This window comes from Triticum aestivum, chromosome 2B (genome assembly GCF_018294505.1).
Source record: "Triticum aestivum cultivar Chinese Spring chromosome 2B, IWGSC CS RefSeq v2.1, whole genome shotgun sequence".
Taxonomy (NCBI): Eukaryota; Viridiplantae; Streptophyta; class Magnoliopsida; order Poales; family Poaceae; genus Triticum; species Triticum aestivum.
Genome location: NC_057798.1, coordinates 555817994 through 555890082, shown reverse-complemented (window position 1 = coordinate 555890082; position 72089 = coordinate 555817994). Strand labels below are relative to the sequence as shown.

Genomic DNA, 72089 nt, shown 5'->3' with positions numbered 1-72089 from the left:
ATATTGTAGTTCATCACAAAGCTCTTGTAGCTTGGTGGGAGCGACTGAAGGATTCTGTCAATGACCGCCTCGTCCGGGAGGTTAATGTCCAGCTGGGACAGGCGGTTGTGCAACCCAGATATTTTGAGTATGTGCTCACTAACAGAACTATTTTCCTCCATCTTACAACTATAGAATTTGTCAGAGACTTCATATCTCTCGACCCGGGCATGAGCTTGGAAAACCATTTTCAGCTCCTCGAACATCTCATATGCTCCGTGTTGCTCAAAACGCTTTTGGAGCCCCGATTCTAAGCTATAAAGCATGCCGCACTAAACGAGGGAGTAATCATCAGCACGTGACTGCCAAGCGTTCATAACGTCTTGGTTCTCTAGGATGGGTGCATCACCTAGTGGTCCTTCTAGGACATATGCTTTCTTGGCAGCTATGAGGATGATCCTCAGGTTCTGGACCCAGCTAATCCGTATAGTTGCTGCCATCATCTTTCAGCTTGGTTTTCTCTAGGAACGCGTTGAAGTTCATGTTGACATGAGCGTTGGCCATTTGATCTACAAGACATTTTGCAAAGATTTTAGACTAAGTTCATGATAATTAAGTTCATCTAATCAAATTATTTAATGAACTCCCACTCAGATTTGACATCCCTCTAGTCATCTAAGTGTTACATGATCTGAGTCGACTAGGCCATGTCCGATCATCATGTGAGACAGACTAGTCATCATCGGTGAACATCTCCATGTTGATCGTATCTTCCATACGACTCATGTTCGACCTTTCGGTCTTTGTGTTCCGAGGCCATGTCTGTACATGCTAGGCTCGTCAAGTTAACCTAAGTGTTTTGCATGTGTAAATCTGTCTTACACCCGTTGTATGTGAACGTAGGAATCTATCACACCCGATCATCACGTGGTGCTTCGAAACGACGAACTTTAGCAACGGTGCACAGTTAGGGGGGACACTTTCTTGAAATTATTATGAGGGATCATCTTATTTACTACAGTCGTTCTAAGTAAACAAGATGCATAAACATAATAAACATCACATGCAATTAAATAGTAGTGACATGATATGGCCAATATCATATAGCTCATTTGATCTCCATCTTTGGGGCTCCATGATGATCTTCGTCACCGACATGACACCATGATCTCCATCATCATGATCTCCATCATGTGTCTCCATGAAGTTGCTCGCCAACTATTACTTCTACTACTATGGCTAACGGTTCAGCAATAAAGTAAAGTAATTACATGGCGTAAAATCATTGACACGCAGGTCATACAATAATTAAGACAACTCCTATGGCTCCTGCCGGTTGTCACACTCATCGACATGCAAGTCGTGATTCCTATTACAAGAACATGATCTCATACATCACAATATATCATTCATCATTCATCACAACTTTTGGCCATATCACATCACAAAGCAATTGCTGCAAAAACAAGTTAGACATCCTCTAATTGTTGTTGCATCTTTTACGTGGCTGCAATAGGGTTCTAGCAAGAACGTTTTCTTACCTATGAATAACCATAGCATGATTTGTCAACTTCTATTTACCCTTCATAAGGACCCTTTTCATCGAATCTGCTCCAACTAAAGTGGGAGAGACAGACATCCGCTAGCCACCTTATGCAACTAGTGCATGTCCGTCGGTGGAACCTGTCTCATGTAAGCGTACGTGTAAGGTCTGTCCGGGCCGCTTCATCCCACAATACCGCTGAAGCAAAATAAGACTAGTAGCGGCAAGAAAGTTGACAACATCTACGCCCACAACAGATTTGTGTTCTACTCGTGCAATAGAGAACTACGCATAGACCTAGCTCATGATGCCACTGTTGGGGAACGTTGCATAAAATAAAATTTTTCCTACGTTCACCAAGATCCATCTATGAGTTCATCTAGCAACGAGAGAGGGGAGTGCATCTACATACCATTTGTATATCGCGAGCGGAAGCGTTCAAGAGAACGGGGTTGAGGGAGTCGTACTCGTCGTGATCCAAATCACTTGAGATCCTAGCACCGAACGGACGGCACTTCCGCGTTCAACACACGTACGGTCAGCGTGACGTCTCCTCCTTCTTGATCCAGCAAGGGGGAAGGAGAGGTTGATGAAGATCCAGCAGCACGACGGCGTGGTGGTGGATGCAACAGTGTTCCGGCAGGGCTTCGCCGAGCTTCTGCGAGAGGGAGAGGTGTAGCAGGGGAGAGGGAGGCGCCAAGACTTTAGGGTGCGGCTGCCCTCCCTCCCCCCTTTATATAGGCCCCCTGGGGGGGCGGCCCTAGGAGATGGCATCTCCAAGGGGGGGCGGCGGCCAAGGGGAAGGCTTGCCCCCCAAGGCAAGTGGAGGCGCCCCTCCCACCCTAGGGTTTCCAACCCTAGGCGCAGGGGAGGGCCCAAGGGGGGCGCACCAGCCCACCAGGGGCTGGTCCCCTCCCCACTTCAGCCCACAGGGCCCTCCGGGATAGGTGGCCCCATCTGGTGGACCCCCGGGACCCTTCCGGTGGTCCCGGTACAATACCGGTGACCCCCGAAACTCTCCCGATGGCCGAAACTGCAGTTCCTATATATAATTCTTTACCCCTGGACCATTCCGGAACTCCTCATGACGTCCGGGATCTCATCCGGGACTCCGAACAACTTTCGGTTTGCTGCATACTCATATCTCTTCAACCCTAGCGTCACCGAACCTTAAGTGTGTAGACCCTACGGGTTCGGGAGACACGTAGACATGACCGAGACGGCTCTTCGGTCAATAACCAACAGCGGGATCTGGATACCCATGTTGGCTCCCACATGCTCCTCGATGATCTCATCGGATGAACCACGATGTCGAGGATTCAAGCAACCCTGTACACAATTCCCTTTGTCAATCGGTATGTTACTTGCCCGAGATTCGATCGTCGGTATCCCAATACCTCGTTCAATCTCGTTACCGGCAAGTTACTTTACTCGTACCGTAATGCATGATCCCGTGACCAGACACTTGGTCACTTTGAGCTCATTATGATGATGCATTACTGAGTGGGCCCAGAGATACCTCTCCGTCATACGGAGTGACAAATCCCAGTCTTGATCCGTGTCAACCCAACAGACACTTTCGGAGATGCCCGCAGTATACCTTTATAGTCACCCAGTTACGTTGTGACGTTTGATACACCCAAAGCACTCCTACGGTATCCGGGAGTTACACAATCTCATGGTCTAAGGAAAAGATACTTGACATTGGAAAAGCTCTAGCAAACGAACTACACGATCTTGTGCTATGCTTAGGATTGGGTCTTCTCCATCACATCATTCTCCTAATGATGTGATCCCGTTATCAATGACATCTAATGTCCATAGTCAGGAAACCATGACTATCTGTTGATCAACGAGCTAGTCAACTAGAGGCTCACTAGGGACATATTGTGGTCTATGTATTCACACGTGTATTACGATTTCCGGATAATACAATTATAGCATGAATAAAAGACAATTATCATGAACAAGAAAATATAATAATAATCCTTTTATTTTTGCCTCTAGGGCATATTTCCAACAGTGCGTTCATATGACACCCCTCTCTCTGTCGCTCCCTCGGTGGCCGACTTGGAGGCCATGGAGGAGGATGTGGTGAGTGTGGGGATGGAGGTGCGCCCTTCTTCGTTGCCCCGCTCACCTTGGGTGGTCTGCTACTCGTGTTCGCGGGGGTCCCCACCTTCCCGTGCCTTGGGGCCCCCGGGCGTGGAGCCTTCCCCGCTCTTGGACCTAGCCGTGGTGACCCCTACCGCGGCTGGCTCCAAGCATCGGGGTGGGACTTCCCCGTTGGTGGCCGTGCCGCAGAGCGCGAGGCTCAGCCAGTCCGAGGTCCTGCTAGACGGTCGTGTTCTGACGATCTAGGAGAAGGCCACCATGCGGGCGGCTGCCCGTGACTTGTCCTCAGGTACTCCCCCCGCTCCCCCTGATCCGTCTTGTTTTGGTTCTCGTTTTTTCGTGCTTGGTTCCGCTCCATTGGGCCACCTAGCCGAGGTGGCTTCATATAGTGGCATTGTGTTACGCGGTGACAAGGGGGCCATTCTTGAGCAGATCTCTTCTATCTGCGCCAAGGAGAGGCTTGACGGGGCGTTGGCTGAAGCCCGCGCTTTTGCTTCGCGGCCCGAGTCCAACACCCCGGTGCACACTGACCCTGGTCATAGAGAGACCAGGGATGGTGCGGCGCCCCAGTTGGAGACCATGTTGGCGACGCCCCTGGCAGCTCCCACCTCGGTGAGGACGCTGCATGGACATCCCCCCCACGCGTCTCAATCCCACTGAACACCGACTAGAGGTGTGTGGGTCTAGTTCCAGGTCCGCCTCCCTCGGTCCGGAGGCCTCCGCCCCCCCCCCCTATGCGGGGACGGTGGGGCCGGCCGGTGAAGGCCTCCTTCTGTCCCGCGATTGACAGGCGGGCTAGCTTGGCCCCGTTCGAGGGGCCTAGGAATTCATCTGAGGTTTTTAAATGAAGCTCCTATGTTGGAACATTAGGGGCTTCAGCCTCGCTGGCCGGCGATGGCAGCTCATCGAGTATTTGCGGCAAGAGGAGATTGGCATCGTCGGTCTTTAGGAGACGATTCGCCAGGACTTCAGTATGCTTGAGCTCCAGGGGCTCTCTCGCCGCCAGTTTGCCTGGCAGTGGCTGCCTGCCATGGGCCAATCTAGGGGCATTTTGCTCGGGGTCAGGGAGGATGTCTTCTCGGTTGAGGATATGGACCGAGGGGAATTCTTCCTGAGCATGTCGGTCACCAACCGTCGAGTCCACCTCAGTTGGGAGGTGATTTTTGTCTATGGCCCTGCAGACCATGGATGCTCTGTCGCCTTCCTTGCTGAGCTAAAGCATAAGGTGGAGAGGTGCACCACTCCGGTGGTGGTGGCTGGAGACTTTAATCTCATTAGTTGGGCTTCTGATAAAAGCTCGCCTAATGTTGATCGGGTCTGCATGCGTCTATTTAGTGATTACATTGCAGACCTGGCGCTCCGTGAGATAGCCCGCGTAGGGGCTAGGTTCACGTGGACGAATAAACAGGCGGACCCCATCCGGAGTGTCTTGGATCGGGTCTTTGTGCTCTCTCAAAGCGGTCACTCGGATTGGCCCCGACCATACCCCCCTGATTTTCTCGTCGGGGGATGAGCCCCCCCCCCTAGATCCCATCGCTACCGCTTTGAGTCGTTCTGGCTGGAGCAACCGGGTTTCATTGATATGGTTCACGACCGCTGGCTAGAGGCGGTCGCGCCGCCGCCTCGGGTGTTCTGTGCTGTGGACGTTTGGCACCACTATGCTAAATTGTCCCGCCATGCCATGAAGGGCTAGGGGAGAACCTTGGTGCTGACCTCCGGGCCCGTAAGGGGGCCCTATTGGATTAGATTAAGGTGCTGGATGGCCTTGCTGATGGACCGGGCCCGTCTCCTGACGACTGGCTCAGGAGATATGCCCTAGAGGCTTCGCTCATGGACATTTACAGGAGTGAGGAGCTGTTTTGGCAACGTCGAGGGGGGCAGAACTGGCTCCTTAAGGGGGATGCTAATACGGCTTACTTTCAGGCGATTGCTAACGGCCGCAGGCGGAAATGTGCCATCCCGTTCCTCTGGGATGGGGGTGTTCTTTTGGAGAACCCAGAGGACATCTCCACCCATATCTACTCATTTTATAAGGAGCTTTTCTCGGTTGAACCACGCGGAGGCGTCTCCCTCCGCGCTGGCTTCTGGCCGCTTGCTGACCAGGTCTCTGATGCAGAGAATGTGGACCTTACTCTCCCATTCTCCCCTGAGGAGGTGGGTCGGGTGATTGCGTCGATGAAAGCTTGCTAGGCCCCGGGTCCGGATGGCCTCCCGGTAGTCTTTTCCCAGAAATTCTGGGAGGTCCTTCGCCCGGTCATTATGCTCATGTTCCATGAGTTTTATATTGGAACCTTGGACATGGCTAGGATTAATTACGTCATCATTTCCCTGATCCCCAAATTAGTTGGGGCGACGGATATCCGGCAGTTCCGCCCCATCACGGTGATCAACGTGTTGGAGCGAATCTTTGCGAAGGTTTGTGCAACCCGTTTATCACCGGTGGCGGAGCGTATTTCTCACCCCCTCCAGTCCGGTTCTTGAAGGGCAGGCGAATCCATGACGGAATCCTTGCCCTTCACGAGATTGTCCACGAGGTGGCGTCGAAAGGGCTAAAGGGGGCCTTTCTCAAATTGGATTTCCAGAAGGCGTATGACCGTCTGGACTGGTCTTTTTTGAGGATGGTGATGGAGCTGCGAGGATTTGATGAGAGGTGGTGCTCCTGGATCATGCAATTGGTTAGATCGGGGCGCACGACGATCAACATAAATGGTGAGGTGGGCCCCTTTTTTCAGGCCTCCAGGGGGGTAAAGCAAGGGGATCCTGTCTCCCCCTTGCTTTTCAACATCGCTGTTGATGCCCTTGCGGGCATCTTAGATATGGCCAAGTTGGCCGGTCACCTTAAGGGTGTTGTGAGCCACCTCATCCCGGATGGAGGGGTTACTCACTTGTAGTATGCAGATGACACCGTGATTATGGTGGAAGGCTCGGACTCAGACATTGTTAATCTGAAGTTCCTTTTGCTCTGCTTTGAGGAAATGTCTGGACTTAAGATTAACTTTGATAAGAGCGAGGTGATGGTCCTTGGCTATTTGGAGGCGGAGCAACAAAGAATCGCGGATAACCTCAACTGTAGGTTGGCTTCATTCCTCATATCTTACTTGGGGATGCCCCTGGCGTCTAGGATCCTGGTGAGCAACTATGATCCGCTTGTGGGACGAGTAGTGTCCCGCGCGGAACCCTGGTGCGGTCGGTTCACCTCTAAAGGTAGCAAAACTGTCCTCGTTGGCTCTAACCATGCCAGTCTCCCCATGTATATGATGGGGACGTACATCTTACCTGAAGGTGTGCATAGCTCTTTGACAAGGAGCTGGCTAGGTTCTTTTGGCAGGCAGCGGATGGTCGGCCCAAGTACCATATGTTGAAGTGGGCTGACATCTGCCTGCCGAAGGACCGCGGCGGCCTGGGCATCTCTGCGTCTCACCGGATGAACGCTGCACTAATGTTGCGGTGGGTTTGGCGGATCTTGAGGGGGGATGGGGGTCTCTGGCTTCAGCTTTTGGAGGCCAAGTACTTGCAGGGTCAACCCCTCTTGGCTTGCTCTCTCTCGGTTGGGTCCCAGTTCTGGATTCAGGCCATTAAAGAGGAGATCAGGCTAGGTTTGCGTTTCTCAGTTGGCAATGGGTCTGGGACCCAGTTTTGGTTGGACCCTTGGTTTGAGGATGAGCCTCTTCGCCTGCGATTCCCGAGGCTCTTTGCGATTTGTGCCGACCCAACCATCCTTGTTTCCTCGGCTGCCTTGGATGAGGGGTGGAACATTGCGTTCCGCCGATCATTTGGATCCGATGAGGTTCGGGAATGGACAGAGATGAGGGAAGTAGTCCCTCTTTCTCTGTACCAAGCCCGGGACTCTGTTTCCTGGAGTCTCTCTCCTTCGGGTGATTTCTCCGTTAGCTCGGCCTATCAGGCCCTACGCCGTGTGCCGGTTCTACAATGGCTATCCCCATTGTGAAAGGCGCCGATGCCCTTGAAGATTAAGATTTTTGTTTGGCAGCTTCTCCGAGATCGTCTTCCTTCGGAACCGAGGTGCTGAAGCGCCAGGGTCCGGGCGATGGAATGTGCCCTTTGTGCCATGTTTCGGAAACGGGAACGCACATTGTGTTCTCATGCGTCGCAGCTCAGGCTCTCTGGTGCTTTGTCCGTGAGGCTTTAGGACCGGAGTGGGAGGCCCTTGACCTTGCACGGTTTCTGTAGGTTAGGGCCACTCAGGTTGGCCGTAAGCGCCGACTGTTCTGGCTCATCTTCGCGGCTATGATGTGGACCCTTTGGACTACTCGCAATAAGATGGTGATTGAACGGGTGTTCCTTCTGACTCGTTCTTCAAATTTCTTGCCTTCCTGCAGCACTGATATCCGCTCGCTAGGCCGAGGGATCGTGACCGTCTTCAGTGCCTTCTTGACGCCCTGGTGTCTTCCGTGCATCGACTCGCTGATCGCTCGACAGACTCGTAGCTTGTCCCTGGTGGCTTTTTCTGTTTCCTCTTAGTTATTTTGGGCATCATTGTGTTGTGGCCCCAGCATTTTTCTTTTTGACCTTGCTTGAGACGTGGTTGGGTGGACTTATGCTTTACCTATAAAGTGGGGCGAAAGCCTGTTTTGAGTATATGCGTGTATACATGAGCCCTTGTGTACTGTGTTAAAAAAACCTTAATTCGCTGTCGGCTTGTGACCTCAAAACCAGAAGGAGAGGTGATCACGGACTCACGGTGCCTCTTCCGAGTTGTGTGTCACACAAACTCCCGTCAGGAGTACGCGCCGCCCGAGTCCGTGCCGCGCTAGGACTCCCACCTTGGTTACCATTACAAATAGTAGCAATCATCACCCAGCCGAGCGGAAGCTTAATCACGCCGCGATGAATCGGTGGGTAGGTAACGTGGAGGCGTTCGGCCTGCTCGCCGGCGACGTGTGGGCGCCGGAGCACCCGACCTACCTGTACAACACCTTGTTCGACAAGGCGGCGCCGTACCCATACATGGACCAAGACGCCGTCGAACTTGAAGCGGAGAACGACGTCGGCGGCGATGGCCAGAGCCACATCATCGACCTGATCGAGAACTTCCTGGATGAAGTGGACCGCGACGACGAAGCCATCGTCGCGAAGGAGGATTCCGCGGGCCAAGGCAATGGCCCAACCATCGACCATGGCGTACTTCCGGAGCTGCCGGAGCGAGATGTCGCGGCGGCTGATGGCGCTTCCACTGTAGGAGAGACGCTAGCGGCTCCGGTGGTGGCCTCGCAGTCAGAACCTGGCGCCCCCGTGGAGAGTGGCGGAACGCAGGGTCGGTCCGGCTTGCCATGGCAACGCCGGGGAAGGCGCGGGAGGAGGCATCCGAAGAAGGCACCTTCCGTCTCTTTGGCCGGCGCCGGGGCCGGGCCCGGGGAGTCCTGTTCGACACCCGTGCTCATACGGCGAGCCCAGATGGGTGCAGAGGTTTTTCCGGCGACCATTGCAGAAGTAGCAGCGGCCGCGCCACCCGGGTCGACTGCCAGGAGGGCCAAGGAGCGAAAGGCCGAAACAGAAACCTTGGGGTGATTCCGGCAAGTCGCGTCGTCAGCAACTCGGGCGGCTCACTTGAGTTTGTTTTCGTTTTACAATTTTCCGAAACAGTTCTGATTTTGTATGACTGTAAGCGGCATGTAATGTTTGGTAATCAATTACTCAGGAGCCGGGAGTATTAGCCTATTAGGTACTCCTAGTTGTTTGTACGAAAGTTAAACTGCCCCCTTCAGAGTTGCCTTGTGAAAGAACCCGCAAAAGTCCGAGTTCCTTTTTTTGACAAAATCATCTCTTCCTTTATTCATTCATAATGATCGTATCATCATTTACAATGAAGGGTATCACCGCCTCAGAGGCGTCCACGCAAACCTTTTGAGAAGAAAAGGGAGTCCCAACCTCATTACTCTCTCTATTACAATGTACAATGTTTATATAAGGAGTACATGAGTAAAATCACGAGCCATGAAAAAGCAATCATAAAAAATGACAAAAGTCCAAACCTAATTAACTGAGCACATGCATTGTATCCTAAATTCCATATAAGGAGTCTGCTCATGAGCCTACGGTGCTTAGACTAAACTAGTAAAGTTGCACGTGCAATGCACGTCTCGGCTAATTTAAGAATAATACAATGACCAAACCAACTGGTGAGGCCACAATTTTATTCTCTGAGAAGCACCACTCTTAATCACGCACACATAAGTAAATCATGACAAACGTGCATTCAAGATCAGTAATATATAATATTGTTTGAAGATTAATAAAGCCACCAATCACCATACACGGCCATTATCCATGGAAAGCTATTAAAAACAAACAATTTCTCACAGAACAGATTATGAGTAGGAATATGTGACATAAATGAATAAACAAGTTATAAAAGCAATACGGACACAAATTAAGGGTGCATAATTGTGGGAAAACATGAAACATAATGTATAAGACAGCGATATCCAACCATATTATGAAATATATAGAAGTTCAAACTTAAGTGGGAGGTATCTATCATCTATTCCATGCTGATAATACATAAAAAAATACATTAAAAAGAGAATAAAAAATCAAGCAAGATATTTTATCTGTTTCCACAACCCAATAAATCCACTTGTGCAATACTCTCCCATCTCCATTGAGATGCCTTCACCAAGATTATGTTCTCTGCTTCGTCTTTATCCTAAGTCATTACTGAAGAGGTATTTAAGTTATTCAGTGATCATCACACTATCAGAGATAAATAGTACTTTTGTGGAGAAACAGTTAAAAGAAAAGTCACTTCGCTAGCAGTCTCGGAGTACTGTATACATTGTCCGTACCGCGAGGGTAAGAAAATTAGAACATAACAAAAAATCTAATGTTACATCATGAGTACCTGGACACCTCATGAACACACATACACCAAGTACTACATACAAAATTTGAAGTATCTTCTTTTTTCATTGGTACACAGCCTTTAGTATATCTCAACCAGAACAAGAAAAAAAGATCCATGAGAATGTCCTACCAACAGGATGAGCATAGTTAGGTCTATGTCCATTACTTCTTCCCGAAACCTGCTTCAACATGTATGAACATCATATCATCAATCTATATCCATTTCAGTATTCTCATAACTGAGAATAGTTGCGATATTGTAACTTATCTCATTTGCTCATCTACCCGTAACCATCAGTATATGTTTCTAGCACCCCCCTAAGAAAGGAACAAAAGTGAAGTGATACAGGCATGCCAATACCAGTAAAGAGCATGTGATATATGAATCACCATTTTACAATAGCCATGAAGGAAACCAACAATGGTCGGCATCGAGTAGTCACCCAGGAGCTTGCTGGAAAGCATCATCGATGGTAGCTACACTGAGTTCTATCTTCAGAACTACCTTGTTTGAGGCATTACTCTTTTCTAATGGCCTTGGCACCAAACAACAACCAACAAAGAGGTGACATGTAAACAATAAGAAGAAAATGAACACAATAATAAGAAGTTTTGGCAAGATAGAAGTCTCGATTTATGTTATTTGGACAGATAGACATATGTAATAGTTTTCGATTTTCTCTTTTGGGTCTCTTAAAGAGCTTGTGCATTCATTTACCGCTAAGCCTAATAGAATTAATATGCGAAGCGAGCACAAAACGATCCTATTTTAACATTGTTTTAACCATCAAATCGAAACATGAGCGATTGTTTTAACCATCCCTATTTTATATTCTTCTACTTTTCAAATGCAGACCATCTTGCTTCATCGAGAAAAAAATGAACAAGCAACAAAGTTTTGCTTCATGATTTACCTATGAACCAGAAGGCATCTGACGCTTAAGGAAGGATCTACTTCAGGTACCCAAGGCTCCATGTTCTCCATCTCTCCCCAAATTGCAGCACAATCATTTAACAATCAACAGAAGGCATGAGAAGAACAATCTTTGATTTTTTTTAACTAAATCCTTGAAAAGTTGAAATCGGAAGTAAAGAACATAAGAATAGAGAAAAACAGAAAGAAGAGAACATCCAAGAGTCAGTAGTAAAATAAAATAGGTCATTGAGATTTGAGAACACCTCAACTTTACACCATTGAGAATAGTACAGAGATCTTCTTGTCCAGGAAGCCCGTCCTCCTACACCATCACATGCTCGTCAGATAAAACAAATTAATCCAGCAAGTTTTTCTTGAACGGAAAAATGTATTCACCTTAAACTTGTGCAGAGGTAAATCGATGTCCACCAAAATTGAAACAAATTAATTAAGGGGCCTGAAATGCCCAGACGCTAAGGAGTACATCAGTCAACACCAAACTTCTGGCTTCACGGTAAAGGACTGCCAGTTCAGCAACATCATAATCCCTTCCCTTAAGTGCATGGATCATAGTCTGACATTCTGACTCAAAAATCATACTATACAACAAAGCAACAGCAGGAGGCCATCAGCGACAAGCTGGCAAGCACTCAGCATCAAGCACCCACACATCACACACACACACACAGCAAGCAGGGCGTGATGACCGGGGAGGGCAGTTACCTCGCCGCTCCGCACGACTCCGCTCCCGGAGCGGCCCGAGCTTCAGTTGAAAATACGGAGTGGAGAAAGAGATGTTCCATAGATTCTTGTGTATTTCTCGGAGCGGTGAATTGACGGACATGCCTATAGTTAGGCTTGGTACAATGCAATGGACTCATTGCTTATAGTAAAATATAAACTGAGTTTTTTTAAGTATCATGTACTTTGCTTCATAGAAGTGGTGTCTAATTAAGCATCTATCCTATACAATAAACTATTATATTTAAGGAAAACGGGTTTATTTGTCTAATCAACTCCTTAAGCACCTTACATTGTACAAGGCGTATACTCTGCACGCTTTTGACCGATGAGTTGCTTGTAAAGTATATACAAGTTTTGTCATTTCATCATCGATGAGTATTCCTCTGAAGATGAAGCTGCAAAACAAGTAACATCAGTGGTACAGAAACTCAAGGTAGTGAGAAAACCTGGTCCAACCAGTAGATCCCACCATGAGGTTGAGAAAAAGGAGAAACCAGATTGGTTCCCTGAAGCATATGAAAAATGTTTCCCTGGTGATTATAGCATCAGTGATGAAGAAGATGAGCTCCATTGATTTAGCACAAGTTTCAACAAAGCAATTAACTGCAGCACAACTACCATCATTTCTCATCACTCACTACTACTTCCCCACTGTCACACTCCACCGCACTTTCACTACTCCGACATTGAAGTAGGCCAACAACTCACTCTATCTCTCTCTCCAAAACCCCAGTCACAAGTATCCTCCTACCTACATGCATGGTTGGTTCGTCCTCTACACCAGACCCATGGCTGAACCCCTTCCCCACCGGCAAGGGCTGGGTTGCCATGCTTCTTGGGTCTACTCGCGGTGACCAAGACCTATTCCTAGACTACATGAAGATTGCCATGAGATACAACAGCACAGAAGGGCTCGTGGATGCATTAGAGGAGGTGAGGAAGAAGGCGACAGCTGAGGAGAAGTAGCGCATGGACCAGCGCTATGGAACCCCAGGTAAGGGGATCCTGTACATCGACATGCTGTTTTGGGCAATGAAGGAGGCGGACTCTGGCAATGCTGGGCGGAGCCAACGGTGGGCAACCCATCGCTATATCCCTCCGCCACAAGCTACGGCTCCAGCTGCTATGGGCAACGACAACGAGGACCTGCAGATCATCGCCCCACCAGCACTGCTGGCTCACCGACGTCCTCCTCCCATCAGCGTCATCGATGAAGACGAAGAGGAGGTGCCAGATGGCCACCTCCCACTCAAGTCAAGCAAGAGGTGCCACGGTCAGGATGCTTAGCAGGGTAGGAGCCTAAAAATCTAAAACTGTAAGTTTCAGATTCAGTTACATTAGTTATCGCCAGTGTTTGCAGGCTCAGTGAGATTCAGTTCTGTCAGTGTTGTTCAGTATTAACAAGTTTAGTGTTTAAGTGTCTTTGAAACATTTTCAGTGTCTATGTGCTATCTCTATAAGACTAAATGCTATCTATGAGAGACTAAGTGTCTTTCAAAACTTTTGTCTGAACTTCTCTGAATTTGTCTCAACCTTTCTGAACTTGTTTAGATACTGTTTAACTTTCTTGCAGGCTGTGATGAAGCAATTTCTGAAGTAAACAGATCTCAACAACAATTTATGATACAACACACAGAAATAAACTGCATCAGACTTAGATAATTTAGTTCTTAACTTAACTTAGTGCCAGATCTCAGCATTAGGATAATATTTGTGCAGTACAGATCAGGGGCAATCAGCACCCCCCACACCAACTAAAATGATCTGAACCCATTACAGTTCTTAGTCAGTTCAAAGGCAGTTCATAGCTAATATTAATATTAAGATGCATATTTGCATCAGACTAATCATTCCTAGGTCAGTTATATATATATATATATATATATATATATGCCTCATATATACTTACAAACCAGAGTTGTCACTTCACTCCTCCATCACAACTTCCTTGATCTTGTCCAGCTTTTCTTTGCCAGCTTCTTCTTCTCTTCTTTAAGGAGGTGTCTGTCCACCTCTATCTCCTTCATGGCATTCCTTGTGTTTTGGATTATATCAGCTTGACTCTGAAGGATGCACCTTTATTCTTTTTTGAGCTTAAGCTTCTCCATTTGAAGCTCAATCTTTGCCTGCTCCTCAAGTTGCTTTTTCTTCTCCTTCAGTTTATTGATTGTCTGGCTTGTGCAATCCATGTCATGAGATTTCATTCCATCCTGATAATCAAACAACTTGGACACATCATCCATACTAGTTGGCCGTACTGATTGCCCAGAGAATCAAGCTCCTTCTTCAGTTTTGCAACCTCTATCCCATGAGCCTCATTATTTTGGACTCTACCAAGGTTCTGCTCATGATACATATCCTAGAGCTTGCTTAAGCACCTTTGCCGAATTACAGGTCAAGAGGCATCTACCCACTCCAGAACACCATAGTTCACACCATCCTGAAAAATAAATTAAATTTACAGTAAGCTATATTGTTCAGTAACAAAAAAATTCAGAATAACGTATCATAAACACTAATCATATACATAGCTGCACTATCTAGCTCTATACTAAAAGCACAAAACATTGCTACGTTACATTGCTATGTTTCCAATGCTCTTTGCTACAAGTACAATATTCAGAGATAGCAATGTATTTACACTTCAGAAATATTCAGAAAAATAGCAACTAAACGCTACTCTGTTTCCACTACATAGCACAAAATGAAGCTAATCAAATCCATGACAACTTGGTCCATTACCTCAGTAGCACATCCTATGAATCTCCTACCAGTGCCATTGCCTTCAAATACCACAAACTTGCCTGGCCTCTGCCTGTGCAAGATGTGCCTTCACTCAGATTCAGTCACAAGCCCACTAAAACTTGGGTCTATCACAGTTTCAGGAGTTTGTTGTAGCAACAAAAACATATATATCAACTACAGCTCACATACATGAAAAAAAATGGAAGAAATCAAAATTATCTTCAAACCCTAACCCTAACCCTAACCCTAAAAGAGGAGAGGAGAGGAGAGAGTGAGCTGACTTACAAAGTACTCCATCTGCATGCTGCTGAACTCGCTCATGTACTCGTCATCGTCGGAGTTCTCATTACTGTTGAGCCACGCCGGCATGGTCGCAGCGTCGCCATAGTGCGAGAAGAAGAAACAGAAGCAGAGAGTGGAGTGAGCTCGGGGGAGAGTGAGATCGGGTGGGGACAAGCGGGCCGGTCGGCCAGGTTAGTCCTTGTCCGCCTAGGTGCGACCGACAGGTGGCTCTAACAGCGGCAAGCGAGCGCCGTTAGCCGTTACGGCTGCCGCCCACCTGACAGGTGGGCCTCTCCTGTCAGAAACGGGCTTAAAAGCACTAAAACGGTCATCATGTCAACTTTGTAATTTTTAGTCACGAGATTCCAATTTTCGGTAGTTTTCGGTCAGTTTTTAAGAACTGGTAGTTTTGTGGGATGGGAACCCCTAAAGTGGTAGTTTTTTGTCAAACACTCCAGAGTTTAGAGATGATTGCATTTCGTGAGGAAGACTACCCCAAAAAATTGTGATGACAAGCAATAGTTTTGGTATGATGTTCGAGGAATAATTGGCTACAAAGAGAACATGAAGTGGGCGTGAAGACAGTAGTTTGTTTTCTAGTTTCATTTCCTCTATATTTGAGTCATATGGCAAACCGTAGTATTAAGGGGGTACAAGTGACAATTGAGATTTAGGTTGCTGTTGTTGCTCAATCATAAACCTATTTTTTTAGTGAAGACAAGAGAAATCTCTTCGTGGAGAGTGATTATTCTCTGAGTCCGAGATGATGTTCTTCGAGATTTAGAGAAATAATCATTGGCAGTTGAGTCGACTTGACTTACTCCTCAAGTAAGTCACGAGCTGCATTTGAAATCCGACTGTTATGCCACGTGTCGGTTATCCATAAGTGCCCAATGTCTTTATTGGTCATTTCACACCTCGGGAAATAGCCCTAAGATGGCTCGCTACTCCGTTTAATTTGACAAGACATTGTCTGAGCAACCTATTTCTCCGGGAGAATTGAGAGAATCCTAAGAGAGAAAATCTCAAAGCCTAGAATATGTTAAGTGATTGAGTATTGAACATACAGCGAACATGTCTTTTTCTTGTAGTGTATGATCAACACATGGTAAATAAATTAAACAGTTCTGCCAACTTGAAACTTCAATATAGATCAAACATACAAGAACAGTAACCTCTTGCGCACAAAACTTTGATATACCTCTATGTTGACATCTTTCAATCGCCGAGAACAGAATAGGCTACGTCCTTTTTCTTATACACCATTGCTACCTGAAGACAAAGGTTCTTACAAAAGAACATACAACTAGAAGAATAGAAAGCTAGCAAGAGGAAGAACCTAATGAGTGGGTTTTCCACAAGGCGTTGTTCTAGTACATCACTTATTGCATCCAGTGTTTATCAAAATATGTGTACCCACAAATGCACCGCCACACAAGCATGTATATCGCTTCAATTTACGAACGTTATGGATATTTACCGACCGCTATACAAGGGAAAGTAGGTGATATGCACAAACATCTTTCCAAATCGTGGCGCAGATTGACATGGTGGCTTCCAAGTTGTGTAGAGTGGATTTTTCGTTACTATATGAACACGGTTGACATTTTCCTTCTTCCAATTTTCCGTTACTATGCTTGCTAGGCCCTAGAGATGTAGTGTAGCTTTGAATATGTTTATACAAAAATGTGTTACATATTTCCAGCTCTTTTGAAAGAAGTCAGTTCTATGCTTTGCTTGCTTGCTTTGTATGATTGCGAGCGGTATGCTATGTTTCTTAGCCAATTAGGTACTGGATATCTGTTTGTACAAAATTGTGATGTGCTTAGAACAGCTGGCGATTACTTGCTTATGTGCCTTCCTTGTGAAAATCGTCCGGGCTTTAGTCTTTTTGGACTGCGAAGTCAGCCGGGTTTCATCTGTAGTCTTGTTGTAGTGCACACCGTCAGCCGTTGTTGTTGTAGGTCGTCACGTCCAGGGCTGTCTCATGATGCAGTCATTAAACTGGGACCCGACCCAGTGCTTGGGATCCCATCGATTCTAGGCCTCGGTGAGCGTGGAAGCCGGCGACTGCAGAACATAGCAGCAGCAGAGCGGAGAGAAACCCTCTCCACGTACTCCCGGTCGCTCGCTCAAAACCCTCGCCCCCCGCTCGATCCCGCCGCCCGTCCCGTTTCACGCCCAGACCGCCGCGACGCTTCTCAATCCCCAACTCTGAGCACCGCGGCCTTTGATCCCAATCCCGCCGCAAAACCCTCACAATGGCAGCATCCCAGAGGCCAACAGAAAGGGTGGTGTCGGTGTGCACCCCAACGACGGCGGAGACCACGCTCGTGTTCGAGATCGCCAGGTACAGCCTGCACAAGGGCATCGGCGCCGGCAAATTCATCCAGTCCAACCCCGTCTCCGTTGGCGGCTACGAATGGTGCATACGCTACTACCCCGACGGGGACGCGAGCAAGTAGAGCGAGGACCACGTGTCAGTCTACCTGGAGCTGCTGACCAAGGGCGCCACGGCAAGGGTGATCTACGACTTGAGGCTGGTCAACCATGAAATCGATCTGTTCACGGGGAGGTGCTGTCCGAAATCGCCGACAGAGTTCGATTCCGACGCCAGCAAGGACCCATCCATCCTTCGGAGAAACAAGCAGCTCAAGAAGAAGAGAAGCGAACTAGAGAAGTCTCCGTTCCTGCGGGGTGACCGCCTCATGATTGAGTGTGCCCTCACTGTGATCAAGGAACCACTTGTTGAGGAGACCGTTAAAATCCGGGTGCCACCCTCAGACTTGGCAGATAATTTTGGAAAATGGAGAGACACGGGGGAGGAAGCAGACGTGACATTCAATGTTAGAGGGGAGACTTTCCATGCGCACAAGCTCGTGCTTGCGATGCGGTCACCGGTCTTCAAGGCACAGCTCTATGGACCGATGGGAGACAGGACGGCGCGGAACATAACCGTGGAAGATATGCAGCCTGATGTTTTCAAGGAATTGCTTCACTTCATCTACTCGGATTCATTGCCTTCACCGGAGAACCCCGATGAGGAGAATGGCAACATGGTTAAGCATTTACTGGTGGCTGCAGATCGCTATGCCATGGAAAGGATGAAGGTGATGTGCGAAGCTAGTCTCTGCAAAAGTCTTACTGTCGAGACTGTCGCGGCCACGTTAGCTCTGGCTGATCAGTATCATTGCAGCGGGCTCAAAGATGCTTGCATTGAATTTGCCATCTCTTGTAATAGAATGGGTGGTGTGGTTGCAAGCCAAGGGTATGGGCACTTGAAAAGATCATGCCCTGCTGTCTTAGGAGATATCCTGGAGAGAGTAACGAAGTCTCCCAGAGTTTAGTGTGCTCATTCCGGGGTGAACTTGGATTAGTTAGGTTAGTTAACATGTAGCCACCTGAGATGAAGTCGTCTCTTATCCTCACTTGTCACTTATAGAGATCTTTCCGAGGAGCAACTAAATCTTGGAGATTTTAGTATGCTCATCTTGGAATCATGTGTTAGCTTAATTACCTGTACTACTTGATACCCGACCATATGAGATGAATCTGGTTTTTTTTTAGAACCGATGAATCTGGTTTATATCTGCTATATTTGATTTCTCTTTTTTCTTAAAGGTGGGGACACTTTCAATTCGTTGTTATTTACTTAATTAGTATATATTACATGCGCTACAAACTAATGCACTTGCAGAGGGAGGCTAAGTGATAGATTTTAATGAGAAAATACTACGAAATCCTGTCTGTACATGATGTGGGAACTGCCAGCTCTGATTTGGATGAGTATAATGTTTGTCAATTGGGTATACGGTGTACTCTGTTGTAGACATGTAGTTGTAGGGCACACCATCGCTCGTGGGCTCTAGCAGATTATCCATATCCGCAACCTCTTAAAAAGTTTTGGACTTCACTCTAAAGGCCTGTTTGGTTGCAGTCTTGAACAGTACCTGCGTTGCATACACATCTCAACCCAGCCAGGCTCTGAAAAAACAGCCTCATATGCGACATATGCGAGATGTTTGGTTGCCTGCATATGGACTTCCTGCATTAGGGAATCAACTTTGGCATGTTGTTTGGTTACCTGCATTGTCTCGGCGCATGCAACTACACGTTGTTTGGTTGCCCGCATGAGGTATGATTAAGAGCTAGCACTTGCACTTAGCACACAGGGTTAAGAGCTAGCAGAAGAAGGGTGAGAAGAAATGCAGTGTGCGCCGGACCATGGCGACTGAGGTGGATAGTGGTCGTGGCGCCTTGTCCGACATGACGAGCATGGAGTCGTGGACGAGCGACCCCGTCGGCTGCACCGCGAGCGACACCGTCGGCGAACTAGTCGCGGTGCTCGCGCAAAGACAGTCGACAGAGGAGGAGAATGCAGTGCTCGCGCCATGATATCGTCAGTGCAGTGGACGAGAGAGGAGGTCGAGATGATCGACGCCGGGAACGACTCCAATGTAGTAGGAAGAGAGAGAGAAGGCCAAGATGATCGACCCCTTCGGCGGCGCGGCAAACTGCAGTGTGCACGAAGGTAGAGGACACAAGAAAGCAGTGTGCGCGCCATTACGGCGTCAGTGCAGTAGGAGGACGACAGAGAGTAGGCCGAGATGAGCGACGTCGAAAACGACTCTAGTGTAGTAGGACGTGGGCAAGGAGATCAAGGGGAAGAGCTTCGGCGTCGAGAGGAACGAATAGGAGAGCTCTGAGTAGAGGATAGAGGAGCTCGACATGGCAGCGTCAGTGCAGTAGACTGCTGTTCATAGAGAGATGAAGCTACGATCGTCGAATCCAAAAACTTACAACACGAATGTTGTGAGGGACTGCAAGATTAGGCTGCTGCTCAAAGGAAATTTCAAATGATAGATCGTGCGCGACGAATCTAACAAAATTCGTCCAGGATAGCTTCAAACGGGAACACGAGATTAAGAACTTACGGCCGACGAAACTACGAACCGATCGCCTGAATGGAACCGTAGCATCGAGGTGCATCTTTTTCGTGTAGAGCTTACCTCGAATCGAAGTACCGTTGTGTAGATCGGAAGGGGCTAGGAAGAACAACATTAGAGAGAAGATTACTCGAGGTAGGAGAAGATAAGCACGCACATGCTGCATACCAGCTCGTATCCCTCACATCTCCCCTCGTGCAAGTGGCCCATCATGTGCGCTCGCCTCAGCCAGGCTCGCTAGAAACTGCAGACCTAAGCGTTTTCGGGGAGCCAGGCCCATGTGTGCTTTAAGTTTCGTGTTGTGCAGGCCCAATAGTAAATGCAACCAACCAAACGGGCTCAATCTTTCTCGCACGGGCCAGGCTGGGCCTAATGCGGGCAACCAAACACGACCTAAATGTTTTTGGAGGCTGCAAGAGTATGTGCAAACTCAGATTCTCCTTATTCAAGTCTTCCAGAAAAATTCGCACCTCATGAGACCTACTTGTCAGTGGGACATCTCTCTTTCATTTTTTTCATTTTTTCTCTCCAGCTCTCTCCTCCCGCGACCACACTTGCCTCACCATCGTGGCCGTTTGCCGCGACCGAAGATTGTGAAAGTGATGTCGGATTCAATGACTGCGCAACAGTAGTGCGGGAGAGCCGCCGACAGCACCGCACATGCCCGGGCAATGGCGGACCTAGCCCACTAGGCCAGGGTGGTCCAGCAGCGGTACTGCACTTATACATTTTTTTGTTGTATTTTTCTTTTATTTGTTAGCCTTCCTTCTATGGTATAAAAGCTACTCCCTCCGTCCCATAATGTAAGATGTTTTTTGACACTATACTAATGTCAAAAAACGTCTTACATTATGGGACGGAGGGAGTATTTTCAAATCTCAGGGGACACCCTTTACCTCCGCCATTGCACACGGACTACGACGTGGTATGATGATGTCACGGGGGTGGTGAGGAGGCCATGAGGAGTCTGACGGCGGGGGCGGGGGGGGGGGGGGGGGGGGGGCAACAGCGGCAATTTTAGGATTCAGCCTGCTCCAAGAGTTGGTGATGCACCACGATTTTATCAAAACTTCTTTATCAGTATCAGTTCTTGATCGCAATTTCTTTTTTAAGAAACACTCGCAAAAATTTTCTGTCAAGAAAATGCGTGTCATGTTCCTTCAGTTTCCAGACATGTTTCGGTGGCTTTTGAAGGAGTACATGTAGTGATTATGTATTGAATTTGGCTCAGTCTATATATGAAATTATGGATGTTCACTAGTTCACTTGTTTTATCTAATGTGCTGTGATATTCTACTTTTATCTGCTCTTCTTTATTTCCGTTTTGTAAGACTGGAAATTTTGGATTTCTGTCAATTACTTTTGGGGATATATATGCCACCGCAGTAACAAAGGCTGGCAACGTTTAGTAACATAGCTACCTGAGATGAGCTTGTTCTGTTCTTTAGTTTTGAGAGATCTTTTGACTCCTAGAAGAGAAAAGGCATGTCATGCCTCTTCCGTTTTCAGATATCTTTTGTTGGCTTTAGGAGTACATATATTGCATGTAGTGACTGGAGTTCACACTTGTTTTATCGAGTAAAATACACGGTCAGTACATAAAGTTGTCGTGGATGTTTAGTTTGGTACATAAACATAGAAATTGATTAGTTCAATATACATAATCTTGTGTGAGTGATGCAGGTACAAATCAGTCCAGCTGAGCGCACGGGCATTCTGCAATGAATGATCATCCCACCTGCATTACGAACCACCGATGAACACATGGAAGAAACACTGGCAAACACACCATGGGAAGTTGCCAAGTTGGGAACCAAACTGAACTGAAAGAAACGCAGCTGTGCGAGTCATGCATGGAAAAAAAATGTCCACAAAACGAGCTACACGAAAAGGTATTAAACAACCAGGTACACCAGGCATCTGTTCGATTAAAACAAAGCTTATTTAGCTTCTTGAGGATGACCTGCTCCATGAAAACAAAGCTTATTTAGCTTCTTGAGGCATCTTATACGGAGCGTTCCTTAGAGCTTCAATATCCTTATGACCGGCTTTTACAACGTCAACAACGCCGCGGCGGTCTGCTCTGAGAAGGTATTTCTTCGCAACTCTATAGCCATCCACGTAAGAAAACCCGTCTTTTTTCCATGTCAGACGACACTGCTCAGCAGCTACCGTTGGCTTTGGATCAATCGTCATTGCCTCCAGCGCGACAGAATTCTTGAGGATATGAAGCGCCAACTCCAGCTGATCTTTCTCACCATAAAATCCTGTAATATCCACCAACTTGAGATGGGAGTGTGGCTTTGGGGGGAGGCTCCTTAGCTTGCCATCAAGCTTGCGGTATCGTACACATTCACAGTCCATCCACATCTGTCAAAGCAACAAGCATGCATCTAAGCACCACTTAACAAAATAGAGGTTGCTCCCAAGCCCAGACAACCACCCAAGTGAAAACAAATCCTCTAAATAATATGTGTCATAATTTCACTTTCTACATACCAAGAAGCAAATATAAAAATAAAAACTGCTATGCTTAGTGGCTAAGTTATAGTGCGATCCGTAGTCCACTAACACTGGTTAGGAAGTTCTAAGATGATCTATTGGTTGGACTGGAAAAACTTTACAGTATATGAGTCTGTACAAGAAAGACAAGGCGTGCTGACATAAATGTCTGAAACAATACTGTCTACTTGCTCTTTTGCACAACTCACATACAGTCATTTTTTTTCCTACCCAACTAACAGATCATCCATATTGTCATCATCATAATACTCCACTAACTCTCATGATTGTACGCATAGTCTAATCTACACCTACATATACACATAAAAAGCCTTCTCCTTACCAAAGTACAGAGTGACTAACTATATGGTACCATTTCAGCATACTTCCCTATCACTGTTAATTTGATCTATGGTGGCCAGCTTATATGTAAGGTATACTGCACATCTTTCCAAACTTTGTCTAAATGGCTCAAAAGATTTAAAGCTTGTAGACTCCCTATTTGTTTAAATCAACGGGATGATTTATTGGAACAACATATTACACAGTTAAAGGCAAATTCCTTTTTGCTGAGATCAGCCTGAGTCATATGTAAAAAACATGCATATTACAAATTGAAATGAAAGACTTACATGAAACTCCAGCTTTTCCATTAAAGGAGCAGCCTCCAAAACGGAGGCAAAATCAAGGACATCGGACTTCCTTTTCGTCAGGGATAAAAAGGTTATTTCCAATCTCAGGTGCCTTAGATGGATAAATTTGAGAGGCTTCTCCGGTAAAATAGCTCTCTAACACATACACACACAAAAAAAATGGAAGTTACAAAATAAATCCAGTCAAACAATAGGGATGCATATAAATATTGCAAATCTGAAAGACGAAATGCAGCTCGAACCTCAAGTTCTTCACATTTTAGAGACATCATCTCCAGTCGACGCACCATACTGGGCAATTCAGTGGAGATATATGCAAGAGCTGAGCAAACATCTGATGACTCTATGCTTAAGTTTGTCAAAGTTACAGGAGGTGCTATCGGTATCGATGGACCTTCGTATTTATATTCAAGTGTTGTCAAGCCATAATTCAACTTTATCTCTTGAAGCAAGGGGCAGTGAAAGACACGCAAATGCTTAAAGTGGTCTGAGAGTTGAGGTGTCTTAATGGCTGTGAGCATTCGACAACGAGCAACTCCAAGAAACTCCAAAACATTGCAGTTGGACAACAGAAGTTGAAGTTCTTCGTCGGTAATATTTACATCCATTAACATAAGCTTTTTAAGGTTTAGAAAAGCTTTGAAGTTTGCAGGCTTATTTAGAGAAACAGAACCAAGTGTCAACGATTGGAAGATGGAACTCTTGGTAGCATCGAAAAGCTGAAAAGGGAACTTGTAGTGTTCCATTATAGGATGCACAGATGTAAAATTAAGAATAAGCTGATTTGTCTTTGCTGCAATAGCAAAGTTCAGCCATCTATCAATGTGATTAGCATGTTCATCGTTTAGTGAAAAATCAACTTCCATTTTCTCAACCCCTACTCCAGAGTGTTGTTTTAAGACTGCATCAATTCTCTTAAGAACTTCTTATATAGGATGGAGAATAAAAGGTCCTACTTTATAACTCCTTCGCATCACTGATCAAAAAGAAAACTCCAAGTTTGTTCAGCTACACCAAACATATCTCCAGTGCTTCATACAATGCTTGTCCTCACAGCCTCTTTTAACAGTAACAATGATATGATGTGGCATAATATATCCTGCAGCAGAGAAACAACGATATTATAATACTCCCTCCGTCCCAAAATTCTTGTCTTAGATTTGTCTAGATACGGAACGTGACTTGATACATCCGTATTTGGACAAATCTAAGACAAGAATTTTGGGACGGAGGGAGTACTAGATTGTTCAAAAGCAACAAGAGAATATGTTCTTAACGACAATGGAGTATCACTACTTGATTCCAATTTGACATTTCTTACCATGGGTAAGTCGCTCAACTGAGAACTTGGTCTCTTTCTTTTGACCATTGCTCCATTTGGTTTATCCTTCGAACTTCTCCTTCGCTTTGCCATCCAGGATTATGTCTGTAAGGAAAATTTGCATGAGAATCATATAGCAGCATGCCATCACAAACTACTGCCTACTAGATGATGTCCCGCATGCTAAAACAAATGCATAAATAGGTTCTTAAAAAGAATTAAAATTGAGGAAAATTGTAAGAGTGTTCTCGGTTTACATTTTATTACAAACAATAGAACCTACAATGTATGTTACAAAATGATGTATAAAAAACAGAAAACACTTATATTAACTGGATTGTTTCGACTTTTTACCACAAGAATATGACAGCTCACCTGTCACTACTCATTTGTCCTAACCAAAATAATAATAAGCTGGAAAAGCAGATTCAGTATGCTAGCAGCTTCCTTGTGCTAGTGCTTTGCATTTCTTAAGTCGCCGAGAAGGCAACCAGAACAAATTGGAGGATGGAGATCAAGATATTAATCTTTGGGTGTTGCTCCATACTGCTGACAGAAGGCTACAAGTTTGGGTAAAAAAATACGCAATGAAAAATAACGGGATTGAAGAAAGTACTACTGTGTGAATTTTTTTATCTCTCCCTAATAATAAAGCACGGATTGGGTCTTCGGGTTCACCGTCACAATACGCTTCTTCACGTGAATTTACGCTTTCAGTTTTCTTTACCTATATTATTTTCTACATCCAAAATGATACTATTTTACCTGCAAACTAATACATCGGCTAGGAGTCCCAGGGATCGACCTGGTCAAATAATTATCAGCTAGCTTTTTTTTTTTGAGGGAAAATTATCAGCTAGCTAGGAGTCCAAGAAATCAACGTGGCCGGAGAATTAGTATCCTTATTTATTACACAAAACGATGCAGCTTGGGCCACGTCCTAGGTCTCCACGGCGCTGATTAGCCTTATCCAGTGCGTAAACATCTCGCCTTTCTCTTCGCCTCTGCGATCTCATCTATCTTGGCAGCCTCCTGCTCCTCTCTCGAGCCCCTCGATCAATGGATGCAGCTGAGAGGAAAGCGACGGTTCTATGATCGCGAATGCCGGCGACGTCCTGGAGCTCGCAGGCGAGGAAGGCTAGCAAGCGCTTGCCGACGTTGGCCACGACCACGAGTCTCTTGGCGGCGTTGGACAATACGATCGGCATGGCTAATTAGCTGCCGCCGCCATGTCGGAAGGGCCAAGCACACAGCTGACTAACCTTGCACCGTCGCCGTTACCGTTTGGTGATTGGTCGTCAGTACCATTGCTAATGGCCGGCAAACCTCGCGATTCATGCTTTTGTTTGTATGGCGTACAACACTGAGAAATACTGCGCTGCCACCGCCACTTGCAGGCCGAAGGCGCATCGCGGTCCATAGGTGACGCTCCTGCTGCTGGGCTAGCGTGTAGGCAACCGCATCGGGGAAGTGGCAGAGGGTGAAGGACAGCATACTCCGATCCGAGTTGGCGACAAGCGGCCATGGGAGTACCAAGCTGGAGGAGTTTGAGGGTGGCTGCGCAGCTTCACGACGGCCGCTTGCACCGTCAAGCCGGCGGCGCGGATCGGCAGGCTTCGGATTGAGTCGCATGGTAGCAGTGTGTTCCTTGATCGAGGTTCTACAAATTTATTAAGGTGGCTGCTTGCCTGCCTTTCTGTGCTCGCTCCCTTACTTTTTGTCCCAGTATGCAAGATTTATGTGGTATTACCAAGTAGTGAATTAACAGGATTAAGTTCTCTTGGGCACTGTTCTTTTGGTGAACAGCGGGCCATGCAAAGAGTAAATGGGTAATGAAACAAATGCATGAGATCATGTGTGCAGAGTTTCGATGTGTATGGAAAAGTTTCAGTAAGGAATTTTGGAGCAGCTAATTTTGCAGTCTGATGTACTGTCAAAGTGTCAATTCAATTTCGTCGGTCTCACAAAAACAGCCGATCGTGGTTCCAACGTCATCTGGCTCCATGTTGCGCTAACAAAACCCTCCTTTCTTCTTTGTTTTTAATTGAATTTGGATAGATTTCTGTGGTATCTATTGTCTGAACAGATTTATGTTGTACAGTATGTGTTACCTGAACATATTTGAAGTACTTTTTTGGCTGATGGATATGTTAGCAGCCAGCATGGCGCTCACATGGCTGTTGTCACGGGCAGCTGCCTCATTGTGTGCATGGGAGACGTACTGCATGAACCGTGGAGGCTTCCCGGAGAGGAGTGGTTGCAGGTCCGCGTCTGCATGCTTGGAGCAGCAGCCGATGGATATCACCGGCCAGAGCAGCAGCAGAACGACGGTTCAGTTTTTCTAAATTTGCTTTGTGTTTTTTTACTGAATTATTTATTGGCTTGCGCGTGAGATTAACCAGGTGCTAGCATGTCGTGTGTATCTTCTGTTCTTTGTTTACATACAATTGAAGACTATTTTCTTTTCCTTCTAATTTTGGCCTCATAAATATGTACAATACTGCAGTCGTGTTTTAGTGAAGAACTCTATGCACTATGCATATGGAGATTCAGTTAAATTCTTTCATTAGAAAAAAAACATCTATATATTTCACAAAAAGAATGTACTACCGGAAGAAAGTCCTGACATTGGGATGCCTACATGCAATTACTTTCTACTCACTCGGTTTCTAAATATAAGTCTTTTTTAGAGATTTCAATACAGGCTATACATATATAGACATATTTTAGATTATAGATTTACTCATTTTGCTACGTACGTAGTTCATGTTGGAATCTCCATAAAAATAGTTATATTTAGGAACCGAGGGAGTACTCCACAGATTAGGTTTTCATTGGATGCCTCGATGAAACTTGAATAGGCAGGACTCATCTTCCTATATTTTTTAGGGGCATCTCCATTATTAAGATCGGCCAATTAGGCGGATACTCAACTTCCATGCTCTCGGCCACTTAGGGCCAAAGCAATTAGCTTAGGTTGGATCATAAAAAGCATGAGAACAATTTGGTTAGGCCATGCACTTGACCATAATTTTATTGTATTTGTCAAGTTGTCAATTAGTGAAAGGAGACTGTTTGTGGGATTGATGAGCGGGCACCAATTCAATGCCAGCTTGATTGCCATTACTTTTGATAGAGTTCTTATCAACTCAACATTGCTTTTGATTAGGATTTGACGAAGACACAAGATGGTGTAACAAGATAATGTAATACGATAGTATTTCACAAATCACAATCTATGAAGAAGAATATGAAGTACTACACCAGCTTAGATAGATTCACACTTGATCTACATAGTATTGTAGCATTCATTCAATACATAATGAACAAGAATTATTTGTAGCAAAAAAGGCAATTGCCGTAGGTTGCTACCTTGGTTATTACTAGCCCTAATTAATTACTCCACTTGTCATATATTATAAGAAATTTTTGCAAACTACACATGCCTGCAATAAGAGAGCGGTAGTTGCTACCTTGGTTATTACTAGCCCTAATTAATTACTCCCTTTGTCATATATTATAAGAAATTTTTGCAAACTACACATGCCTGCAATAAGAGAGCGGTAGCCTCATGGTGCATGTAAAAGTGTTTGTTTCTCCCGTTGCAACGCACGGGCATATTTCCTAGTAACACAAATACCTATTCAGATTCGTCTAGTGAGGCGGCGGCGCGATGTAACCGGCCGGGGTGGGATGAAGCCAGCCGGGTCTCTGGAGGAAAGGAACCGGAGGGAGGGAGGGTCGTGGTGGGTGGTGGTGCGAAGGCCGCTGGGCCGGCCGAGGAGGTCGGGACTCCGGGAGCTGCTGTCGACGACCAGGCAGCGGGAGAAGGGGATTGGACAGAAACGGGATCTCTGACGGCCACGGGGGCGGCGGCTCCTCCCACGTCCGACCTGACCGGTAGTGCCCTACGTATTCATTATTTTCTAAAAGAAATTGGCGCATAGAATTGGAGTATTCTCGAATTGTAGTAGTATCATACAAGTACAAGTCGGAATATGACTGTGTTAAAAAAAAGTCGGAATATGACTCAAAAGAAAGAGTACGAGTTTGATCTACTTGCCTGTTTTCTTTAATATACCTATATACTACGATGAGATTGGTTCGTTAATAATCAAGATTGCATCCAATATTACATGGAGTTAGCATGTTAAGTCACGGCACATGCAAGTGTAGCTAGGCTTTTTGGTTTGCGGTTGATTGTTTATGTGAAAGTAAATGATGTTACTATTTAATAGTACTACCTCTATAACTAAATATTCCTTCTGTAAAGAAATATAAGAACGTTTAGATCACTATTTTAGAGATCTAAGCGCTTTTATATTTGTTTACGGAGGAAGTATAAGACTATTTTGCAAATTAATTCCAGAATAAAAGATGTTGTCATTTCTATTAAACTCTCGTGAAGTCAGATCAAAATACTAAATTAGGCGAGAGGCAAAATGTTATAGAGTTATTGTTCATGTCAGTCCCTGCAAGCTGGACCACAAACAAGTCTTCATTTTGAAAACACATAAAATGTGCCAGACATATGAGCTGTCAAAATAGAGAGAAAACCCCAGCAATATGAACACAAAGACACAAGACTACCCAAGCTATTTCCCTGGTATAAGAGCAGTGAGAGTGGGAAATACCATGATGCACGGCATGTCAGCGCACCCTATATACGAAAAATATCTACACTACTATTAAACAAGAGAACTTCACGAGGGCGGACGAAAACTCTGCCCATAGAAACAACCCACGCCGCTTGAGCCAAAATCGCGTTTAGCATTTTTCCTAGGCGGACGAAAACTCTGCCATCCCGAGTAGTACTCGAGATCCCTACGCAAGGACGTCGCCTCCATCTAACCCCGCATCTGTCGTTCCTATTGCCCCTCCCTCCGCCGCCGCCGCTGCTCCAGGGAGATCGAGCCCCCGCCTCCGTCGTTCCCCACCCCTCCCTCCTCTCTTATCCTCGCCGCTGACATAGGATGCCGCCAGGCGAAGCTCAGCCTGCGTCTGTAGCGTCGAGTCCCTCTCCTCCCTCGGGCGGCGGCGGCGCGAGACAGAGCGGGCTCGTCCTGCGGCTGCGACGGCGGGGTCCCTCTCCTTCCTCGGGCAGCGGCAGCAGCGCAGGACACAGCGGGCTCGGCCTGCGCCGGTGACGGCGGGGATCCTCTCCTTCCTCGGCCAGCGGCGGCGGCGCGGCACGCAGTGGGCGGCCACGGATGCAACGCTAGGAGCAGGGCGTGGCGGCTCTTGTGGCACAGGCGCGGGACGGTGCCGTGCGGCTGCCGTGCCCGACGCTCTGGACTGGAGGCAGAGCGGTGCCGTCACCTGGCCAAGGACCAGGGCAGCTTTCCGAGTGGTGGAACGTCTTCGTACAGCGCGGGTGAGGTCGCATTTCCTCTGCATTGTACATTTGGATCCCAGAGTGCACGGGGATAACCGTGATGTTGTCGCCAATCTCACATCTTGTTTCTTCAAATTGTGTTCTTTGAAATTTGAAGCGTGCATCTGTGAATGATAGTTCCTATAGCGCAGTGTGGTTAGGGGCGGCCAAAACGTATCGGGATGTACTAGTTGACAAGGTTTGATCTACTTTGATTCCGGTATAGGCCTCTCTTTCTTCAATCATTTACTGTTGCTTTCTTCTCATTGCTTTGGCAGATTTCACAGCTCGCAAGTTTCAGTGCCCAAATGTTGATTTCAAACTTCAGATCCACAAGATTGGTAAGAAGTGCAATATTCTTTCTGCACACCTGCCTTGAGGTAGTAACAAAATCATTTGTGGCATGTTTAACTCGGTTGTTTGTGTTTATATAGGAGTGGAGTTCCAACTCTGCCAGTAAAACAAGATTAAGTGGGAGGGGCTGAAACTCTTTTGCATGTAAATGTTTAACTGAATGATTTAAGATGGTTTAAAATTCTTTAGATTGCAACTATTTAACGAAATTATTTTTAAGTGGGCTATCACAGTGACACCTGAAGGAAATATGCCCTAGAGGCAATAATCAAGTTATTATTTATTTCCTTATATCATGATAAATGTTTATTATTCATGCTAGAATTGTATTAACCGGAAACATAATACATGTGTGAATACATAGACAAACATAGTGTCACTAGTATGCCTCTACTTGACTAGCTCGTTTATCAAAGATGGTTATGTTTCCTAGCCATGGACAAAAGAGTTGTCATTTGATTAACGGGATCACATCATTAGGAGAATGATGTGATTGACTTGACCCATTCCGTTAGCTTAGCACTTGATCGTTTAGTATGTTGCTGTTGCTTTCTTCATGACTTATACATGTTCCTGTAACTATGAGATTATGCAACTCCCGTTTACCGGAGGAACACTTTGGGTGCTACCAAACGTCACAACGTAACTGGGTGATTATAAAGGAGTAGTACAGGTGTCTCCAAAGGTACATGTTGGGTTGGCGTATTTCGAGATTAGGTTTTGTCACTCCGATTGTCGGAGAGGTATCTCTGGGCCCTCTCGGTAATGCACATCACTATAAGCCTTGCAAGCAATGTAGCTAATGTGTTAGTTACGGAATGATGCATTATGTAACGAGTAAAGAGACTTGCCAGTAACGAGATTGAACTAGGTATTGGGTACCGACGATCGAATCTCGGGCAAGTAAGATACCGATGACAAAGAGAACAACGTATGTTGTTATGCGGTTTGACCGATAAAGATCTTCGTAGAATATGTGGGAGCCAATATGAGCATCCAGGTTCCGCTATTGGTTATTGACTGAGAATAGTTCTAGGTCATGTCTACATTGTTCTCGAACCCGTAGGGTCCGCACGCTTAAGGTTTCGATGACAGTTATATTATGAGTTTATGAGTTTTGATGTACCGAAGGAGTTCGGAGTCCCGGATGAGATCGGGGACATGACGAGGAGTATCGAAATGGTCGAGACGTAAAGATCGATATATTGGACGACTATATTCGGAGCTCGGAAAGGTTCCGAGTGATTCGGGTATTTTTCAGAGTACCGGAGAGTTACGGGAATTCGCCGGGGAGTATATGGGCCTTATTAGGCCATACGGGAATAGAGGAGAGAGGCCAAAAGGAAGGAGGCCTGCGCCCCCCCCCCCTCTGGTCCGAATTGGACAAGGGGGGCAGCCCACTTTTCCTTCTCCCTCTCCTCCTCTTTCCTTCTCCAACAAGGAAAGGAGGAGTCCTACTCCCGGTGGGAGTAGGACTCCCCCCTTGGTGCGCCTCCTCCATAGGCCGGCCACCTTCCCCCTTGCTCCTATATATATGGGGGCAGGGGCACCCCAAAGACACAATAACAATTGATCCTTGAGATCTATTAGCCGTGTGCGGTGCCCCCCTCCACCATAGCCCTCCTCGATAATATTGTAGCGGTGCTTAGGCGAAGCCCTGCGACGGTAGAACATCAAGATCATCACCACGCCGTCGTACTGACGGAACTCTCCCTCGACACTCGGCTGGATCGGAGTTCGAGGGACGTCATTGAGCTGAACATGTGCTAGAACTCGGAGGTGCCGTAGTTTCGGTGCTTGATCGGTCGGGCCGTGAGGACGTACGACTACATTAACCACGTTGTTCTAACGCTTCTGCTTTCGGTCTACAAGGGTATGTAGATTACACTCTCCCCTCTCGTTGCTATGCATCACCATGATCTTGCGTGTGCGTAGGAAATTTTTGAAATTACTACGTTCCCCAACAGTGGCATCCGAGCCTAGGTTTTATGCGTTGATGTTATATGCACGAGAAGAACACAAGTGAGTTGTGGGCGATACAAGTCATACTGCTTACCAGCATGTCATACTTTGGTTCAGCGGTATTGTTGGATGAAGCGGCCCGGACCGACATTACGCGTACACTTACGCGAGACTGGTTTTACCGCCGTGCTTCGCACACAGGTGACTAGCGGGTGTCTGTTTCTCCAACTTTAGTTGAACCGAGTGTGGCTACGCCCGGTCCTTGAGAAGGTTAAAACAGCACTAACTTGACAAACCATCATTGTGGTTTTGATGCGTAGGTAAGAACGGTTCTTGCTCAGCCCGTAGCAGCCATGTAAAATTTGCAACAACAAAGTAGAGGGCGTCTAACTTGTTTTTGCAGGGCATGTTGTGATGTGATATGGTCAAGACGTGATGAGATATAAGTTGTTGTATGAGATGATCATGTTTTGTTGAAGTTATCGGCAACTGGCAGAAGCCCTATGGTTGTCTCTTTGTTGCATAAGATGCAAGTGCCAAATAATTGCTTTACTTTATCGCTATACGATAGCAATAGTTGCAAAAGCAATAGTTGGCGAGACGACCATGTGACGACACATTGATATAGATCAAGATGATGAAGATCATGGTGTCGTGCCGGTAACGATAGAGATCATGACAGTACTTTGGAGATGGAGATCACAAGCACAAGATGATGATGGCCATATCATATCACTTATATTGATTGCATGTGATGTTTATCTTTTATACATCTTATCTTGCTTTGATTGACGGTAGCATTTTAAGATGATCTCTCACTAAAATTTTCAAGAAGTGTTCTCCCTGAGTTTGCACCGTTGTGAAAGTTCATGCTGAGACACCACGTGATGATCGGGTGTGATAGGCTCTACGTTCAAATACAACGGGTGCAAAACAGTTGCACACGCGAAATACTCAGGTTAAACTTGACGAGCCTAGCATATACAGATATGGCCTCGGAACATAGAGACCGAAAGGTCGAGCGTGAATCATATAGTAGATATGATCAACATAGTGATGTTCACCATTGAAAACTACTCCATCTCACGTGATGATCGGACATGGTTTAGTTGATTTGGATCACGTGATCACTTAGATGACTAGAGAGATGTCTGTCTAAGTGGGAGTTCTTAAGTAATATGATTAATTGAACTTAAATTTATAATGAACTTAGTCCTGGTAGTATTTTGCAAATTATATTGTATATCAATAGCTTGCATTGTTGCTTTCATATGTTTATTTTGATACGTTCCTAGAGAAAACTGTGTTGAAAAATGTTAGTAGCAATGATGCGGATTGGATCCGTGATCTGAGGTTTATCCTCATTGCTGCACAGAAGAATTATGTCCTTAATGCACCGCTAGGTGACAGACCTATTGCAGGAGGAGATGCAGACGTTATGAACGTTTGGCTAGCTCAATATGATGACTACTTGATAGTTTAGTGCACCATGCTTAACGGCTTAGAATCGGGACTTCAAAGATGTTTTGAACGTCATGGACCATATGAGATGTTCCAGGAGTTGAAGTTAATATTTCAAGCAAATACCCGACTTGAGAGATATGAAGTCTCCAACAAGTTCTATGGCTAAAAGATGGAGGAGAATCGCTCAACTAGTGAGCATGTGCTCAGATTGTCTGGGTACTACAATCGCTTGAATCAAGTGGGAGTTAATCTTCCAAATAAGATAGTGATTGACAGAGTTCTCTAGTCACCATCACCAAGTTAGTAGAACTTTGTGATGAACTACAGTATGCAAGGGATGACGAAAACGATTCCCGAGCTCTTCGTGATGTTGAAATCAACGAAGGTAGAAATCAAGAAAGAGCATCAAGTGTTGATGGTTGAAAAGATCACTAGTTTCAAGAAAAGGGCAAAGGGAAAGAAAGGTAAACTTCAAGTAGAATGACAAGCAAGTTGTCACTCCCACGAAGAAGCCCAAAGCTGAACCAAAGCCTGAAACTGAGTGCTTACACTGCAAAGGAAATGGTCACTGAAAACGGAAATACCCTGAATATTTGGTGGATAAGAAGGATGGCAAACTGAACAAGGGTATATTTGATATACATGTTATTAATGTGTACCTTAATAGTGTTTATAGTAACCCCTGAGTATTTGATACTTGTTCGGTTGCTAAGATTAGTAACTCGAAACAGGAGTTACAGAATAAACAGAAACTAGTTGAGGGTGAAGTGACGATGTGTGTTGGAAGTGGTTCCAAGATTGATATGATCATCATCGCATACTCCCTATACTTTCGGGATTAGTGTTAAACCTAAATAAATGTTATTTGGCGTTTGCGTTGAGCATGAATATGATTTGATCATGTTTATTGCAATACGGTTATTCATTTAAAGTCAGAGAATAATTGTTGTTCTGTTTACATGAATAAAACCTTCAATGGTCATACACCCAATGAAAATAGTTTGTTGGATCTCGATCGTAGTGATACACATATTCATAATATTGATGCCAAAAGATGCAAAGTTAATAATGATAGTGCAACTTATTTGTGGCACTGCCGTTTGGGTCATATCGGTGTAAAGCGCATGAAGAAACTCCATAAAGATGGATTTTCGGAATCACTTGGTTATGAATCATTTGATGCTTGAGAACCATGCCTTTTGGGCAAGATGACTAAAATTCCGTTCTCCGGAACAATGGAACGAGCTAGTGACTTATTGAAAATAATACATACCGATGTATGCGGTCCAATGAGTGTTGATGCTCGTGGTGGGTATCGTTATTTTCTGACCTTCACAAGATGATTTGAGCAGATATGAGTATATCTACTTAATGAAGCACAAGTCTGAAACATTTGAAAAGTTCAAAGAATTTCAGAGTGAAGTGGAGAATCATCATAACAAGAAAATAAAGTTTCTGTGATTTGATCGCGGAGACAAATATTTGAGTTACGAGTTTGGTCTTCAATTAAAACAATGTGGAATAGTTTCACAAACTCATGCCACCTGAAACACCACAGCGTTATGGTGTGTCCGAACGTCGTAACTGCACTTTATTGGATATTGTGCGACCTATGATGTCTCTTATCGGTTTAACACTATTGTTTTGGGGTTATGCATTAGAGACAGTTGCATTCACTTTAAATAGGGCACCATCAAAATCCGTTGAGACGACGGCTTATGAACTGTGGTTTGGCAAGAAACCAAAGTTGTCGTTTGTTAAAGTTTGGGGCTGCGATGCTTATGTGAAAAAATTTCAACCTGATAAGCTCGAACCTAAATCGGAGAAGTGCGTCTTCATAGAATACTCAAAGGAAACTGTTGGGTACACCTTCTATCACAGATCCAAAGGCAAGATATTCGTTGCTAAGATGGATCCTTTCTAGAGAAGGAGTTTTCTCTCGAAAGAACTGAGTGGGAGGAAAGTAGAACTTGATAAGGTAATTGTACCTTCTCCCAAATTGGAAAGTAGTTCATCACAGAAATCAGTTCCAGTGATGCCTACACCAATTAGTGAGGAAGTTAATGATGATGATCATGAAGCTTCAGATCAAGTTACTACCGAACCTCGTAGGTCTTCCAGAATAAGATCCGCACCAAAGTGGTATGGTAATCCCGTTCTAGAAGTTCTGTTACTAGACCATGACGAATCTACGAACTATAAAGAAGCGATGGTGAGCCCAGATTCCGCAAAATGGCTTGAGGCCATGAGATCTGAGATAAGATCCATGTATGAAACAAAGTATGGACTTTGATTAACTTGCCCAATTAATGTAGACCGAAACTCAATGTGAGGTCCGATCCGTTGTTGCGGTCTGATCTTTCACGACACTCCACCACCACCAATAGAAACCTCTCGCCCGCGCACGCGATGTACACGAAGTAGAGGGTTTGAACCTTGCGGCCTAGCACGAGAAAACCAATCTCGACGAAGGTACTCACGCGCAAAAACAATTTCCACGAAGAGAAATCGCAACACAGAGGTTTTCTAAAAATCCCTCCAAAACTTGATACGGGTGTCTACCCTGAAAAACACATCGTGTCTATTTCATAAAAGATAACCTGCTTTACATGATGCACCGACCAGACCTTAAATAACAAATGACCTATCTTGACCTGCAAGTTGGACGACTCAAACATTCCTAACTTTATATCTCTACTAAATAGAAAAATAATAAAACTTGGACTCTCCAAATCAAATAGACTGTGCGCCTTATAGTTTTGGCCCACAATCCATACATACCAAAAGAAAACGAACTGACACTTTGAGCCTACGTAAATATAGTGCACTAATTTGATGATATCTTCTGTAGGCGGACCCCACCCCATAGCACATAAGCACAACACGTCATGTGGCCGAGGTCTCCTGGTGTACGCATGTATCTCTGGTGGCCGTGACCTTCCGAAGTAGTAGCAACCATGGACTTCTTTCTGATTTCTATCTCCTGATTGTATGGAACACATAATATAATTGAGAAACAAATCAAACTCTATAGCAAGTCTACTTTCTGGTTGACGTGGGCATGCAAAGTAGTAGTTTTCCTTGTACGTGCTCTTTGCTAGATGCTTCAAATTACTATCCACGTAAATCCCTGGGTATGATTGATTCTCCTTCCACTTATGCATGCAAACCATGGAACGTGCATGCATCATCTGTCCATACTCAACTTTCCTGTCTTCTTGAACATGCATCAATAGTTCTAATTTTCTCTGATGCGCCTCAATCCCAGGCTCAAGCTTTTGGTCAAAGCTATCCACAGCGGCTACACACCTAGCCGTAACAGTATCCAATGCTTGGACCTTTTTGTCCTTCTCACATAACCGGAAATAATTAGACACATAAATATTTAGGACATTTAATTCATCAACCTTCTTCGAAGATTCGAAAATACCGATGTTAGCAGTGGCTTTATCATCCTTTCCCTCTTGAAACAAAATCGTCCTCGATTTTGAGCTGATCTCTTCAACAATATTTTTTTTTCTAGACTGAATAGCGACAGTGGAAATTTCAGCAACCTCAACCTTCTTCTTCTTTACTTCTAATGCAGCTTGAGCAGTATCCCGCTTCTTGCGATCAGCCATATACTTCTCTAATGTGTAAGAATCAAGTGGTACGAATTGTCCTCCACGAACAAAAGAAAATTCGTCAACTGAATGATATGTCAACTGTCTTTTATCTGTCCATGGTTTTCCTAGTAGTATTGAACAAGTATGCATGTGCATAGGAAGCACATCACACATGACTACATCACCATATCCACATAGAATAAACCATACCTCGACGCGATGCATGATCTTGACAAACTTGTCCTTCCATCAAAGCTCATACGGTTCTGGATGTTCTATCAACGGCAGGTTCAAAGCATCAACCATAGTCTGACTCACTAAGTTCATCCCAGAATAGCAATTCATCAATGTTGCATAACTCGCCGGCCCTACACGCACACGCGTAAAGCATTGGTACCACGGCAAAGCACGCAATGGACCCTTCTCCACAGCCATCATCATTTGCGAGCTACAATCCTTTCTCATGATAAAAAAAATCTTCAATAGTAACTTGAAGAAAAATATTGTGTCGTGAACAACCTTTGCTCTGAATACCACCTAATGTAGACCGAAACTCAATGTGAGGTCCGATCCGTTGTTGCGGTCCGATCTTTCACGACACTCCACCACCACCAATAGAAACCTCTCGCCCGCGCATGCGATGTACACGAAGTAGAGGGTTTGAACCTTGCGGCCCAGCACGAGAAAACCAATCTCGACGAAGGTACTCACGCGCAAAAACAATTTCCACGAAGAGAAATCGCAACACAGAGATTTTCTAAAGATCCCTCCAAAACTTGATACGGGTGTCTACCCTGAAAAATACATCGTGTCTATTTCATAAAAGATAACCTGCTTTACATGATGCACCGACCAGACCTTAAATAACAAATGACCTATCGTGACCTGCAAGTTGGACGACTCAAACATTCCTAACTTTATATCTCTACTAAATAGAAAATAATAAAACTTGGACTCTCCAAATCAAATAGACTGTGCGCCTTATAGTTTTGGCCCACAATCCATACATACCAAAAGAAAACGAACTGACACTTTGAGCCTACGTAAATATAGTGCACTAATTTGATGATATCTTCTGTAGGCGGACCCCACCCCATAGCACATAAGCACAACACGTCATGTGGCCGAGGTCTCCTGGTGTACGCATGTATCTCTGGTGGCCGTGACCTTCCGAAGTAGTAGCAACCATGGACTTCTTTCTGATTTCTATCTCCTGATTGTATGGAACACATAATATAATTGAGAAACAAATCAAACTCTATAGCAAGTCTACTTTCTGGTTGACGTGGGCATGCAAAGTAGTAGTTTTCCTTGTACGTGCTCTTTGCTAGATGCTTCAAATTACTATCCACATAAATCCCTGGGTATGATTGATTCTCCTTCCACTTATGCATGCAAACCATGGAACGTGCATGCATCATCTGTCCATACTCAACTTTCCTGTCTTCTTGAACATGCATCAATAGTTCTAATTTTCTCTGATGCGCCTCAATCCCAGGCTCAAGCTTTTGGTCAAAGCTATCCACAGCGGCTACACACCTAGCCGTAACAGTATCCAATGCTTTGACCTTTTTGTCCTTCTCACATAACCGAAAATAATTAGACACATAAATATTTAGGACATTTAATTCATCAACCTTCTTCGAAGTTTCGAAAATACCGACGTTAGCAGTGGCTTTATCACCAATGATCGGCGAGACATTGAGATTAAATGGATCTTCAAGAGGAAGACGGACGCTGATAGTGTTACTATCTACAAAGCTAGAATTGTCGCAAAAGGTTTTCGACAAGTTCAAGGTGTTGACTACGATGAGAGTTTTTCACTCGTATCTATGCTTAAGTCTATCTGAATCATGTTAGCAATGGCCACATTTTATGAAATCTGGCAAATGGATGTCAAAAACTACATTCTTTAATGGATTTATTAAATAAGAGTTGTATATGATGCAACCAGAAGGTTTTGTTAATCCTAAAGGTACTAACAAAATGTGCAAGCTCCAACGATCCATCAATGGACTGGTGCAAGCATCTCGGAGTTGGAATATACGCTTTGATGAGTTGATCAAAGCATATGGTTTTATATAGACTTTTGGAAAGGCCTGTATTTACAAGAAAGTGAGTGGGAGCTCTGTAGCATTTCTGATATTATATGTGCAAGACATATTGTTGATTGGAAATGGTATAGAATTTTTGGATAGCATAAAAGGATACTTGAATAAAAGGTTTTTCAATGAAAGACCTCGGTGAAGCTACTTACATATTGAGCATCAAGATCTATTGAGATAGATCAAGACGCTTGATAAGTTTTTCAATAAGTACATACCTTGTCAAGATTTTGAAATAGTTCAAAATGGAACAGTCAAAGAAAGAGTTCTTGCCTGTGTTGCAAAGGTGTGAAATTGAGTAAGACTCAAGACCCGACCACGGCAGAAAATAGAAAGAATGAAAGTCATTCCCTATGCATCAGTCATAGGTTCTATAAAAGTATGCCATGCTATGGACCAGACCTATTGTATACTCTGCCCTGGTTCGGCAAGGGAGTACAATAGTGATCTAGGAGTAGATCACTGGACATTGGTCAAAATTATCCTTAGTAGAATAAGGATATGTTTCTCGATTATGGAGGTGATAAAAGAGTTCGTCGTAAAGAGTTACATCGATGCAAGCTTTTACACCGATCCAGATGACTCTAAGTCTCAATCTGGATACATATTGAAAGTGGGAGCAATTAGCTAGAGTAGCTCCGTGCAAAGCATTGTAGACATAGAATATTTGCAAAATACATACGACTCTGTAATATGACAGACCCGTTGACTAAACTTTTCTCACGAGCAAAACATGATCATACCTTAGTACTCTTTGGGTGTTAATCACATAGCGATGTCAACTAGATTATTGACTCTAGTAAACCCTTTGGGTGTTGATCACATGACGATGTGAACTATGGGTATTAATCACATACAGATGTGAATATTGGTGTTAAATCACATGATGATGTGAACTAGATTATTGACTCTAGTGCAAGTGGGAGACTGAAGGAAATATGCCCTAGAGGCAATAAACAAGTTATTATTTATTTCCTTATATCATGATAAATGTTTATTATTCATGCTAGAATTGTATTAACCGGAAACATAATACATGTGTGAATACATAGACAAACATAGTGTCACTAGTATGCCTCTACTTGACTAGCTCGTTTATCAAAGATGGTTATGTTTCCTAGCCATGGACAAAAGAGTTGTCATTTGATTAACGGGATCACATCATTAGGAGAATGATGTGATTGACTTGACCCATTCCGTTAGCTTAGCACTTGATCGTTTAGTATGTTGCTGTTGCTTTCTTCATGACTTATACATGTTCCTGTAACTATGAGATTATGCAACTCCCGTTTACCGGAGGAACACTTTGGGTGCTACCAAACGTCACAACGTAACTGGGTGATTATAAAGGAGTAGTACAGGTGTCTCCAAAGGTACATGTTGGGTTGGCGTATTTCGAGATTAGGTTTTGTCACTCCGATTGTCGGAGAGGTATCTCTGGGCCCTCTCGGTAATGCACATCACTATAAGCCTTGCAAGCAATGTAGCTAATGTGTTAGTTACGGAATGATGCATTATGTAACGAGTAAAGAGACTTGCCAGTAACGAGATTGAACTAGGTATTGGGTACCGACGATCGAATCTCGGGCAAGTAAGATACCGATGACAAAGGGAACAACGTATGTTGTTATGCGGTTTGACCGATAAAGATCTTCGTAGAATATGTGGGAGCCAATATGAGCATCCAGGTTCCGCTATTGGTTATTGACTGAGAATAGTTCTAGGTCATGTCTACATTGTTCTCGAACCCATAGGGTCCGCACGCTTAAGGTTTCGATGACAGTTATATTATGAGTTTATGAGTTTTGATGTACCGAAGGAGTTCGGAGTCCCGGATGAGATCGGGGACATGACGAGGAGTATCGAAATGGTCGAGACGTAAAGATCAATATATTGGACGACTATATTCGGAGTTCGGAAAGGTTCCGAGTGATTCGGGTATTTTTTGGAGTACCAGAGAGTTACGGGAATTCGCCGGGGAGTATATGGGCCTTATTGGGCCATACGGGAATAGAGGAGAGAGGCCAAAAGGAAGGAGGCCTGCGCCCCCCTCTGGTTCGAATTGGACAAGGGGGGCAGCCCACTTTTCCTTCTCCCTCTCCTCCTCTTTCCTTCTCCAACAAGGAAAGGAGGAGTCCTACTCCCGGTGGGAGTAGGACTCCCCCCTTGGTGCGCCTCCTCCATAGGCCGGCCACCTTCCCCCTTGCTCCTATATATATGGGGGCAGGGGGGCACCCCAAAGACACAACAACAATTGATCCTTGAGATCTATTAGCCGTGTGCGGTGCCCCCCTCCATCATAGCCCTCCTCGATAATATTGTAGCGGTGCTTAGGCGAAGCCCTGCGACGGTAGAACATCAAGATCGTCACCACGCCGTCGTGTTGACGGAACTCTCCCTCGACACTCGGCTGGATCGGAGTTTGAGGGACGTCATCGAGCTGAACGTGTGCTAGAACTCGGAGGTGCCGTAGTTTCGGTGCTTGATCGGTCGGGCCGTGAGGACGTACAACTACATCAACCGCGTTGTTCTAATGCTTCCGCTTTCGGTGTACAAGGGTATGTAGATTACACTCTCCCCTCTCGTTGCTATGCATCACCATGATCTTGCGTGTGCGTAGGAAATTTTTGAAATTACTACGTTCCCCAACAACACCATACCTTCAGTACCACTTAGTACATATGAAAAGTAGATTATGATAATTGACCTTTCATGATCGGATTTCAGGCAATCATGATATTGTATTTTGTAGTTTTAATAATTCTGACTAGAGGGGTATTTCGTGACTTGTGAGTGTCAGGTTCGATGCATAAGAAATCGTGGTCTATTTGTTATGTGCCATTCTGCGAAAGAACTTCATCATCATTATGCATTTTCCCCCCTTTCATTTGAGTTAGTAAAGTGGTTTCTGCAAGACCAATATAATCTGGTAATGTTATTGCAATGCCATTGAAATTTTGTCGTGCTCATCAAACTCTTTGACCTTGCAGACTATAAAATATAAATTTCATTACTGGATTATTAAGTGGTTCAGAAGATTGGTTTCTCTTGCAAGCAGAGGATTTCCCTTACTGTATGGACCAGAAATTGAATGTATTATTGATGTCTTTGTTACACGATCTATCACCACTCCGACGTCCGTGCCGCGTCGGGAACTCCTCTGCTACATCCTCCTCTCCTGATTTTGTAGATGAATAACCTACCATTTCAATCTGTGAAATATTGCTGAATTTTGTAAACTGTCAGATCATGGTACTTACAACCAATGGAAACCATAGAATTGATGTTCATGAAAGTGGACCAATTACTCTATTGAGGAAATGTAGCATGTAAGATTTAGAGACTTTCATATGAGAATGCTTTGCGCTGCTAGGCGTTCATGATCTTTGTATATTTCAATGGGCCTTTGCGAAGGATCTTCACATTAAAGGCTCCTCCTATTCTCAAGATTATTCAGGCGGTAAGCTTTGAGATTGATTTCTTTTTTGTTTCCCTTTCATTTTGGAGAAAGCAACTGACTGTCTGCTATATGGTTTCCCTTTTGTTTCAGAGCAAGCAACTGGCTTTATCTCTCATATGTGTGATTGGAAAGATGACTGACATTTGACTACGACACTACTAACTGAAGACGATTTTATGTTATGAGACTTTGGCCTGATTTCAGAGAAGTACTAAATTCTGAAGTTTGTTGTATGGCAGTACTATCTCACAAGTACATTTGTTCACACTTACTTGAATGTACCCTATGTGTCAATTTGTGGTCTGTGATTTTAATGTGTGTTTTCCCTGTTGTTGTCATTATCCTCGACAGATAATTCAAATGGTCGATTCATGGCTTGCTACAATAGGTGATTTTCTGAATCTAATGTATTCTTTTGCTGCTGTTGTTAGGTTGTTAAGTCATCAAGACCAACTACTGAGTATACATATTTTGTTCATCTTCCCTGCCTTTTTAGGAAAAAACATGTACCGAAGTCTGAAGGTAAGCTATTCTTTATTTACATTTTATTTGTTTCTTCCTGCTAACCCAGGCTCTAACTAAATGCAAGAGCTTGTGTAATGCTCATTTGCAAGCTACAGGGGAATGCTCATTTACACTTTTAACAGAAATTGTTTGCTAGCCATAGCTGATGTTAATTCTTTGCTGGATCTTATGTCGGTAGGGAGATCAATGTAATTGCCTGGAATCATTGGGTCTCCCTTTAATTCTGTCATCTTCTGTATTGTGGTATTAAATATATCTGTGATGAATTGGCAGGTAAATTTAGGTAGTATCAAATATACTCTTATCATTGGTAAATGCTGCTTATCGCTTCTTCACTGTATCCCACCAGATAATACATGGTGTGTTTTTTTCAACGTAATGATGATATTAAAACCTTTGCCGTTTCTATATGTAAGCTAAGCCATTGATGTTGTATTGTTCTTTTGTTCTTATATGTTGTTCTCATTAAATGATAACATGGTCGGAGAGGAGATGATTCATTGTCGAGTCACTGCTGCATATGGCATGTTATCAGTTAATGGGTTAACTGATAACATGACAGGACTAATGATTTTATCATCATCGCATTTATTTTACCCCTTCTACAATTTCAGTTAGTTATTGTAAAGCATTTTTAATTTACTTAAAGATACAAATTGCTGTAGTCATAGGTCAGCTTATATTTCCTATCATACAAGTTGTATGTCCTTGGAAGTGACCTTTTGATTATGTGCAAACTCATCTCGGAAAGAGTCTGAAATCAGTTCGATAAAAAGGGTGGTAATCATGGCTAGACACTCGATTCTTCACGTATTTGTTGGATCACAAAGATGTCTCACATTTGAAAATACAATTTGATTGGCGTGCCAACATTTTGTATCCCTTTGATTTATTTTTTCAAGACTTGTTTCAATAATATACCATGTGAACTCACTTATAATTGTTTGGGACGTGCGTTGCACGTGCATGCTAACTAGTAATTTAGTAACTGCAAAAAAGTCAAAAAAAATCGCATCTTTTTTGGAATCAGATATGATCAAGTATTGTACTTGTATAGAAAGATTCGTTAAGGAATGACTTCCATGATATTCTGGATGACAAAAAGAAAGAAATCGAAACGCTATATACAAGCACTCTTCACGCTACTCCGTCCTCAATTTTTTTTGCCTGATGTCAACGGGTTTTTCGTCCAAGGGATAGCGGCAGCGTGGGTCAATTTCAACAACAGAAGCGGCCGCCGAGCGAATTGGTGTGCGTCCGGAGGTCAGCGGGTGTAGAGATGACTACGGGTGGATGTTGAAGACGAGGAGAGGGCCAATTTGGATGTTGGAGACGAGGAGAGGGCCAATTTTTTCCTGGCCGCGGCCGCTTACAATTTTTTAGGAGATAAACTAGATAAGGGTTCGGCTAGGTCCGATTTAATATAACTCCTTAAAAATAAAAGTTTATAGTTTTTTAAAGGATCGGCTAAAGATGCTCTGACCAAACATAGAAAGAGGCCAGGGGCTCCGTCGCCTCGGCCGAGAACCATAGGTGTGTTTAGTGCCCTGCTAGAGGGTCTAATCCAGCGATAGGTTGTTTATTTCATGATACTAACTTGGTAGTACCGTAGTTGTTGATAAATTTTCAACAAAATTGGTCAAACATTGCACCATTTGACTTGACAGAAATTTTATAGGTTTCTTTTTTGAGACAAAGGAAGTACACTAGTTAAGAACCGTCAATCAAAACAGACGCTGGACAAAGCTGATGTGGTGGACAAGATAAGCGCGCTTTATACAGAGAAACAAATCTGACAGTATTAGTTCCTAGTTCCTACATATGCTGCTGCAGTATCACCGCTAACCACTAACTCGCCAAGCAACGGCAAGGCCACTTGGCCGAGTAAAATCACATGTGAGACTCGTCGATCCTGCTTTTGAGCAGCTGGAAAGCCGGGATCACCCACGCTCCGCAGCAGCACTGCATACCTGCCCAGTCGAACGATCCCAGCCGGGTCTTGCATCCCATGCACCACAGCTTGTTCGAAACGTACCCCTCTTCCACTGCAAACGTCACGGGATAGACCAACACATCAGGTTTTTGCATCAAAAAATACGCTGAACCAAGAAAGGAAGCAAGAAACAAACAAAGGTAAGGTCGAGGAACTAACCAGCCTGCATCCACTTCATGGGCTCCACGAAGATGCAGGCACTGCATTCAGGCTTCTTCTCACCCGCATCGTTTCTGCGCTTTAAGAAGCCTGCCTCTCCCAGGCCTACTTCGTGCATGACGACGCACTCTTGTGTTGCTACCATCCTCCGGCACTTTTTGCAGCGGTAAATGACACCTGGATTAGCAGCAGCCTGCTCTTCTGGCTTAACATTGGCTTCCACAACTGTGCACTGCCTGATAGTTTCTGCAGGCTTTTGATCAGCCTCCGATCTTGCCTCCTGATCAGATTGCTTTTCTTGGTTAATATCAGTTCCCACAGCAGTGTCTAGGCACATTTCAGCAAACTTTTCATGAACCTCCAATCTTGCCTCTGGATTATCTTGCTTTTCTTGAACAATGCCAGCTTCCACAGCAGTGTCGTCTAGGCACATTTCCGTGAACTTTTGGTTAACCTGTGATGCTAGCATCTCATCTGTTTGCTCTGGTCCTGACTTCTGTTCAACTCCAAATCCTTGTTGCTGACTCGCTTCCATCTGCTTTACACTACATACTATAGCCATGACAAGTTTACATGCAGGCAAGCTACAACCACACAGAACCTAAAATTAGCCTACCATGCTGTTCAAAATTAAAGCCTCCACAAATGCGCTGAGAACTGGGTTCAGTTCCCCCTCTAATTTAACAGGCAAGCCATGAAAAGTCGCATATAGCCCTAGTCAGCTTTAACAGGCAAACCATAAGAAGTCGTGTATAGTGCTAGTAGACAGACACACACATATAGGTGCCCCGCAGATTGCACATAAAACAGACAAAAGCTTCTATAAATGCATTTTTTATCAACAAATATGATTGCCTAATGTACATTAAGGTGTGTAAATAGATGTCTATATGTATTCAGCTGTTCATCAGTCCCTCTATAGGGATCTCAAAATTGCTAGTAGTGCAAGCAACTCCTAAATTAAAGAACTTAGTATTAGGATTTGACTGAGAATAATCATTTCATTGTGCCTTACCTATTACATTCTACATTTATGTAATATCACTCACAGAACTAGTGGCTACAATTAAGAAATGTGTCCAGAAACACTCTTTCAGCCAACTCACACACATTCAAGCTCATCAATATGGAACTCCGCGGTACATTTGTAATGGTTGTGGTGTTTGAATAAAATTACAGGTATCTCTCAGACGATATGGCAATGGCAGACACAAGACATAATATATTGACTAGTAGTGGCAACAGATACATGGACTGTAGAGGGCTATCACATATCCCAAACTCAACTCAGTCCTTGCTTGAATCCCCTGTGCCAACTAACAAAAGCCAAAACAGATACCCCGATGCACACCCACCTGTAACTATATCCAGAAGGCTCTGAGTGGCCAACAACTCTCCAACATGACCTCTGTCAAGCATTAGGTGGTATCCCTGTAAATCTCTCACCATCTACAGCATTTGACAATGTTGATAATGCAGGGTGTTTGTTTAAGAAGTGATAATTTGTTCTCCTTTGGCAAGGTATTTTGGTTTAAGAAGCCGTATTTTGGATCATAGTACATACCGAAAAAGGGTTTCCCCCTGCTTTGTATTCCAAAGCAACCAACACCGATACAAGGAACGCTGGGGCGAACAGCACATCAAGCCCAAAGAAAAAGAAGAAGAAACAAATGACAACAACGGCAGCTCGACAAAGCGCGGATGTCTGTTAATAACTTCATAATTTCTACCGATGTCTGTTAATTAAAGAAACATACGGATGCACCAAAGAGCATGTACAGTGCAAGTGCTTGGAGAGGTGCTTGTTAAGTTATTAACCATTTTTTTCTTGCCACTTAGGATGGCGCTGGTGCTTATTTTGAAGCATGAGTGTCTGGTCAGACACCAATGCTTAAGAGGTACTCATGTATTTAATTACGACGAAATTATATATATGCTAAATCATCTAAGTACCAACAAAGAGAGAATTTGCATTGGAGTAGATAAACTTTGCACAGATGCTTGATGATGTAGGTTCTCCCCCTTTAAGCACTCATAACATGGGAACCAAGCGGCATTTGTTCTTTAATCCCGCAGGGATGAAAACACATCCAGTATTGTGACAACGTCCCCAGAATCACAGATACAATGCACCAAAGCCATCACACCTGGCTGCTAATCCTGCAGTCGCAAACTCCCAAACAGATCACACATCAAGAAAAGGTAAATCGAACCAGAATCGTGGATTTCGACCCAACAACATAGATGTGGGGCAGTTGCAGGTCGGCCATTCTACCCACCAATCAAACCAAAATCCTCTGTGGGCATTGCAAAGTACTAACAAGAAAGGCAAACGACCTTAATAGCGAAGCCGGTCGCCGAGAGCAGAACAGAAACAGGCCGGCAAAGCTCCCCCAAAACCCTAGGGTTCGGCGGGTTCTGGCAGGAGTCAAGGGAGCAAATTAGTGGGATTCTAATCGTGCTCACCTCCGGTGGATGAAGCCGGGTCCAATGGCTCCGCCTGGCGCCCTCGGCTCGTCTCGCCGCCGCGCCGCTGCCGACGAGAGGGATACGGCGCTTCCGGTTAAGTTTTTTTTTTGCCCTTTTCTGATCTGATAGAGAGAATCAGCGAACCTTCCAGTTGAGGTGGGGTGCGAGAGTGGCCGTATCCGACGCTCATTGCGTCTTATAGTCGATGAATCGCACAGGCGGGCGTGGTCGGGCGGCCCAGTTCGGTGTCTACGTTGTTCGTTGCCGGAGGGTTCCGGGTTTCCGTGCGGGTTTATCTCTTTTCTTTGGTTTTTCTGGTTTACATCTGTTTATTTGTTTTTCCCTGTAAACTCAAGTTGTATATATTAAAAAAATGCAGTTTCCTTAACAAAAGTCTATATCTTTTTAAATCTGTGTGCATTTTTTTAAATTGAATATTTTTCACAAAAAATGCGTGATTTTCTATAAAGAAATTGTGCACAATTTATTACAAATATAAACATTTTTAAATACATTAAAATTCTTTAAAATTTAATAAGTTTTTTAAATCATATGATTGTTTTTAGTTTGTGACTAGTTTCTAAAATAAGTCATTTAAAAAAATTCATGAACTTTTTATAAGTCATGATCGTTTTCTAAATACAAAGAATTTTTTTAATTTGGATATTTTTTGAAATTCATGAGAATTTTTAAAATGCATGAACTTGCTAATGATATCACATGGGATATCACGGAACAATTGGTTCTATAGAACCTAAAATCGAAGAATCATTCTTTTTCTAGTGTGTCAATTTTGGAAGGTGATGTTTTCATTTTTGGAGCGAGAGCAAAACTAACAAATGGAACAGAAATATTTTTGAAACAAGGAAACCGATTTATCATTTTCATTATTTTAGAATAAAAGGGTTGCTCGGTTAATTGGCGAGAAATCGGGTGAAAACCATCACACCTCGCTAATCAGGCACACAACAAATAGATTACACACATGGTTGCGAAGAAACATCATCGAGTTTGCACATTAGAGTCACCGACATCACTTCCCTGCAGCAAGCGAATCCGACTTCACTACGAACGGCCATCAACAAAGTCCACACCACAAAGTTCGGGATCAGCCATATGAAGAACCATGCTAACCACTCAGCTACACGCAACAACCAACGTGCAACTCTGATTTTGATGGCAAGCTATGACGGGGGAATGTGTAAGGTTGGTGGCACAGAACAACACAAAACGGACCACCGTCGCATGTCATTGTCGCCATCTAGACCTCGCGGCCACAATTCTGACTTCACAGCAAAAACATCCCGAGACAAATCTTGCAACTGACTACAACAAATTTGTCCCGACCTTAACATCGATCGCCTCCACTGTCATTGTCACGTAAGACCCCGCACGAACATTGTCATCATCTCTTTGTCCCTCCAGCTGGTGCACATCTCACAAAAATGATTTGGCCAACGAGGAAGACGACTTAAAAGTGCCGCCATCTTCTGATCACATTCATCTAGAGTTTTCCCCAAAGTTTTCGAGGGTGGAGGAAGGAGTGTATCACCTTGATGATGCCTTCGAGAAGGGAGTAGTGATGGAGTCAAATCTAGCAGACCTCAGGTAGGGGTCCCGAGCTGGTAGCCTTTGCATGATGGTAAGAGGGACACAAGATTTACCCAGGTTCAGGCTTTCTCAAAGAGATAATACACCAGGGCGGCTCACCGAGGGGAGCCAGGTAGACGGCCTGCTGGAGGGCCCACGATGCCAATCGATGAGGGGGGAGAAGATAAACACCATGCGGCCAACTTGACCTCCAAGTTGGTGTTTTGGCAACCCTATATATGTTTCTTCCCTCTGTAAAACCCTAGCCTCTTCGAGTATATAAGGGGAGGGTAGGGAGCTCTCATTCCCATCTACTCCCGTAGAAACAACTCTCGGTAGTCATCTCTCAAACACCATTGTAAACCCCTCGCATGAGGTATCCCTCCACCATGTATAACAAACACGAGCAGGATGTGGGGTATTACTCTCTGGAGGACCAAACCTGGGTAAAAACTCTGTGCGACCTTCGCTCTGAGACTTCCAGATACGCCAAGACCCCTACCGAGGGATCTGATGGTTTTCTGCACCATTAGTTGGCGCGCTAGGTAAAGGTTGCGTCAGCTGGAGGTCGATCTCAAATTTGATCTTCCCTAAGCTCCGCTGGCCTCCCGTCGGGGGAGAGCATAACCTTTGGTTCTCTCACTTTTACCATCGATGGGGCAGGCCGGGTCGACATACACCCACCGGCCGAGCATGTTCGTACGATCTACATCGGCACCATGGCTTTCACGTTAACTATCATGGCGATTTCCGCATGTTCATACCACCGATCCAACGACCGCGTAGACACATCCGTCATCAACAATGGCATATTCACCGCCGACCTCCGACTCCGAGGATGGCGGTACACTAACACCACATGCACTCCCAACCTGGGCATCAAGGACTAGGCGATGCGGCGACCCCGCGCATTTCCACCAGCCCACCCTGATCTCACACTTCGTCGCCATGGACTACAACAACTGCTTCATCACGCACACACATGAGAACTGCATCATCAATGGCTCCAACTCTAACGAAGGCATGAACCTAGTCGACGTTGTTTCACTCTCAGACTGCAAAAGCAATGAGGTCGGGATATGCTACTTCTTGAGCTTGTGTTGATTTTTCCCTTGAAGAGCAAAGGGTGATGCAGCAAAGTAGATATAAGTATTTCCCTCAGTTAGAGAACCAAGGTGTCAATCCAGTAGGAAGTACAAGCAAGTCTCCAATCTATGCACCTACACAAACAATCAAACACTTGCACCCAATGCGATAAAGGGGTTGTCAATCCCTTCACGGTCAATTGCAATGGTGAGATCTCATAGAGATAGATATAAAAGATTACTAAAATGTAGAACAAAATAAAAGTAAATAAATTGCAACAAGGTATTTTGGGGTTTTTTCTTTTATAGATCTGAAAATATATGATGGAAAATAGACCCGGGGGCCATAGGTTTCACTAGAGGCTTCTCTCTTGAAGGAAAATAATATGGTGGGGGAACAAACTGTCGAGCAATTGATAGAAAAGCACAAAGTTATGACGATATCCAAGGCAATGATTATGAATATAGGCATCACGTCTGTGTCAAGTAGACCGACTCCTGCCTGCATCTTCTACTATTACTCCACACATCGACCGCTATCTAGCATGCATCTAGAGTATTAAGTTCATAAAGAATGAAGTAACGCCTTAAGTAAGATGACATGATGTAGAGGGATAAACTCAAGCAATATGATGAAAACCCCATCTTTTTATCCTTGATGGCAACAATACAATACGTGTCTCGCTACCCCTACTTTGTCACTGGGTGAAATCACGCAAGATTGAACCCAAAACTAAGCACCTCTCCCATTGCAAGAAATACCAATCTAGTTGGCCAAACCAAACTGATAATTCGAAGAGAAATACAATGATATTAAATCATGCATAAAAGATTTCAGAGAAGACTCAGATAATATTCATAGATAATCTTATTATAAATCCACAATTCATCAGATCTGAACAAACACACCACAAAAGAAGATTACATCGGATAGAACTCCAAGAACATTGAGGAGAACATTGTATTGAAGATCAAAGAGAGAGAGAAGAAGCCATCTAGCTACTAGCTATGGACCTGTAGGTCTGTGGTAAACTACTCACGCTTCATCGGAAGGGCAATAAGGTTGATGTAGATGCCCTCCATGATCGAATCCCCCTCTGGTAGATCGCCGGAAAAGGCCCCAAGATGGGATCTCATGGGAACAGAGGCTTGCGGCGGTAGAAAAATATTTCCATGGATGCCTCCGGTGGTTATGGAATATTTGAGGATTTATAGAGACGGAGTTAGGGTGAGAGGGCCTCTAGGGGGGCCACAAGCCAGGGGCACCCCCCTAGGGCGCGCCCCTATGGCTTGTCGTCTCCTAATAGGTCTTCTGACCTCCTCCCAAGTCTCGTAGGTGTCTTCTTGTCCAAGAAAAATCATCGTGAAAGTTTTATTCCGTTTGGACTCCGTTTGATATTCCTCTTCTGTAAAACACAAAACATGAAAAAAAAACCAGAAGTTGGCACTGGGCTCTAGGTTACTAGGTTAGTCCCAAAAATAATATAAAGTAGCATATTAGTGCATATAAAACATCCAAAATAGATAATATAATAGCATGGAACAATTAAAAATTATAAATACATTGGAGACTTATCAGGATAATCTTCCTCGCCAATGAAGACGAATACGTCAGGCTACACACTATTCAAGAAACCCCGGGATCAAGCTCATGGGGTGAGTCAGAACCATCCGAGGAGACCAGAGATAGTCAGCCCATGGGGCCATGACTTAGGAGACCTTTCCACCCAACGTTACAGAAGAAGTATCGTTGTAGTAGGCCATGATGACAGAACCAATGGGAACAACCACGGCTGCGACGTCTCAGATACCACCCGTGACAACCACAATGACAACAACAATAGGGCTGCAAGCCCCACCAGTCTCCGGGCCAAAGAACACCACGACACATGCTCCTACAGTCCCCATCGTCACTATGCAGCAATAGGTTGGTTCGGGTGCCCCAGGGTTTGCCCCTCCATGCTTCCCCACGCCTCCAGCCACCAACCTAAACTTCGCGGAGGCTACAACCATGCTACCACCCATCACCGTGCATGGCATGAACTATCTCACCATGCCTATACATGGCAGTGACCCGGTGTCCGGGGATTTGGAGGCCCTCCGCGTATTGCAACTAAACACGCAACTGCACCTACAGCAGCGCACCTTGGAGGCCACCGCATGCGAACCACGGTTGCAAGAGAATATGACAAAATAGGGATGTGATGAGCCCATCGTCACCCGCGGGCTCTACTGAATGACCTAGTAGCTCGCAGATGCGAGACGGGAATAGGATTCAACAAGCTAACAGAAGCGGCGCGGCCACCAACACCAATGTGCGGACTCCGGGCCATGGCAGCTCTGGTAGACAAGTTGCAAGCCACGTCGAGAGACCCAAGGCTCCTGGCCGATCTAACGTAGGTCCTCCATGGGGCAGTGGAGCTCCAGGACAACGTTGGGCACACACAAGAAAGGCTCGTCGGCGCTGCCAACATCCTCTCTGCTGCAAATCACCTGCCCCATGAACAAAGACGAGTGTCAGTGCAACTTCTAGAGGCCGTACCAGCAGCAGACACCGTAAACCATCGATAGCCAATCTCAGCGGTGGCGGTAAGATAGAGGGCAACGCTTTCTATGGGAGGCCCAGTCGCAACAGGGCATCTAGGCGTTTACCCAGATCCTAGAGCCACGACAATAGAGCATTGTTGGTAGAATCGAGGAGCCCCGCCATCGCGCTTCAACTCACTTACATCCAGCATCGCTCCACCATGCTTTGTTCACGTGGTGATCACCCATCCATTCCCACAGCCGTTCATAGTCCACGGCATTGAGAAGTACCCCGGCAACACAAAACCATGCCATTGGCTCAACAATTACCTCACATCAATAGAGATGGCCAATGGATACATTGGCAATGCATTGCGGCATCCTCTGTGTCTCATGGGACATGTGCACTCTTGGTTGAACGGCCTCCTGCCCAACTCCATCCACACCTGGGCCGACTTCGAGCATGCTTTCCTCAATACCTTTGAGGGCACATACCAGCGCCCGGGGAGAGATGCTGACCTCCATAGAATTAAACAGGGTGACAACGAGTCCGTCTGTGACTTTGTTGCACAGTGGCTGCAGAAGAGAAACACTTTAACAAATATCTCCAACCAAACTTCCATCGGGGCATTCCTCAACGACGCGCAAGATCCCGTGTTCTGCCACAAGCTTGGCAAGAAAATGGGAGAGGGGAATCTAACATCGATGGAAGCCCTCGTGAAGATAACTAACAACTATGACAAATGCATCTGTTGAGGTTGTTGGAGCTGGTGGAGTTGCAACCGGAGGCGCAACTGAGGCTGTGGCTGCATGTGCTGACGTAGTAGCTCTCGTGTCTGTCACTGGCACGGCTGTAGATCTATGTGCCCTAGGCACTCTCTGGAAAGCTTCAGTGGTAGCTTTCCCTCTCCTCTCTTCAGCTTCATCTTGGAGCTGCTCAACAACTGTTTGCATCTCTCTGACCTTCAAGTCTAGATCATAAAACTTTGTTTCAATGATCCTTTCAAGGCTCTCTTGATTCTGAGTCAGGGTGGCCAATCCTTTCTCAATCCTCAAAGTGGCTTGGATAAGATATCCAAGTTGATCTTGTTTTGACTTGAGGAAAACTTGTGAAGCCTCTTCAGCACTTGGCATCTTGGCTGCCTTCTCTACTTTTGCTTTCTCTCTCTTCTACTGAGCCTCTACTGAAGTTGGATCTGTAGCATCCATGACAACTGTGTTGTCCTCAAAGTCTGGCCTTAGGGGAAGGTGATGTTTGTCCAACAAGTATGTGCATGTTCCCATCTTGGAGTTGATGAGCATCTGGATGTGTGGAGCATATACACCCACATTATCTCTTTTGGTCTGCAGCTGTCTTTTTGATTGTCTCTACAATCAGTGTCATCACTTTGAATATTTATCACATCAAACATATGCAGAAAATTGATGGAATGTCCTCTTACCATCTTTTGATCACCAGACTTGGGCAAAAGAGTGTGCCTCAGGATAGTATTGATAGTAGGCAGACCTGACAGGAGATAATAGACAGAGCCAAATTGATGATGTTCCAAAGCTGTATCTGGAATCTCCTTGTACATATGTGCCATGGAGTTATGTCCCTTCCTTGGCTTGGCATACACATCAGTGTCATCCTCATGCTCTTCAGGGGCATTGATTAGCTTGGCCCACTCTGCAACTGTTGACTGGTACCTTGTACCTTCAAACATCCAAACAATCCTTCCATTTGGGTTGAAGTGAGCTGTTGAATAAAACCGCATAATGAGCTCATCATTCCACTTGGTCAACTTCTAACCCACAAAGACATCAACTCCATTCATCCTAAAACTTTCATGAACTCTAGGGAAGTGGTCTTCATTGTTGTCAATGTACTTCCAATCTACCCACTTCATGTCACAAACAATGGGCTTCTTGTCTAGGAGCACAGTCTCATAGAAGTCCTGCTGTTCCTTGGTATGGAACCTGTAATCTACAGCAGTTCTACTTCTTGAGGCATAAGGACCTGACTGTCTCCACAGTCTAAGACCTGCATCCTTCCTGATCTCATATTTTCAGCCACTGGATGTGTATCATCATGGTCAGGGATCTTGGGCTTCAACTTTCTGAGCACTTGGGCTTCCTCTTCTTCTTCCACTTCAGGCACTAGGGCCTTGTTCTTCTCAGCAGCTGGTATGTTCCTGGTGCTTCACTTTGGTGCAGTTTTGGGGGCTAGAGCAGTAGCTTTGGGAGCAGTCTTGGGCTTTGAAGGAGCAGCCCCAGACTTGATGGCATCCCCCATCAGCTTTTGAGATTTAGGTGCTGGTGTAGCATCCTCTTATTCATCAGATGAGTGCTTCTCAAATTCAGCTATGGGATCAACTTTCTTGCACCATCTCCCTCTCTTTTCCTTTCTTTCTTTTTCTTGTCCTCACCAGCAGCCACTCCAACAGTTGATTTGGAGGTTTCAAGAGTTAAGGCTCTGGCTTTTGACATGGGCACTCTCTTGGCAGGTGCCTTCTTGTTCAGACTAGGCTTTGTTAAAGCAGCTGTGCCAAATTCCTTATTGACAACCTTTTTCTTTGAGCTGACCTCTTCCTCAGCAGCAACATAATCTTCATCTTCAGAGTCTAAGTTTCTCTTCTTCCTCTGCCTTGTTGCTTCCTTGGGCAAGTTGCTTGGGGTGCTTCTGCTACCCTCATCATAACTGCCAGAGGGGCTAGTGACCTCACTCAGATTAACTTGCTCCTCAGACTTGTTCTGACTATCACTTTGATCAGACATTGTTGACACTGCAAACTGAAAGCTGACCCTGTGAATAGACATAGATGAGATAGAGTGGATGAGCATCACAAAGTGCAGAGATTTTGCAAAACAATTGAGTCAAAAACTTAGTTTTAGTTTTCCAAAGAAAGCATTTCGGAGCTACCGATTTGTTAAACTCGGTGCCACCGAAGCAATATTGGAGTCTGAACTAGTGAGATCAGTCAGACCGAGACGCAGTTTGGTGAGTCCGAGATTGCTAGGGTTTCACTGAGAGTTGAACTCAGTCACACTGATTTGCAAGTTTTGGTCAGACCGAAAGTTACAAGTGCAATTGCCTAAGCCAAATTGGTGAGACCGATTTCTACAACTCGGTCAGTCCGAGATGAGTTCGGCGGAAACCTAACCCTAAATTTTCGAATCAAAACTAATCTAAAGGGAGTTTTTGCTGGATAGGATAATCTCATACGTGGTAAGAATCATGGCATTAACTTTGTGCTAAGAATCGGAGGTAAAGATTGCACAAAGGGTCGAACTCATACCCTAACTCGGCTATGAGCTCGCTACGGCGGCAACGGTGGTGAAGATTCCCGTTGACGGCGGCGGAGACCAGCGGCAGGGGGTCGCTAGCAATGAGAGGATGATCTGGAGACCCGAGTCGGCAGAGCAGGATACGCGCGAGCGAAGAGGTTTCGAAGGAATTTCCAAATTTTGACCCATGGGTATATATATCCTGACCCTGTTGGTGTGACCGAGTGGGACGACTCGGTGGCACCGAGATGCAGAATTGCAAGCGGTTTCTGCAACTCGGTGTGACTGAATTGTTCTAATCGATTGCACCGAGATTGAAAACCTAGATCAACTCAGTGAACTCGGTATGACCAAAAGGAATGAATCGGTCAGACCGAAGTACACAGAGAGGTTTTGGAAGTTTAAGTCTATGACGAATCGGTGACTCCGAGTGCTCCTCACCCAGAGGGTTTGAATCTGACTTGATCAAACTTTGTGATGTAGCATGAATAGAGTTTGAGACGAGAAAAGCATGGATAGCTAGAGGAAGTTCTTAGGCATTCTTGTCCATCCATTTGGCAAAAAGAAAAAGATCCAAACAATCAAAGCAACAAATGGATGTCCTCGAACGAGAAAAATATGCAATCAACATGCTCACACAATAAGATGGCAAATGAAATATGTGGAAAATCATGCACAAACACTCTAGCATCTATCAAGCAATTGGCGATGACTAGGTCATCTATATATGAGTATATTGACTTAGGAGTCAAAATGAGAACATTTGATCGTAGGTCATACTCATCGTTTAAGCACAAATGGGGTTACCACTTTTACATAAAGCATTGTTGTGTTCACATTGTTAGAGTTGCTTTATCTCAATTCTTAGAGTAAAGCTCCCCCTAGATGTGATATCCCCCCTAAGAGGGATGAACTAACCTTGGGTTTTGTCGATGATGACTTCATGTAGATGTTGAATATGTGGATGCTCAATGTTGATGTAGATCATTTGGAGCAATCCATTGGAGTGAGTTGCACTTTCAATACCTACATGGGTTAGTCCCACAAGGAACAAACAAGGATATCCATAGACATAGAGTGAAGTACACACAAGATGATGTCCATGAAAGCATTAGGTTACCTTGCCCCTTGTCTTATCAACAAGAGGGTTTGTGACTCCTTGAATTAGTGCAAGATGTGGAAGTTGATTGCACTTGTTCTTGCCAAAATGATATGGCGGAGTCACCCTCAAGAACTCTATAGTTCTTCTTCTTCGGGATCCACATCAACTTGATGGGAATCCTTGGAGTTGTAGTCGTACTTGATGAAGTAGAACTTGATGTAGTCTTGGGAACCCACTTGACCAAGGCCTTAGGAGCTTCTTCAAATGCATCAATCTCCTCTTGAAGCGTGCCCTTGCCTTTTTGCTTGTGGTCTTGTGCTGGAAGATCATCTAGCGCTTGTGTCCCCTCGAAGGAAGTAGGATCATACTTCTCTTGTTGAGGAACAAACTTCATCTTGGGGTATTGATCTTCTTCCCACTCAACTCCATTAGCATTGAACTTTCTTCCAATACCAACACCTTGATTCTTCCGGTGCCTTCCTTGCTTGCGTACAATTTCCTCAAATTGCTTACTTCCGGCAAGGCTCTTGTAAACACCTTTCTCTATAATTCCCTTCAATAATCTATTTTCCTGCTCAAGTGTAACTTGGCTAAGAGAATCGTTAGTGGAATCAAGAGAACTACTAGAAGCAACAATATTGGATTTAGCATGATTATTGTTACTACTAGAAGAAGAATCTTTCTTACTCTTGTTGCTAGATTTTACTTGTGGCATGTAAGTAGACAAGAGTAAACGCTTGGCAATGTAAGAAGAACTTTTCTTACGAAGATCATCATTGATTGCTTTTAAGAACCCATGCTCTTGCTCTAGGTTGAGCTTTTCAAAGCATAGCTTCTCATGAGTCTTTAAAAGCTCTCGATGATCTTCTAAGGTAGTTTCATGAGCTAACTTAAGAGTGTTTAGTTCTTTAGTTAGACGCTCAATCTCCTTCTTATCATCGTCATTCGTTTTATCTTGATTAGCATAATTAATAGCAAGTTCATCATAGTTTTCATCACTAGAGTGTCAACAAGTAAATCATCATCACCTAGAAAATTATCTTCATCACTATTGAAATCAACATACTCGAGATGTGATACCTTTGGACCTTTAGCCATGAAGCATCTTCCAATTCCTTCATTTGGTGAGTCAAATATGTCATAGGAGTTGGTTGACACAAGTGCTAGACCAGCAACACCTTCATCTTGAGTATATTCTAAGTAGGAGTGATAACTTCTCTCTGAGTGGTGGTCGGAGTCAGAGCCGGATACCCATTCACCAAAATGAGCTTGATGTCTTCATTTTGTATAGCTCCTGGATGACTTGTCCTTCCTTTTTGAATCCTTGCTTCTGTGAAAGGTTCTTTGTTCATAACGATCATCTCTACTCCTTCTCTCCCTTGGAGGTGATTCTTCTCTTTTGCTTCTTCTTTTAGGTGAGTCTTCTCTTCTTTTGTAGGGAGCGGTACACTCATTGGAGTAGTGTCGGGTCTTCCACAATTGTAGCAATTACGCTCACGACTAGAAGATATTTTGTAATTGTAGGACCTTGACTTGGAACTTCTTTCCTTGCTTCTACTCTTGTAGAACTTGTTGACACTAGTAGAAAATAGGGCTTATGTTCGGGCCAGGTAAGACCATTAGTCCCGGTTCAGTCACGAACCGGGACCCATGGGCCCATTGGTCCCGGTTCGTGAGGCTAGGGGGCCTGTCGGGCCTCGTGGGGGCATTGGTCCCGGTTCATCAGGCCCCTTTGGTCCCGGTTGGTGGGACAAACTGGGACCAATTGTCCTTGCTCCTGGCCCACCACCATTTGTCCCGGTTGGTGGCTTTAACCGGGACCAAAGGGTGATCTTTAGTCCCGGTTCAAGCCACGAACCGAGACCAATGAGATGCCTATATATACCCCCTCACGTAAGAGCAGAGCACACTGCTCTATTTTTTCTGGCCGGCGAGGGGAGAGGGCTTGGTGGTGCTCTAGCTCACCTCCTATGCACATGAGGTGTTTGATGGAATTCCTGAGCAACACTACTTAAGATTTCTCCTCTCCAAGCTCCATTTTCCTCAATATTTGTCTAGGTTTAGCGGTCTGTCACGTCCCGTCCTCGTCTTCACCGCCGTCGATCGCCCGTGCCGATCTCGTCGCCGACACCACCGTGGTGAGCCTCTTGTTCTTATCTTCTTTCTGAAAGGAAAACAAAATTCTTACTTGTATGTTTAGATAGATACTTGTATAATTTTCTTACTTTTATTATTGCTTCTTATTATATAGTTCGATGGTTTTGGTATCCGCCCCCGTCGGCCCTCGTCCTATCTATGATTCGGATGTGGTATATATTATCTTTATAACTATTTGGTTCATTTATTGTTTATGACAATTATGCCGACCAACGTGACATAGATTTTATTTATCTAGGAGGTATGTGAACCGAAAATTCCAACTGACCCTATTGTCGAGAGGTTAAATTTAGTTGAAGAAGAAAACAATTTCTTGAAGGAAAAAAATAAAAAAAAATTGAGGAGAAGAAGATGATATTGGAGTTGCATGTTGCGGATGTCGTCGATGATCACAAGATCAAGATGGATGCAATGCGCTTGAAGATTAGAAAGATTATAAAATATGCCATTCATACCGAGGCTTGGTATCATTATGCCGTTGGATCAATTGTTACCTTGGTTGTGATTATGATCGCATTTGTTTTCGCATTGAAATGTTTTACATAGTTTCAATGTATGGTTTAATTAATTAGATGCTCTGGAGAGCTATATGTTGTTATATGAGAACTATGTATGTACTTTGGTTTTAATGTGATGATGAACTTCTATTAATTTTCTCACTTAATTATCTATTCATGATGTTCTTTAATGGTTTTTGACACACTTAATTATATATAATGCACGCAGATGAACCGGCAATGGATGTACGGTGACAGACACACCTCCGAGTACATTAAGGGCGTGCATAATTTTCTCGAAGTGGCTGAGGCAAACAAGCAGAATGGTTTTATGTGTTGTCCATACCCTATATGTGGGAATACGAAGTCTTACTCTGAGTCGAAAACCATTCACACCCACCTGCTTTATAAGGGTTTCATGCCACACTATAATGTTTGGACCAAGCACAGAGAAATAGGGGTTATGATGGAAGACAGCGAAGAAGAGGATGATGACAACTATGTGCCCCCTGAATAAGGTGATGCTGCAACGGGGGAAGCTGCTGAAGATCAAGAGGAACCAGATGATGTGCCCGATGATGATCTCCGTCGGGTCATTGTTGATGCAAGGAGACAGTGCAAAAGTCAAAAGGAGAAGCTCAAGTTCGATCGCATGTTAGAGGATCACAAAAAAGGTTTGTACCCCAATTGCGAAGATGGCAACACAAAGCTCGGTACCGTACTGGAATTGCTGCAGTGGAAGGCAGAGAATGGTGTGCCTGACAAAGGATTTGAGAAGCTACTGAAAATATTGAAGAAGAAGCCTCCAAAGGATAATGAATTGCCTGACAGTACGTATGCAGCAAAGAAGGTTGTATGCCCTCTAGGATTGGAGGTGCAGAAGATACATGCATGCCCTAATGACTACATCCTGTACCGTGGTGCGTACGCGGATTTAAATGCATGCCTGGTATGCGGTGCATTGCGGTATAAGATCAGACAAGATGACCCTGGTTATGTTGACGGCGAGCACCCCCGAAAGAGGGTTCCTGCCAAGGTGATGTGGTATGCTCCTATAATACCACGGTTGAAACGCCTGTTCAGAAACAAAGAGCATGCCAAGTTGATGCGATGGCACAGTGAGGACCGTAAGAAATGCAGGAAGTTGAGAGCACCCGCTGACGGGTCGCAGTGGAGAAAAATTGAGAGAAAGTACCGGGCTGAGTTTGTAGGTGACCCAAGGAACATATGGTTTGGTTTAAGCGCGGATGGGATTAATCCTTCCGGGGAGCAGAGCAGCAATCACAGCACTTGGCCCGTGACTCTATGTATCTATAACCTTCCTCCTTGGATGTGCATGAAGCGGAAGCTCATTATGATGCCAGTTCTCATTCAAGGCCCTAAGCAACCCGTCAATGACATTGATGTGTACCTAAGGCCATTAGTAGAAGAACTTTTACAACTGTGGAATTGAAACGGTGTACGTGTGTGGGATGAGCACAAACAGGAGGAATTTAACCTGCACGCGTTGTTGTTTGTAACCATCAACGATTGTCCCGCTCCCAGTAACCTTTCAGGATAGACAAACAAGGGATACCACGCATGCACGCACTGTTTAGCCGACACCGAAAGTATATACCTGGACAAATGCGGGAAGAATGTGTACCTGGGCCATCATCGATTTCTTCCGACCAACCATCAATGTCGAAAGAAAGGCAAGCATTTCAAAGGCGAGGCAGATCACCGGAAGAAACCCGCCATGCGTATCGGTGTTGACGTACTTGCTATGGTCAATGATTTACACGTAATCTTTGGAAAGGGTCCCGGCGGACTATCTGTTCCGTATGACGCTGAGGGACGCGCACCCATGTGGAAGAAGAAATTTATATTTTGGGACCTACCCTACTGGAAAGACCTAGAGGTCCGCTCTTCAATCGACGTGATGCACGTGACGAAGAACCTTTGCGTGAACCTGCTAGGCTTCTTGGGCGTGTATGGGAAGACAAAAGATACACCAGAGGCACGGGAGCACCTGCAACCTTGCACAAAAAAGACGACATGCCTCCAAAGCAGTATGAAGGTCCTGTCATCTACACTCTTACCAAAGAAGAGAAGGAAATCTTCTTTGAATGCCTGCTCAGTATGAAGGTCCCGTCTGGCTTCTCGTCGAATATAAATGGAATAGTAAATATGCTAGAGAAAAAGTTCCAGAACCTAAAGTCTCATGACTGCCACCTGATTATGACGCAACCGCTTCTGATTGCATTGAGGGGGCTTCTACCAGAAAACGTCTGATTAGCCATTGTGAAGCTATGTGCATTCCTCAATGCAATCTCTCAGAAGGTGATTGATCCAGAAATCATACCAAGGCTAAGGAGTGATGTGGCGCAATGTCTTGTCAGTTTTGAGCTGGTGTTCCCACCATCCTTCTTCAATATCATGACGCACGTCCTAGTTCATCTAGTCGACGAGATTTTCATTCTGGGCCCCGTATTTCTACACAATATGTTCCCCTTTGAGAGGTTCATGGGAGTCTTAAAGAAATATGTTCGTAACCGCGCTAGGCAAGAAGGAAGCATCTCCATGGGCCATCAAACAGAGGATGTCATTGGATTTTGTGTTGACTTCATTCCTGGCCTTAATAAGATTGGTCTCCCTAAATCACGGTATGAGGGGAGATTGACTGGAAAAGGCATGCTTGGAGGGGACTCAATAATATGCAGGGACGGGCATTCTTGGTCTCAAGCACAATACACAGTTCTACAGAACTCTAGCTTAGTGACCCTGTATGTCGATGAACACAAGAGCAGTTTGCGCTCCAAACACCCAGAGCAGTGTGATGACTGGATTACATGTGAACACATCAGGACTTTCGGTAGTTGGTTGGGAACATGTCTCAGAGGTGACAACACTGTTTGTGATGAGATGTATTCGTTGTCCAGGGGACCATCTTCGACTGTATTGACTTACAAAGGATACGAGATAAATGGGAATACATTTTACACGATCGCCCAAGATCAAAAGAGCACCAACCAAAACAGCAATGTCCGCCTTGATGCAGTAACCAAGAGGGGAAAGGACACATATTATGGTTACATAGTGGACATATGGGAACTTGACTACAGCCATGATTTTAAGGTCCCTTTGTTTAAGTGCAAATGGGTCAATCTGTCAGGAGGTGGGGTACAGGTAGACCCATAGTACGGAATGACAATAGTGGATCTGAACAATCTTGGGTACATAGACGAACAGTTCGTCCTAGCCAATGATGTGGCGCAAGTTTTCTATGTGAAGGACATGTCTACCAAACCGAGAAAAAGAAAAGATAAGGAAGCGAACACATCATACGAGGAGCCAAAGCGCCACATAGTTCTTTCAGGAAAAAGAGACATCGCGGGAGTGGAGGGCAAGACAGACATATCCAAAGATTATGAAAAGTTTCATGAAATTCCTCGCTTCAAAGTCAAGGCTGACCCAAGCACCCTGTTAAACGATGAAGATTATCCATGGTTATGGCGCAAGAAGCAAAGGACAGAAGTGAAGAAGAAGTGAATACTTTCTCTCCACGACTATTATGATGATGCCTTTGATGTAGAATATCACTGCAGTTACATGTGAAGAAATGAAATGCCTATTGTAACAGACAAGTTTTCGTTCGAAACCCTGATACCTCGAAACAAATAGTCCGTTTTGTACGCGAAGTGCATCCAATTTTTTCCGTAACCCTCTCAACTTTTTAGCACATGCTATGTGGGTGAAATGATGATGCCATGCCAACTTTCAACCTTTTCAGAGTTCATTTGAAATGCTTTTCAATTTCAGGGTCATTTAACTCAACGAATGAACTAATATAAAAAATAATGAACTAGAAAACTTTTATGAAACTCTAATAGAAAAAATAATAAACTAAAAGAATGAACTAGAAAACTTTAACGAAACTCTAATAGAAAAAAGAATGAACTAGAAAACTTTAATGGAACTCTAATAGCTAAAAGAATCAACCAAAAAGCTTTTATAAACATCTAGTATTATTGAAACTAAAATTATATAAACTTTATGCAACTAAAATTATATAAAATTTATACAACTAAAATTATCAAAGTATTTTCTGTTCAAAACATTAAAAGCAAAAAAGAATTTTCATAAAATAAATAAAAAAGCAAAAAAGAAAAGAAAATAAATAAGTAGAAACAAAATAAAATAAATAAGTAGAAACAAAATAAACTTTAATAAATAAGTAGAAACAAAATAAACTTTAATAAAGTAAAATAAGTAAAGTTTAATAAAATAAATAAAATAGCAATAGTAAGTAGAAACAATATAAAATAAATAAAGAAAAAATAAAATAAAAAAAATAAAAAAGTGCCACCTACTAGGCCACCACGGCCTGAATACGACTAGAAACCCAACCATGGGCCAGGATTCAGGCCCGGAGCAGGCCCAGTAGGCCCACAGGCACAACGTGACAGAGATTAGGCCCGAAAGCCTGCAGTTGAGAGGAGCTCGAGAGGGTGGCGTAACATCGCTTATAAACCACTCTCGAGCTCTCTCAACTAGCGAGGTGGGACTAAACTTTGGCCGCGACACGGGCAGCACAGGGCCTTTTGTCCCGGTTGGTGGCACCAACCGATACCAAAGGTGGGCATTGGCACCTGTTCGTGGCACCAACCGGGACCAATGCCCCCCCTTTAGTCCCGGTTGGTGCCACCAACCGAAACCAAAGGCCTCTGCTTCCCGCCCTTTGGGCTGTTGAAAAGAGACCTTTGGTCCCGGTTGGTGCCATGAACCGGGACCAAAGCTCTGGCTATATATACAACACTTGTCAAAATTTTAATTCGGTTCCTTCCCCGACGACGCCGATGACATCGACGCCGCCAGGCTACCCCGACGCTGTCCGCCGCCCCTGCCGACGCCGACGACATCGATGCCGCCAGGCTGCCCCAACGCTGCCGGCCGCCCCCGCCGTCGCCGTCGCCATCACCTGCGCCCTCCCCCGACGCCATCGCCGCTCGCCGCCCTTGCCCCAGCACGCGCCGCCCCGGCCCTGCCCCGAAACGCGCCGCCTCGGCCCGCCCCTGTCATCACTGTTGCCCTGTCCTGCCCCCTTCGTCGCCGTCGCCCCCTGCCCCGAGCGCGCGCCCCCTGCCCCATCGACATCATCGCTGTCGCCGTCCTCGCCGACGACCCCGCGCCCCTGCCCCTCCTCACCTTGGTCCGGCCAGCGCCCTCCCTGTCCAATTTTTTTTTCATATATATGATGATATATATGCTTGTTTTTTCATATATATGCTTATTTTTTCATATATATGATGATATATATGCTTTTTATCATAATTGTTTTTGTTCATATATATGATGATTTTTTGTAGAATATGATGTTCTTTTTGTTCATAGATGATCATATATATGATGTATGCATGGATGTGAATGTAATATGATGTTTTTTGTTCATAGAATATGATGTTTTTTTATTCATAGATCTTTTTTGTTCATGAGAGAGGCGGGGACGTCGAGGAAGTTGTACTGTTTAGGGTTAGGGTCGTCGAGGAAGAAGGAAAATAAGGAAAAAGAATAAAAGAGGAAGAAGGAAGAAGGAGAAGAAGAAGGAGAAGAAGAGGAGAAAAAATAAGAAGAGGAAGTGGAAGAAAAAAAAGGAGAAGAAGAAGGAATAGAGGAGAAGAAGAAAAATAGAAATTTTTCTTCTTATCCTCTATTCCTTCTTCTTCTCCTCTTTTTTTTCTTCTATTTTTTTTCTTCTTCTTCTTTTTTTTCTCCTCCTCTTTTCTTCTTCTTCTTCTTCTTCTTCTTCTTCTTCTTCTTCTTCTTCTTCTTCTTCTTCTTCTTCTTCTTCTTCTTCTTCTTCTTATCGGGAACGAGGGTGTTGAGGATCGCCGAGGGGTCGAGGCTCGCGAACTAGGCTAGAGGGTCGAGGGTCACAGAGGGGTCGAGGGTCGTCGAGGCCGGTCGAGGGTCAAGGGTTTGAGGGTTCTAGGGTCGATGGTCAAGGGTTTGAGGGTCGAGGGTTTGAGGGTTCTAGGGTCGAGGGTTCAAGGTAGTCCTGGCCATCTCAGACCCGACCCTGTCGGCCCACCCAGGCCCGACCTTAAATCCAGGGCCTAAGCCCGATGGGCTTGCCCGTGGGCCGGGCTTGGGCCTGAGTTTTGAGCCCACCAGCAGGGCCTGGACGGGCTTGGGCTTGGCATATTGGCATTTTAAGGAAGAGGCCCGGCCCACGACCCTAAGCCCTAAGGGCTTTTCAGGGCTTTTTACCAAATGGGTCGGGCTTGGGCGTGAAAAGTAGGCCCGATGATAGGGCCTGGGAGGGCTCGGGCCTCAGTTTTCTGCCATGGGCTTTTTTAGGCCCGACCCAAGCCAGGCCCGGCCCGACCCATGGCCAGATATAGTTCGAGGGTTCGAGGGTCAAGGGTTCGAGGGTGGAGGGGTCAAGGGTCGAGGGTTTGAGGGTTCTAGGGTTCTAGGGTCAAGGGTTCGAGGGTTCTAGGGTTCGAGGGTCAAGGGTTCGAGGGTCGTCGAGGGTTCGAGGGTCGAGGGTCGTCGAGGGGTCGAGGGTTCGAGGGTTCTAGGGTCGAGGGTCGAGGGTTCGAGGGTTCTAGGGTCGAGGGTTCAAGGGTCGTCGAGGGGCTGAGGGTTCGAGGGTCGAGGGTCGTCAAGGGGCCGAGGATCGCTAAGGGGTCGAGAGGTTGCCTAGTGTCAAAGTATTGAAGACATCCATGGCTTCATCATTAGCCAGAAGTAACCGGGGCATGATGGTACGAAGTTCTCCAAAGTTATTCTAGAACGGAGTCCCGGATAGGATAATCCGCCTTTTGGTACAAATTTCAGCAAAGGCCTTCCAAATAGTGATATTCGGAAGGCTCTTGCTGAACTTTGTATCAAAAGGCGAATTATCCTATTTGGGATTCCGTTCCAAAATAACTTTGGAGAGCTTCGTAGCATCATGCGCCTGTTACTTTCACTTAATGATGAAGACATGGTTTTGTTGAATCCTTTGACACTAGACAAACATCGGACAATCATGAGAGAGGCGGTCCAGCCCAAACCCTAGAAGCACTACCGAGGCCACCCAAATTTACCAATTTAAAAGAGCGTTGTCGTTGAGGCCACCCCGAACCCTTAAAGCGTTGCCAAGGCCATCCCAAACCCTAGAGAAGCGTTGAGGCCACTAATTAATATAATCCCTTGTTGCGATTAGCTAGCTAGGTCTATGTTTTCCACTAATATATCCATCTGTCATGTTTGTATAATAATTGCCATGTTGTAATATTTGCAGAAACTATGGAGCACGGCCGAGACGAGGAAGCAGAACAGGCGTTGGGGGATATAATCGCAGCCAGAGGTGATGTGATGTCATATCTCGACGAAACCGATGGTATGGAAGAAGAGGGTGAAGCAGGCTACGGTTATTAAACAACGAAGGATGAAGGACATGATTATGATGGCTCCGGTGACCAAATGCCGGTGCAAGAAGGAGACCGTGATGATGGCTCCAGTGACCGAACAGAGTCCGGCCAGGTATATATATTAATTAAGCCTGTGCTGACTAGCTAATTGATGCATTCATTGTTTTGGTATGTACACATATTAACTCTCGTCTTTCTTCTTTTTTCTAGCCCTCCGAATCGAGCACAACTTTGGTAAAGAGATGAGCCCCGAAGAAAAAGTTGCGCTCAGATGAAAGGTGCTCGATCATAGCAATCGCGCGCGATGGCCAACCGATTGAACCCATCCGGACCAAGGATGCATTTTATGCTCAGTGCGGGGTTCTTGTTAGGGACATGATCCCGATCAGCATCGAGCTATGGAATCAACCTAAGAAGGAAGAGCTTCAAGTTTCTTTTATCGAAGATAGACAGAAAGAGGATCTTTGGAAAGCGCTGAAGGTAAATTTCACCCTACTGGAAGAGGAGGATCTGGAGAATCCAGTTATAGAGCCATTGATCAAGTCCTGTGCTCTCAACAAGATGGCAGATCTATTTAGGAGGTGGAAGAATGACCTGAAAGCAAAGTTTGTCGACAAAGAAAAGACACCAGAATTCATCGGCCGACATGAGAAGCTCAGAGATCAATGGGACGCATTTGTGGCCAACAAGACATCAGAGAGGAGTAAGAAGATGTCAGCGACAAACAAGATAAATGGTGCGAAGAAGGAGCATCACCATCGCACGGGGTCAGGTGGCTACCTCAAAGCCCGACTATTGTGGGCCAAGGCTGAGAATGACCTGCTTGATAAAGGGGTCGAACTAGAGACATTGAACTGGCCAGACTGTTCAAGGACTCGGGGTTGGCGGAACCTTGTACCCTATAACTGGGAAGTGTGTTTGGACGAGCGAGCAACTGTGAATACCCATCAAGAAGCTTCAGCAGTATATTAACGTAGCGTAGGAAGGGACGTTCATTCCAGACAGAGAGAAGGACGAGCTCACAATGGCCCTTGGGAATCCTGAGCACCCTGGACGGACACGAGACACGTCAGGCTCTGTTCCGTGGAAGGCTGGATTTTGCGGACGCACGCGGTTACAAATGCCAAGAGAGGAGGAGGAAAGTGGAGCATACCGAACTGCAGAAGCTGCATGCAAGGGTACAAGCGCTAGAGGAACGAGAAGCAGTTCGAAGCAAGCGACCTGCCGAAGCTACCCCGCCATCTCAGCGGAGAAGCAGCGTGGCTTTCACCGAGCTGCTTCAACTGGAGCCTGTCTGCACGGCTCCTGCTAGCTACCCCGTGGATGCTATCACAGAGTCTGAACATTTCCACCTTATGACGCAATGGCAGAACTACAAAGTCAAGACGGCTGTTGGCTCTATTCGACCTCCTGAACCCGGCGCAACTTTTCACTGCCGTCCAATTCCAGAAGGATATGCTAGGGTGACGGTGGACGAAATAACAGAGGGATTTGAGGAGCTTGTGCTTGACCACCCTACCAATGAAGGGGAGACTCAGCTGGGTTCTGCTCTGAAGACTCCATGCCTATGGCGGAAGGAGCTCATCAACCTTCCGAACTGGACGCATCCGCCTCCTCCTCCTCCTCCGACGAGTCAGGGCACTCCGCCTCCTCCTCCGCCCGCTCCTCCGGCAAGTGATCAGGGCACTCCGCCTCCTTCTCCGACGCGTGGCGGCACTCCGCCTCCTTCTCCGCCTGCGCTGGCGCGCCTGAGCAGCCAGCCTCCTCCTTCTCCGCCTCGTCAGCAAGGGCGGAAGAGACCCGCCGCCGCTCCAGCTACTCTGATGCGTCGTAGTCCTTCTCCTCCGCCTCGTAAGCAACGAAAGAAGAAAGCTACAGCTGCTCGGCCTACTCCGGCATCTAGCATTACAACCAGAGGCGGGAGGCAATACATATTTGGTCCATCTCTCAAGACTCCAGAGAAGTTACCATACAAGATGACCGAACAGGAAAACGAGGAGATCTGTCAAGCCCAAGTGAAGGACTACTTCGAAACGCAAAGAGCTAAGAAACATCCACCTCCAAAGGAGAAGATAGATCTGGTGAAAGCGAAGTGCACTTTGGATGCCCTACATCGACCACCACCGTCTCCGCCGCAAACCAACTATGAGAGCATTACTGAAAGGTATAAGGAAGTGAAGTGGTCGGGAAGTACTTGCAGTGACAAAAGGTTACAAGAACGAAGAAGTGGGAAAAAAATTCCCCAGCTCGGCGAACAAGCAAACCAATCATGCCCCCCGCTCAAGGTGTCTAGCGATATCGTCGCTAATCATCCAAGGATCTTGCTCGGTACCAATTCTGCAGATTACATGCACGACAACGATGCACATTTTGATATAATGGAGGTGGACGAATTCATATACGAGTACGGGAAGCCTCTCGTCAAAGATGGAACTACTCTAACAACGATGATGCGAAGATTCCATGATTGGTACATGGAAACCTACAGAAGGTCTGGGAAGAAAATCGATACTTTGACGCTGAAAGTTAAAGAGGATCAACACGACCTCGTTGGAATTGAGGAGTTGTCTGTTCCATTTGAGGAGTTCTTCCAGTTTTTCAATCAAAAGGCCCTTGATAAATTAACGGTCACTTGCTACTTTCTGTAAGTACTACTTCTGTCATTAAGTCTCTATATATAGCTCAGCTCTTTCATTGCATGTATATATAATTATCCTCACTATATTATGCAGATTGAAGATCGTCGAATGTAGAAAAGCTGAAATGTATGATATTGGGTTCATTAACACAAATCTCATAGATGAATATATGGTTACATTTCATGCCAAAGAAACCGAGGAAAACTTGCTATGATCGTTGGTAATGAATCAAAACAAAGATACAATACTCTTTCCTTACAACTTCAAGTGAGTGTTACTGTCTTGTGCATATTCGGTTTCCCTTAATTATTACTCGAGGTTATAGTAATTAATGTAATTGATGAGTGATGCATGAGTGTGCAGGTTCCACTATATTCTCCTAGAGATTAAGCTTGAGCAGGGACTAGTAAATTTCTTAGACTCAAGACGAAAAGATCCCGAGGACTATGCAGACATGTCTAAGATGCTCGACAAGTAAGTTGAATCGATCATTATCTCACCATATCAGCAACTTTGTTCATTTCATGATATCAAGTAATTGTTTTCTTTGTCTCGCAGGGTTTGGAAAGTATTAACCGCACAAGTTCCGGGACTGCCGCGGGATCTGCGATGGAAATACCCAAAAGTAAGTACTACTAGCTAGCTAGTTCCGTGCATCTCCCATTGATTCTAGCTACTTTCATCAATGCCATTTATAATGCTTCATTATCAGTTTGATTGACCTCTATTTCTCGTAAAGTGCTTGTGGCAGGAAGCCGGGAATAATTACTGTGGATACTACGTTTGCGAGTTCATCTACAACGTGATGGCCAAGAATAGGCGGGGCTACTCTAAAAGACAATTTGAAGTGCGTAAGCAAAAATATTCAGAAGTTTATTTTATTACCATCATTTCTGTTGAGTTTCATTCATATATATGTATTGACCCTGTTATTCAAATTAGGTGTGGCAGATGCGGAATGAACTCCTACCACAAGATCAGATGCGAGTAATTCAAGAGGAATTGGCTGGATTCTTTCTTGACCACGTCATCAATAAAGCCGGAGAATACCATGCATGAAGTTGAGTTCATATGTTAGGGTATTGTAAGAGATCTTACACATTGTATATATATAGGGTGGGTCTATTATGATAACACCCTTAAGACTCTTATTCTGATAACAAAAACCTTATTCTGCTAACACTATTTTTGGACCGAACCTCCTCCCAGCAGCGCTCGGTCAACCCCCACCCCGGGGCAACAACTCCACACACCACCCCGCAGTGCCCGGCCGCCCACTCCCTCTCCTACCCACCTTCTTCCCCGCGGCGCCCACCCTCTCCACCTTCCTCTCGCCAGATCTCGCTCCCACGTCCTGGTCGGTGATCGATCCGGCCCTCCCTTGGGCGCGCGCCTCCAGCCTCCTACCCCAGCGCCGCCCCTGCCACCACTTTTTCCTTCTTCCTGGTGCGCGGAGGTCGCCCCCACCCGCTACGGCCAAACCTCCCTTGACCCTACCGCCGGGCGCTGCTGCCGCCACCTCCACGGCCTCGCCCTGCCCCACGCCCAGAGAGCAGGCGGACTTCCCTCTTCCTCCTCTCCGGTGAGACCTCCCCCAGATGTGACGGCGCGACCCATGCTCCTCCTCGAGCCCAGCCCGGCTGACGGTGTTGGCCAAAAGCTCCCTGACCCCGGATCCACACCACCCCGACCAGGATCCGGTGGAGGATGGTCATGTGGAGGCGATGGTCGCTGGCTCCCCCATGG

At 45.1% G+C, this 72089-nt stretch overlaps 1 protein-coding gene across 4 annotated transcripts; it reads right to left on the bottom strand.

The window, feature by feature from the left end:
- Positions 1 to 45113: 45113 nt before the first annotated feature.
- Positions 45114 to 48235, bottom strand: LOC123046008 (probable dual specificity protein phosphatase DDB_G0281963). Of its 4 annotated transcripts, none has more exons than XM_044469274.1 (3): positions 48078 to 48235; positions 45612 to 46195; positions 45114 to 45504 (listed from the first exon to the last, which is right to left on the bottom strand). In XM_044469274.1, exons 2-3 carry the CDS (start codon positions 46171 to 46173, stop codon positions 45350 to 45352), a joined length of 717 nt encoding a protein of 238 aa, XP_044325209.1. In that variant the 5' UTR covers positions 46174 to 46195; positions 48078 to 48235; the 3' UTR covers positions 45114 to 45349. The 4 variants fall into 4 exon arrangements, with proteins under 4 accessions (XP_044325209.1, XP_044325210.1, XP_044325212.1 ...); XM_044469275.1 differs by having other exon boundaries at positions 45612 to 46163; XM_044469277.1 differs by having other exon boundaries at positions 45612 to 46156.
- Between the last annotated feature and the right edge of the window lie 23854 nt (positions 48236 to 72089).

Bases quoted from the DNA above. Each gene is read 5' to 3' on its own strand.
- LOC123046008 (XM_044469274.1), bottom strand. From the start codon at position 46,173: ATGGCTATAGTATGTAGTGTAAAGCAGATGGAAGCGAGTCAGCAACAA. The intron at 45,505-45,611 runs GTTAGTTCCTCG...TGACGTTTGCAG, and splicing joins CATGAAGTGGATGCAGGCTG to TGGAAGAGGGGTACGTTTCG.